This window comes from Ochotona princeps, chromosome 4 (genome assembly GCF_030435755.1).
Source record: "Ochotona princeps isolate mOchPri1 chromosome 4, mOchPri1.hap1, whole genome shotgun sequence".
Classification (NCBI taxonomy): Eukaryota; Metazoa; Chordata; class Mammalia; order Lagomorpha; family Ochotonidae; genus Ochotona; species Ochotona princeps.
This window is the reverse complement of record NC_080835.1, coordinates 98,710,983-98,782,449: the sequence shown is the minus strand read 5'-3', so window position 1 is coordinate 98,782,449 and position 71,467 is coordinate 98,710,983.

Sequence of the window (71,467 nt, the reverse complement as noted above, 5' to 3'; positions counted from 1 at the left end):
GGAAGTGACCAAACAGGGTTTCCTAGATAGCTGCTAGCACAGCTGATGGTATGTGAAGTTCATGAGGCAGGTGGAGTTGTTTTGGCACTGGAAGAGCTGTGCTGCTGCTTCGGGCAGTTGCCTTTCACCATCGCCCTGAGTTCCCTAGGTGTCATAGCCACTTTCAGACATATGTGGTGCCAGAGCACTTGGTTTCCATGGCACCAGGAAATGGCTTGGGCTCTGAACTTGTGTTTGGCTGTGGAGTTTTGAGCGCGTTGAGTGAGGAGCTCCATGTGAGTTTAGTGTGGGTGCTCAACCTGCTTGATTCCATCCCACTGGGCTCAATGGGCATTGGACAGGAAGTGACCAAACAGGGTTTCCTAGATAGCTGCTAGCACAGCTGATGGTATGTGAAGTTTTTGAGGCAGGTGGAGTTGTTTTGGCACTGGAAGAGCTGTGCTGCTGCTTCGGGCAGTTGCCATTCACCACAGCCCTGAGTTCCCTAGATGTCATATCCACTTTCAGACATATGTGGTGCCAGAGCACTTGGTTTCCATGGCAGCGGGAAATGGCTTGGGCGCTGAACTTGTGTTTGGCTGTGGAGTTCTGAGCGCCTTGAGTGAGGAGCTCCATGTGAGTTTAGTGTGGGTGCTCAACCTGCTTGATTCCATGCCACTGGGCTCAATGGGCATTGGACCGGAAGTGACCAAACAGGGTTTCCTAGATAGCTGCTAGCACAGCTGATGGTATGTGAAGTCCATGACTGAGGTGGAGTTGTTTTGGCACTGGAAGAGCTGTGCTGCTGCTTCGGGCAGTTGCCATTCACCACCGCCCTGAGTTCCCTAGGTGTCTTAGCCACTTTCAGACATATGTGGTGCCAGAGCACTTGGTTTCCACGGCACCAGGAAATTGCTTGTGGGCTAAATTTGTGTTTGGCTGTGCAGGTTTTGAGCGCCTTGAGTGAGGAGCTCCATGTGAGTTTAGTGTGGGTGCTCAACCTGCTTGATTCCATCACACTGTGCTCAATGGACATTGGACTGGAAGTGACCCAACAGGGTTTCCTAGATAGCTGCTAGCACAGCTGATGGTATGTGAAGTTCATGAGGCAGGTGGAGTTGTTTTGGCACTGGAAGAGCTGTGCTGCTGCTTCGGGCAGTTGCCATTCACCATTGCCCTGAGTTCCCTAGGTGTCATAGCCACTTTCAGACTTTTGTGGTGCCAGAGCACTTGGTTTCCATGGCAGCGGGAAATGGCTTGGGCGCTGAACTTGTGTTTGGCTGTGGAGTTTTGAGCGCCTTGAGTGAGGAGCTCCATGTGAGTTTAGTGTGGGTGCTCAACCTGCTTGATTCCATCCCACTGGGCTCAATGGGCATTGGACCGGAAGTGACCAAACAGGGTTTCCTAGATAGCTGCTAGCACAGCTGATGGTATGTGAAGTTCATGAGGCAGGTGGAGTTGTTTTGGCACTGGAAGAGCTGTGCTGCTGCTTCGGGCAGTTGCCATTCACCACCGCCCTGAGTTCCCTAGGTGTCATAGCCACTTTCAGACATATGTGGTGCCAGAGCACTTGGTTTCCATGGCAGCGGGAAATGGCTTGGGCGCTGAACTTGTGTTTGGCTGTGGAGTTTTGAGCGCCTTGAGTGAGGAGCTCCATGTGAGTTTAGTGTATGTGCTCAACCTGCTTGATTCCATCCCACTGGGCTCCATGGGCATTGGACCGGAAGTGACCCAACAGGGTTTCCTAGATAGCTGCTAGCACAGCTGATGGTATGTGAAGTGAATGAGCAGGTGGAGTTGTTTTGGCACTGGAAGAGCTGTGCTGCTGCTTCGGGCAGTTGCCATTCACCACCTCCCTGAGTTCCCTAGGTGTCATAGCCACTTTCAGACATATGTGGTGCCAGAGCACTTGGTTTCCATGGCAGCGGGAAATGGCTTGGGCGCTGAACTTGTGTTTGGCTGTGGAGTTTTGAGCGCCTTGAGTGAGGAGCTCCATGTGAGTTTAGTGTGGGTGCTCAACCTGCTTGATTCCATCCCACTGGGCTCAATGGGCATTGGACCGGAAGTGACCAAACAGGGTTTCCTAGATAGCTGCTAGCACAGCTGATGGTATGTGAAGTTCATGACTGAGGTGGAGTTGTTTTGGCACTGGAAGAGCTGTGCCGCTGCTTCGGGCAGTTGCCATTCACCACCGCCCTGAGTTCCCTAGATGTCATATCCACTTTCAGACATATGTGGTGCCAGAGCACTTGGTTTCCATGGCAGCGGGAAATGGCTTGGGCGCTGAACTTGTGTTTGGCTGTGGAGTTTTGAGCGCCTTGAGTGAGGAGCTCCATGTGAGTTTAGTGTGGGTGCTCAACCTGCTTGATTCCATCCCACAGGGCTCAATGGGCATTGGACCGGAAGTGACCAAACAGGGTTTCCTAGATAGCTGCTAGCACAGCTGATGATATGTGAAGTCCATGACTGAGGTGGAGTTGTTTTGGCACTGGAAGAGCTGTGCTGCTGCTTCGGGCAGTTGCCATTCACCACCGCCCTGAGTTCCCTAGGTGTCATAGCCACTTTCAGACATATGTGGTGCCAGAGCACTTGGTTTCCATGGCAGCGGGAAATGGCTTGGGCGCTGAACTTGTGTTTGGCTGTGGAGTTTTGAGCGCCTTGAGTGAGGAGCTCCATGTGAGTTTAGTGTGGGTGCTCAACCTGCTTGATTCCATCCCACTGGGCTCAATGGGCATTGGACCGGAAGTGACCAAACAGGGTTTCCTAGATAGCTGCTAGCACAGCTGATGGTATGTCAAGTGAATGAGGCAGGTGGAGTTGTTTTGGCACTGGAAGAGCTGTGCTGCTGCTTCGGGCAGTTGCCATTCACCACCGCCTTGAGTTCCCTAGGTGTCATATCCACTTTCAGACATATGTGGTGCCAGAGCACTTGGTTTCCATGGCAGCGGGAAATGGCTTGGGCGCTGAACTAGTGTTTGGCTGTGGAGTTTTGAGTGCCTTGAGTGAGGAGCTCCATGTGAGTTTAGTGTGGGTGCTCAACCTGCTTGATTCCATGCCACTGGGCTGAATTGGCATTGGACCGGAAGTGACCAAACAGGGTTTCCTAGAAAGCTACTAGCACAGCTGATGGTATGTGAAGTTCTTGAGGCAGGTGGAGTTGTTTTGGCACTGGAAGAGCTGTGCTGCTGCTTCGGGCAGTTGCCATTCACCACCGCCCTGAGTTCCCTAGATGTCATATCCACTTTCAGACATATGTGGTGCCAGAGCACTTGGTTTCCATGGCAGCGGGAAATGGCTTGGGCGCTGAACTTGTGTTTGGCTGTGGAGTTTTGAGCGCCTTGAGTGAGGATCTCCATGTTAGTTTAGTGTGGGTGCTCAACCTGCTTGATTCCATCCCACTGGGCTCAATGGTCATTGGACCGGAAGTGACCAAACAGGGTTTCCTAGATAGCTGCTAGCACAGCTGATGGTATGTGAAGTTCACGAGGCAGGTGGAGTTGTTTTGGCACTGGAAGAGCTGTGCTGCTGCTTCGGGCAGTTGCCATTCACCACCGCCCTGAGTTCCCTAGGTGTCATAGCCACTTTCAGACATATGTGGTGCCAGAGCACTTGGTTTCCATGGCAGCGGGAAATGGCTTGGGCGCTGAACTTGTGTTTGGCTGTGGAGTTTTGAGCGCCTTGAGTGAGGAGCTCCATGTGAGTTTAGTGTGGGTGCTCAACTTGCTTGATTCCATCCCACTGGGCTCAATGGGCATTGGACCGGAAGTGACCAAACAGGGTTTCCTAGATAGCTGCTAGCACAGCTGATGGTATGTGAAGTGAATGACTGAGGTGGAGTTGTTTTGGCACTGGAAGAGCTGTGCTGCTGCTTCGGGCAGTTGCCTTTCACCATCGCCCTGAGTTCCCTAGGTGTCATAGCCACTTTCAGACATATGTGGTGCCAGAGCACTTGGTTTCCATGGCACCAGGAAATGGCTTGGGCGCTGAACTTGTGTTTGGCTGTGGAGTTTTGAGCGCGTTGAGTGAGGAGCTCCATGTGAGTTTAGTGTGGGTGCTCAACCTGCTTGATTCCATCCCACTGGGCTCAATGGGCATTGGACAGGAAGTGACCAAACAGGGTTTCCTAGATAGCTGCTAGCACAGCTGATAGTATGTGAAGTTCATGAGGCAGGTGGAGTTGTTTTGGCACTGGAAGAGCTGTGCTGCTGCTTCGGGCAGTTGCCATTCACCACAGCCCTGAGTTCCCTAGATGTCATATCCACTTTCAGACATATGTGGTGCCAGAGCACTTGGTTTCCATGGCAGCGGGAAATGGCTTGGGCGCTGAACTTGTGTTTGGCTGTGGAGTTTTGAGCGCCTTGAGTGAGGAGCTCCATGTGAGTTTAGTGTGGGTGCTCAACCTGCTTGATTCCATCCCACTGGGCTCAATGGGCATTGGACCGGAAGTGACCAAACAGGGTTTCCTAGATAGCTGCTAGCACAGCTGATGGTATGTGAAGTCCATGACTGAGGTGGAGTTGTTTTGGCACTGGAAGAGCTGTGCTGCTGCTTCGGGCAGTTGCCATTCACCACCGCCCTGAGTTCCCTAGGTGTCATAGCCACTTTCAGACATATGTGGTGCCAGAGCACTTGGTTTCCACGGCACCAGGAAATTGCTTGTGGGCTAAATTTGTGTTTGGCTGTGCAGGTTTTGAGCGCCTTGAGTGAGGAGCTCCATGTGAGTTTAGTGTGGGTGCTCAACCTGCTTGATTCCATCCCACTGGGCTCAATGGGCATTGGACCGGAAGTGACCAAACAGGGTTTCCTAGATAGCTGCTAGCACAGCTGATGGTATGTGAAGTTCATGAGGCAGGTGGAGTTGTTTTGGCACTGGAAGAGCTGTGCTGCTGCTTCGGGCAGTTGCCATTCACCACCGCCCTGAGTTCCCTAGGTGTCATAGCCACTTTCAGACATATGTGGTGCCAGAGCACTTGGTTTCCATGGCAGCGGGAAATGGCTTGGGCGCTGAACTTGTGTTTGGCTGTGGAGTTTTGAGCGCCTTGAGTGAGGAGCTCCATGTGAGTTTAGTGTATGTGCTCAACCTGCTTGATTCCATCCCACTGGGCTCCATGGGCATTGGACCGGAAGTGACCCAACAGGGTTTCCTAGATAGCTGCTAGCACAGCTGATGGTATGTGAAGTGAATGAGCAGGTGGAGTTGTTTTGGCACTGGAAGAGCTGTGCTGCTGCTTCGGGCAGTTGCCATTCACCACCGCCCTGAGTTCCCTAGGTGTCATAGCCACTTTCAGACATATGTGGTGCCAGAGCACTTGGTTTCCATGGCAGCGGGAAATGGCTTGGGCGCTGAACTTGTGTTTGGCTGTGGAGTTTTGAGCGCCTTGAGTGAGGAGCTCCATGTGAGTTTAGTGTGGGTGCTCAACCTGCTTGATTCCATCCCACTGGGCTCAATGGGCATTGGACCGGAAGTGACCAAACAGGGTTTCCTAGATAGCTGCTAGCACAGCTGATGGTATGTGAAGTTCATGACTGAGGTGGAGTTGTTTTGGCACTGGAAGAGCTGTGCTGCTGCTTCGGGCAGTTGCCATTCACCACCGCCCTGAGTTCCCTAGATGTCATATCCACTTTCAGACATATGTGGTGCCAGAGCACTTGGTTTCCATGGCAGCGGGAAATGGCTTGGGCGCTGAACTTGTGTTTGGCTGTGGAGTTTTGAGCGCCTTGAGTGAGGAGCTCCATGTGAGTTTAGTGTGGGTGCTCAACCTGCTTGATTCCATCCCACTGGGCTCAATGGGCATTGGACCGGAAGTGACCAAACAGGGTTTCCTAGATAACTGCTAGCACAGCTGATGATATGTGAAGTCCATGACTGAGGTGGAGTTGTTTTGGCACTGGAAGAGCTGTGCTGCTGCTTCGGGCAGTTGCCATTCACCACCGCCCTGAGTTCCCTAAGTGTCATAGCCACTTTCAGACATATGTGGTGCCAGAGCACTTGGTTTCCACGGCACCAGGAAATTGCTTGTGGGCTAAACTTGTGTTTGGCTGTGCAGGTTTTGAGCGCCTTGAGTGAGGAGCTCCATGTGAGTTTAGTGTGGGTGCTCAACCTGCTTGATTCCATCCCACTGGGCTCAATGGGCATTGGACAGGAAGTGACCAAACAGGGTTTCCTAGATAGCTGCTAGCACAGCTGATAGTATGTGAAGTTCATGAGGCAGGTGGAGTTGTTTTGGCACTGGAAGAGCTGTGCTGCTGCTTCGGGCAGTTGCCATTCACCACAGCCCTGAGTTCCCTAGATGTCATATCCACTTTCAGACATATGTGGTGCCAGAGCACTTGGTTTCCATGGCAGCGGGAAATGGCTTGGGCGCTGAACTTGTGTTTGGCTGTGGAGTTTTGAGCGCCTTGAGTGAGGAGCTCCATGTGAGTTTAGTGTGGGTGCTCAACCTGCTTGATTCCATCCCACTGGGCTCAATGGGCATTGGACCGGAAGTGACCAAACAGGGTTTCCTAGATAGCTGCTAGCACAGCTGATGGTATGTGAAGTCCATGACTGAGGTGGAGTTGTTTTGGCACTGGAAGAGCTGTGCTGCTGCTTCGGGCAGTTGCCATTCACCACCGCCCTGAGTTCCCTAGGTGTCATATCCACTTTCAGACATATGTGGTGCCAGAGCACTTGGTTTCCACGGCACCAGGAAATTGCTTGTGGGCTAAATTTGTGTTTGGCTGTGCAGGTTTTGAGCGCCTTGAGTGAGGAGCTCCATGTGAGTTTAGTGTGGGTGCTCAACCTGCTTGATTCCATCACACTGTGCTCAATGGACATTGGACTGGAAGTGACCCAACAGGGTTTCCTAGATAGCTGCTAGCACAGCTGATGGTATGTGAAGTTCATGAGGCAGGTGGAGTTGTTTTGGCACTGGAAGAGCTGTGCTGCTGCTTCGGGCAGTTGCCATTCACCATTGCCCTGAGTTCCCTAGGTGTCATAGCCACTTTCAGACTTTTGTGGTGCCAGAGCACTTGGTTTCCATGGCAGCGGGAAATGGCTTGGGCGCTGAACTTGTGTTTGGCTGTGGAGTTTTGAGCGCCTTGAGTGAGGAGCTCCATGTGAGTTTAGTGTGGGTGCTCAACCTGCTTGATTCCATCCCACTGGGCTCAATGGGCATTGGACCGGAAGTGACCAAACAGGGTTTCCTAGATAGCTGCTAGCACAGCTGATGGTATGTGAAGTTCATGAGGCAGGTGGAGTTGTTTTGGCACTGGAAGAGCTGTGCTGCTGCTTCGGGCAGTTGCCATTCACCACCGCCCTGAGTTCCCTAGGTGTCATAGCCACTTTCAGACATATGTGGTGCCAGAGCACTTGGTTTCCATGGCAGCGGGAAATGGCTTGGGCGCTGAACTTGTGTTTGGCTGTGGAGTTTTGAGCGCCTTGAGTGAGGAGCTCCATGTGAGTTTAGTGTATGTGCTCAACCTGCTTGATTCCATCCCACTGGGCTCCATGGGCATTGGACCGGAAGTGACCCAACAGGGTTTCCTAGATAGCTGCTAGCACAGCTGATGGTATGTGAAGTGAATGAGCAGGTGGAGTTGTTTTGGCACTGGAAGAGCTGTGCTGCTGCTTCGGGCAGTTGCCATTCACCACCGCCCTGAGTTCCCTAGGTGTCATATCCACTTTCAGACATATGTGGTGCCAGAGCACTTGGTTTCCATGGCAGCGGGAAATGGCTTGGGCGCTGAACTTGTGTTTCGCTGTGGAGTTTTGAGCGCCTTGAGTGAGGAGCTCCATGTGAGTTTAGTGTGGGTGCTCAACCTGCTTGATTCCATCCCACTGGGCTCAATGGGCATTGGACCGGAAGTGACCAAACAGGGTTTCCTAGATAGCTGCTAGCACAGCTGATGGTATGTGAAGTTCATGACTGAGGTGGAGTTGTTTTGGCACTGGAAGAGCTGTGCTGCTGCTTCGGGCAGTTGCCATTCACCACCGCCCTGAGTTCCCTAGATGTCATATCCACTTTCAAACATATGTGGTGCCAGAGCACTTGGTTTCCATGGCAGCGGGAAATGGCTTGGGCGCTGAACTTGTGTTTGGCTGTGGAGTTTTGAGCGCCTTGAGTGAGGAGCTCCATGTGAGTTTAGTGTGGGTGCTCAACCTGCTTGATTCCATCCCACTGGGCTCAATGGGCATTGGACCGGAAGTGACCAAACAGGGTTTCCTAGATAACTGCTAGCACAGCTGATGATATGTGAAGTCCATGACTGAGGTGGAGTTGTTTTGGCACTGGAAGAGCTGTGCTGCTGCTTCGGGCAGTTGCCATTCACCACCGCCCTGAGTTCCCTAGGTGTCATAGCCACTTTCAGACATATGTGGTGCCAGAGCACTTGGTTTCCACGGCACCAGGAAATTGCTTGTGGGCTAAACTTGTGTTTGGCTGTGCAGGTTTTGAGCGCCTTGAGTGAGGAGCTCCATGTGAGTTTAGTGTGGGTGCTCAACCTGCTTGATTCCATCCCACTGGGCTCAATGGGCATTGGACCGGAAGTGACCAAACAGGGTTTCCTAGATAGCTGCTAGCACAGCTGATGGTATGTGAAGTTCATGACTGAGGTGGAGTTGTTTTGGCACTGGAAGAGCTGTGCTGCTGCTTCGGGCAGTTGCCATTCACCACCGCCCTGAATTCCCTAGATGTCATATCCACTTTCAGACATATGTGGTGCCAGAGCACTTGGTTTCCATGGCAGCGGGAAATGGCTTGGGCGCTGAACTTGTGTTTGGCTGTGGAGTTTTGAGCGCCTTGAGTGAGGAGCTCCATGTGAGTTTAGTGTGGGTGCTCAACCTGCTTGATTCCATCCCACTGGGCTCAATGGGCATTGGACCGGAAGTGACCAAACAGGGTTTCCTAGATAGCTGCTAGCACAGCTGATGGTATGTGAAGTTCATGAGGCAGGTGGAGTTGTTTTGGCACTGGAAGAGCTGTGCTGCTGCTTCGGGCAGTTGCCATTCACCACCGCCCTGAGTTCCCTAGGTGTCATATCCACTTTCAGACATATGTGGTGCCAGAGCACTTGGTTTCCATGGCAGCGGGAAATGGCTTGGGCGCTGAACTTGTGTTTGGCTGTGGAGATTTGAGCGCCTTGAGTGAGGAGCTCCATGTGAGTTTACTGTGGGTGCTCAACCTGCTTGATTCCATCCCACTGGGCTCAATGGGCATTGGACCGGAAGTGACCAAACAGGGTTTCCTAGATAGCTGCTAGCACAGCTGATGGTATGTGAAGTTCATGAGGCAGGTGGAGTTGTTTTGGCACTGGAAGAGCTGTGCTGCTGCTTCGGGCAGTTGCCATTCACCACCGCCCTGAGTTCCCTAGGTGTCATAGCCACTTTCAGACATATGTGGTGCCAGAGCACTTGGTTTCCATGGCAGCGGGAAATGGCTTGGGCGCTGAACTTGTGTTTGGCTGTGGAGTTTTGAGCGCCTTGAGTGAGGAGATCCATGTGAGTTTAGTGTGGGTGCTCAACCTGCTTGATTCCATCCCACTGGGCTCAATGGGCATTGGACCGGAAGTGACCAAACAGGGTTTCCTAGATAGCTGCTAGCACAGCTGATGGTATGTGAATGAGGCAGGTGGAGTTGTTTTGGCACTGGAAGAGCTGTGCTGCTGCTTCGGGCAGTTGCCATTCACCACCGTCTTGAGTTCCCTTGGTGTCATATCCACTTTCAGACATATGTGGTGCCAGAGCACTTGGTTTCCATGGCAGCGGGAAATGGCTTGGGCGCTGAACTTGTGTTTGGCTGTGGAGTTTTGAGCGCCTTGAGTGAGGAGCTCCATGTGAGTTTAGTGTGGGTGCTCAACCTGCTTGATTCCATCCCACTGGGCTCAATGGGCATTGGACCTGAAGTGACCCAACAGGGTTTACTAGATAGCTGCTAGCACAGCTGATGGTATGTGAAGTGAATGAGCAGGTGGAGTTGTTTTGGCACTGGAAGAGCTGTGCTGCTGCTTCGGGCAGTTGCCATTCACCACCGCCCTGAGTTCCCTAGGTGTCATAGCCACTTTCAGACATATGTGGTGCCAGAGCACTTGGTTTCCATGGCAGCGGGAAATGGCTTGGGCGCTGAACTTGTGTTTGGCTGTGGAGTTTTGAGCGCCTTGAGTGAGGAGCTCCATGTGAGTTTAGTGTGGGTGCTCAACTTGCTTGATTCCATCCCACTGGGCTCAATGGGCATTTTACCGGAAGTGACCCAACAGGGTTTCCTAGATAGCTGCTAGCACAGCTGATGGTATGTGAAGTTCATGAGGCAGGTGGAGTTGTTTTGGCACTGGAAGAGCTGTGCTGCTGCTTCGGGCAGTTGCCATTCACCATTGCCCTGAGTTCCCTAGGTGTCATAGCCACTTTCAGACATATGTGGTGCCAGAGCACTTGGTTTCCATGGCAGCGGGAAATGGCTTGGGCGCTGAACTTGTGTTTGGCTGTGGAGTTTTGAGCGCCTTGAGTGAGGAGCTCCATGTGAGTTTAGTGTATGTGCTCAACCTGCTTGATTCCATCCCACTGGGCTCCATGGGCATTGGACCGGAAGTGACCCAACAGGGTTTATTAGATAGCTGCTAGCACAGCTGATGGTATGTGAAGTGAATGAGCAGGTGGAGTTGTTTTGGCACTGGAAGAGCTGTGCTGCTGCTTCGGGCAGTTGCCATTCACCACCGCCGTGAGTTCCCTAGGTGTCATAGCCACTTTCAGACATATGTGGTGCCAGAGCACTTGGTTTCCATGGCAGCGGGAAATGGCTTGGGCGCTGAACTTGTGTTTGGCTGTGGAGTTTTGAGCGCCTTGAGTGAGGAGCTCCATGTGAGTTTAGTGTGGGTGCTCAACCTGCTTGATTCCATCCCACTGGGCTCAATGGGCATTGGACCGGAAGTGACCCAACAGGGTTTCCTAGATAGCTGCTAGCACAGCTGATGGTATGTGAAGTTCATGACTGAGGTGAAGTTGTTTTGGCACTGGAAGAGCTGTGCTGCTGCTTCGGGCAGTTGCCATTCACCACCGCCCTGAGTTCCCTAGATGTCATATCCACTTTCAGACATATGTGGTGCCAGAGCACTTGGTTTCCATGGCAGCGGGAAATGGCTTGGGCGCTGAACTTGTGTTTGGCTGTGGAGTTTTGAGCGCCTTGAGTGAGGAGCTCCATGTGAGTTTAGTGTGGGTGCTCAACCTGCTTGATTCCATCCCACTGGGCTCAATGGGCATTGGACCGGAAGTGACCAAACAGGGTTTCCTAGATAGCTGCTAGCACAGCTGATGATATGTGAAGTCCATGACTGAGGTGGAGTTGTTTTGGCACTGGAAGAGCTGTGCTGCTGCTTCGGGCAGTTGCCATTCACCACCGCCCTGAGTTCCCTAGGTGTCATAGCCACTTTCAGACATATGTGGTGCCAGAGCACTTGGTTTCCACGGCACCAGGAAATTGCTTGTGGGCTAAACTTGCGTTTGGCTGTGCAGGTTTTGAGCGCCTTGAGTGAGGAGCTCCATGTGAGTTTAGTGTGGGTGCTCAACCTGCTTGATTCCATCCCACTGGGCTCAATGGGCATTGGACCGGAAGTGACCAAACAGGGTTTCCTAGATAGCTGCTAGCACAGCTGATGGTATGTGAAGTGAATGAGGCAGGTGGAGTTGTTTTGGCACTGGAAGAGCTGTGCTGCTGCTTCGGGCAGTTGCCATTCACCACCGCCCTGAGTTCCCTAGGTGTCATATCCACTTTCAGACATATGTGGTGCCAGAGCACTTGGTTTCCATGGCAGCGGGAAATGGCTTGGGCGCTGAACTTGTGTTTGGCTGTGGAGTTTTGAGCGCCTTGAGTGAGGAGCTCCATGTGAGTTTACTGTGGGTGCTCAATCTGCTTGATTCCATCCCACTGGGCTCAATGGGCATTGGACCGGAAGTGACCAAACAGGGTTTCCTAGATAGCTGCTAGCACAGCTGATGGTATGTGAAGTTCATGAGGCAGGTGAAGTTGGTTTTGGCACTGGAAGAGCTGTGCTGCTGCTTCGGGCAGTTGCCATTCACCACCGCCCTGAGTTCCCTAGGTGTCATAGCCACTTTCAGACATATGTGGTGCCAGAGCACTTGGTTTCCATGGCAGCGGGAAATGGCTTGGGCGCTGAACTTGTGTTTGGCTGTGGAGTTTTGAGCGCCTTGAGTGAGGAGCTCCATGTGAGTTTAGTGTGGGTGCTCAACCTGCTTGATTCCATCCCACTGGGCTCAATGGGCATTGGACCGGAAGTGACCAAACAGGGTTTCCTAGATAGCTGCTAGCACAGCTGATGGTATGTGAATGAGGCAGGTGGAGTTGTTTTGGCACTGGAAGAGCTGTGCTGCTGCTTCCGACAGTTGCCATTCACCACCGCCCTGAGTTCCCTAGGTGTCATATCCACTTTCAGACATATGTGGTGCCAGAGCACTTGGTTTCCACGGCACCAGGAAATTGCTTGTGGGCTAAACTTGTGTTTGGCTGTGCAGGTTTTGAGCGCCTTGAGTGAGGAGCTCCATGTGAGTTTAGTGTATGTGCTCAACCTGCTTGATTCCATCCCACTGGGCTCAATGGGCATTGGACCGCAAGTGACCAAACAGGGTTTCCTAGCTAGCTGCTAGCACAGCTGATGGGATGTGAAGTTCATGACTGAGGTGGAGTTGTTTTGGCACTGGAAGAGCTGTGCTGCTGCTTCGGGCAGTTGCCATTCACCACCGCCCTGAATTCCCTAGATGTCATATCCACTTTCAGACATATGTGGTGCCAGAGCACTTGGTTTCCATGGCAGCGGGAAATGGCTTGGGCGCTGAACTTGTGTTTGGCTGTGGAGTTTTGAGCGCCTTGAGTGAGGAGCTCCATGTGAGTTTAGTGTGGGTGCTCAACCTGCTTGATTCCATCCCACTGGGCTCAATGGGCATTGGACCGGAAGTGACCAAACAGGGTTTCCTAGATAGCTGCTAGCACAGCTGATGGTATGTGAAGTGAATGAGGCAGGTGGAGTTGTTTTGGCACTGGAAGAGCTGTGCTGCTGCTTCGGGCAGTTGCCATTCACCACCGCCCTGAGTTCCCTAGATGTCATATCCACTTTCAGACATATGTGGTGCCAGAGCACTTGGTTTCCATGGCAGCGGGAAATGGCTTGGGCGCTGAACTTGTGTTTGGCTGTGGAGTTTTGAGCGCCTTGAGTGAGGAGCTCCATGTGAGTTTAGTGTGGGTGCTCAACCTGCTTGATTCCATCCCACTGGGCTCAATGGGCATTGGACCGGAAGTGACCAAACAGGGTTTCCTAGATAGCTGCTAGCACAGCTGATGATATGTGAAGTCCATGACTGAGGTGGAGTTGTTTTGGCACTGGAAGAGCTGTGCTGCTGCTTCGGGCAGTTGCCATTCACCACCGCCCTGAGTTCCCTAGGTGTCATAGCCACTTTCAGACATATGTGGTGCCAGAGCACTTGGTTTCCATGGCACCAGGAAATTGCTTGTGGGCTAAACTTGTGTTTGGCTGTGCAGGTTTTGAGCGCCTTGAGTGAGGAGCTCCATGTGAGTTTAGTGTGGGTGCTCAACCTGCTTGATTCCATCCCACTGGGCTCAATGGGCATTGGACCGGAAGTGACCCAACAGGGTTTCCTAGATAGCTGCTAGCACAGCTGATGGTATGTGAAGTGAATGAGGCAGGTGGAGTTGTTTTGGCACTGGAAGAGCTGTGCTGCTGCTTCGGGCAGTTGCCATTCACCACCGCCCTGAGTTCCCTAGGTGTCATATCCACTTTCAGACATATGTGGTGCCAGAGCACTTGGTTTCCATGGCAGCGGGAAATGGCTTGGGCGCTGAACTTGTGTTTGGCTGTGGAGTTTTGAGCGCCTTGAGTGAGGAGCTCCATGTGAGTTTACTGTGGGTGCTCAACCTGCTTGATTCCATCCCACTGGGCTCAATGGGCATTGGACCGGAAGTGACCAAACAGGGTTTCCTAGATAGCTGCTAGCACAGCTGATGGTATGTGAAGTTCATGAGGCAGGTGAAGTTGGTTTTGGCACTGGAAGAGCTGTGCTGCTGCTTCGGGCAGTTGCCATTCACCACCGCCCTGAGTTCCCTAGGTGTCATAGCCACTTTCAGACATATGTGGTGCCAGAGCACTTGGTTTCCATGGCAGCGGGAAATGGCTTGGGCGCTGAACTTGTGTTTGGCTGTGGAGTTTTGAGCGCCTTGAGTGAGGAGATCCATGTGAGTTTAGTGTGGGTGCTCAACCTGCTTGATTCCATCCCACTGGGCTCAATGGGCATTGGACCGGAAGTGACCAAACAGGGTTTCCTAGATAGCTGCTAGCACAGCTGATGGTATGTGAATGAGGCAGGTGGAGTTGTTTTGGCACTGGAAGAGCTGTGCTGCTGCTTCGGGCAGTTGCCATTCACCACTGCCCTGTGTTCCCTTGGTGTCATATCCACTTTCAGACATATGTGGTGCCAGAGCACTTGGTTTCCATGGCAGCGGGAAATGGCTTGGGCGCTGAACTTGTGTTTGGCTGTGGAGTTTTGAGCGCCTTGAGTGAGGAGCTCCATGTGAGTTTAGTGTGGGTGCTCAACCTGCTTGATTCCATCCCACTGGGCTCAATGGGCATTGGACCTGAAGTGACCCAACAAGGTTTACTAGATAGCTGCTAGCACAGCTGATGGTATGTGAAGTGAATGAGGCAGGTGGAGTTGTTTTTGGCACTGGAAGAGCTGTGCTGCTGCTTCGGGCAGTTGCCATTCACCACCGCCCTGAGTTCCCTAGGTGTCATAGCCACTTTCAGACATATGTGGTGCCAGAGCACTTGGTTTCCATGGCACCAGGAAATTGCTTGTGGGCTAAACTTGTGTTTGGCTGTGCAGGTTTTGAGCGCCTTGAGTGAGGAGCTCCATGTGAGTTTAGTGTGGGTGCTCAACCTGCTTGATTCCATCCCACTGGGCTCAATGGGCATTGGACCGCAAGTGACCAAACAGGGTTTCCTAGATAGCTGCTAGCACAGCTGATGGTATGTGAAGTTCATGAGGCAGGTGGAGTTGTTTTGGCACTGGAAGAGCTGTGCTGCTGCTTCGGGCAGTTGCCATTCACCACCGCCCTGAGTTCCCTAGATGTCATATCCACTTTCAGACATATGTGGTGCCAGAGCACTTGGTTTCCATGGCAGCGGGAAATGGCTTGGGCGCTGAACTTGTGTTTGGCTGTGGAGTTTTGAGCGCCTTGAGTGAGGAGCTCCATGTGAGTTTAGTGTGGGTGCTCAACCTGCTTGATTCCATCCCACTGGGCTCAATGGGCATTTTACCGGAAGTGACCAAACAGGGTTTCCTAGATAGCTGCTAGCACAGCTGATGGTATGTGAAGACCATGACTGAGGTGGAGTTGTTTTGGCACTTGAAGAGCTGTGCTGCTGCTTCGGGCAGTTGCCATTCACCACCGCCCTGAGTTCCCTAGGTGTCATATCCACTTTCAGACATATGTGGTGCCAGAGCACTTGGTTTCCACGGCACCAGGAAATTGCTTGTGGGCTAAACTTGTGTTTGGCTGTGCAGGTTTTGAGCGCCTTGAGTGAGGAGCTCCATGTGAGTTTAGTGTATGTGCTCAACCTGCTTGATTCCATCCCACTGGGCTCAATGGGCAGTGGACCGGAAGTGACCAAACAGGGTTTCCTAGCTAGCTGCTAGCACAGCTGATGGTATGTGAAGTTCATGAGGCAGGTGGAGTTGTTTTGGCACTGGAAGAGCTGTGCTGCTGCTTCGGGCAGTTGCCATTCACCACCGCCCTGAATTCCCTAGATGTCATATCCACTTTCAGACATATGTGGTGCCAGAGCACTTGGTTTCCATGGCAGCGGGAAATGGCTTGGGCGCTGAACTTGTGTTTGGCTGTGGAGTTTTGAGCGCCTTGAGTGAGGAGCTCCATGTGAGTTTAGTGTGGGTGCTCAACCTGCTTGATTCCATCCCACTGGGCTCAATGGGCATTGGACCGGAAGTGACCAAACAGGGTTTCCTAGATAGCTGCTAGCACAGCTGATGGTATGTGAAGTGAATGAGGCAGGTGGAGTTGTTTTGGCACTGGAAGAGCTGTGCTGCTGCTTCGGGCAGTTGCCATTCACCATTGCCCTGAGTTCCCTAGGTGTCATAGCCACTTTCAGACATATGTGGTGCCAGAGCACTTGGTTTCCATGGCAGCGGGAAATGGCTTGGGCGCTGAACTTGTGTTTGGCTGTGGAGTTTTGAGCGCCTTGAGTGAGGAGCTCCATGTGAGTTTAGTGTATGTGCTCAACCTGCTTGATTCCATCCCACTGGGCTCAATGGGCAGTGGACCGGAAGTGACCAAACAGGGTTTCCTAGCTAGCTGCTAGCACAGCTGATGGTATGTGAAGTTCATGAGGCAGGTGGAGTTGTTTTGGCACTGGAAGAGCTGTGCTGCTGCTTCGGGCAGTTGCCATTCACCACCGCCCTGAATTCCCTAGATGTCATATCCACTTTCAGACATATGTGGTGCCAGAGCACTTGGTTTCCATGGCAGCGGGAAATGGCTTGGGCGCTGAACTTGTGTTTGGCTGTGGAGTTTTGAGCGCCTTGAGTGAGGAGCTCCATGTGAGTTTAGTGTGGGTGCTCAACCTGCTTGATTCCATCCCACTGGGCTCAATGGGCATTGGACCGGAAGTGACCAAACAGGGTTTCCTAGATAGCTGCTAGCACAGCTGATGGTATGTGAAGTGAATGAGGCAGGTGGAGTTGTTTTGGCACTGGAAGAGCTGTGCTGCTGCTTCGGGCAGTTGCCATTCACCATTGCCCTGAGTTCCCTAGGTGTCATAGCCACTTTCAGACATATGTGGTGCCAGAGCACTTGGTTTCCATGGCAGCGGGAAATGGCTTGGGCGCTGAACTTGTGTTTGGCTGTGGAGTTTTGAGCGCCTTGAGTGAGGAGCTCCATGTGAGTTTAGTGTATGTGCTCAACCTGCTTGATTCCATCCCACTGGGCTCCATGGGCATTGGACCGGAAGTGACCCAACAGGGTTTATTAGATAGCTGCTAGCACAGCTGATGGTATGTGAAGTGAATGAGCAGGTGGAGTTGTTTTGGCACTGGAAGAGCTGTGCTGCTGCTTCGGGCAGTTGCCATTCACCACCGCCGTGAGTTCCCTAGGTGTCATAGCCACTTTCAGACATATGTGGTGCCAGAGCACTTGGTTTCCATGGCAGCGGGAAATGGCTTGGGCGCTGAACTTGTGTTTGGCTGTGGAGTTTTGAGCGCCTTGAGTGAGGAGCTCCATGTGAGTTTAGTGTGGGTGCTCAACCTGCTTGATTCCATCCCACTGGGCTCAATGGGCATTGGACCGGAAGTGACCAAACAGGGTTTCCTAGATAGCTGCTAGCACAGCTGATGGTATGTGAAGTTCATGACTGAGGTGAAGTTGTTTTGGCACTGGAAGAGCTGTGCTGCTGCTTCGGGCAGTTGCCATTCACCACCGCCCTGAGTTCCCTAGATGTCATATCCACTTTCAGACATATGTGGTGCCAGAGCACTTGGTTTCCATGGCAGCGGGAAATGGCTTGGGCGCTGAACTTGTGTTTGGCTGTGGAGTTTTGAGCGCCTTGAGTGAGGAGCTCCATGTGAGTTTAGTGTGGGTGCTCAACCTGCTTGATTCCATCCCACTGGGCTCAATGGGCATTGGACCGGAAGTGACCAAACAGGGTTTCCTAGATAGCTGCTAGCACAGCTGATGATATGTGAAGTCCATGACTGAGGTGGAGTTGTTTTGGCACTGGAAGAGCTGTGCTGCTGCTTCGGGCAGTTGCCATTCACCACCGCCCTGAGTTCCCTAGGTGTCATAGCCACTTTCAGACATATGTGGTGCCAGAGCACTTGGTTTCCACGGCACCAGGAAATTGCTTGTGGGCTAAACTTGTGTTTGGCTGTGCAGGTTTTGAGCGCCTTGAGTGAGGAGCTCCATGTGAGTTTAGTGTGGGTGCTCAACCTGCTTGATTCCATCCCACTGGGCTCAATGGGCATTGGACCGGAAGTGACCAAACAGGGTTTCCTAGATAGCTGCTAGCACAGCTGATGGTATGTGAAGTGAATGAGGCAGGTGGAGTTGTTTTGGCACTGGAAGAGCTGTGCTGCTGCTTCGGGCAGTTGCCATTCACCACCGCCCTGAGTTCCCTAGATGTCATATCCACTTTCAGACATATGTGGTGCCAGAGCACTTGGTTTCCATGGCAGCGGGAAATGGCTTGGGCGCTGAACTTGTGTTTGGCTGTGGAGTTTTGAGCGCCTTGAGTGAGGAGCTCCATGTGAGTTTACTGTGGGTGCTCAACCTGCTTGATTCCATCCCACTGGGCTCAATGGGCATTGGACCGGAAGTGACCAAACAGGGTTTCCTAGATAGCTGCTAGCACAGCTGATGGTATGTGAAGTTCATGAGGCAGGTGAAGTTGGTTTTGGCACTGGAAGAGCTGTGCTGCTGCTTCGGGCAGTTGCTATTCACCACCGCCCTGAGTTCCCTAGGTGTCATAGCCACTTTCAGACATATGTGGTGCCAGAGCACTTGGTTTCCATGGCAGCGGGAAATGGCTTGGGCGCTGAACTTGTGTTTGGCTGTGGAGTTTTGAGCGCCTTGAGTGAGGAGATCCATGTGAGTTTAGTGTGGGTGCTCAACCTGCTTGATTCCATCCCACTGGGCTCAATGGGCATTGGACCGGAAGTGACCAAACAGGGTTTCCTAGATAGCTGCTAGCACAGCTGATGGTATGTGAATGAGGCAGGTGGAGTTGTTTTGGCACTGGAAGAGCTGTGCTGCTGCTTCGGGCAGTTGCCATTCACCACTGCCTTGAGTTCCCTTGGTGTCATATCCACTTTCAGACATATGTGGTGCCAGAGCCCTTGGTTTCCATGGCAGCGGGAAATGGCTTGGGCGCTGAACTTGTGTTTGGCTGTGGAGTTTTGAGCGCCTTGAGTGAGGAGCTCCATGTGAGTTTAGTGTGGGTGCTCAACCTGCTTGATTCCATCCCACTGGGCTCAATGGGCATTGGACCTGAAGTGACCCAACAAGGTTTACTAGATAGCTGCTAGCACAGCTGATGGTATGTGAAGTGAATGAGCAGGTGGAGTTGTTTTGGCACTGGAAGAGCTGTGCTGCTGCTTCGGGCAGTTGCCATTCACCACCGCCCTGAGTTCCCTAGGTGTCATAGCCACTTTCAGACATATGTGGTGCCAGAGCACTTGGTTTCCACGGCACCAGGAAATTGCTTGTGGGCTAAACTTGTGTTTGGCTGTGCAGGTTTTGAGCGCCTTGAGTGAGGAGCTCCATGTGAGTTTAGTGTGGGTGCTAAACCTGCTTGATTCCATCCCACTGGGCTCAATGGGCATTGGACCGCAAGTGACCAAACAGGGTTTCCTAGATAGCTGCTAGCACAGCTGATGGTATGTGAAGTTCATGAGGCAGGTGGAGTTGTTTTGGCACTGGAAGAGCTGTGCTGCTGCTTCGGGCAGTTGCCATTCACCACCGCCCTGAGTTCCCTAGGTGTCATATCCACTTTCAGACATATGTGGTGCCAGAGCACTTGGTTTCCATGGCAGCGGGAAATGGCTTGGGCGCTGAACTTGTGTTTGGCTGTGGAGTTTTGAGCGCCTTGAGTGAGGAGCTCCATGTGAGTTTAGTGTGGGTGCTCAACCTGCTTGATTCCATCCCACTGGGCTCAATGGGCATTGGACCGGAAGTGACCAAACAGGGTTTCCTAGATAGCTGCTAGCACAGCTGATGGTATGTGAAGACCATGACTGAGGTGGAGTTGTTTTGGCACTTGAAGAGCTGTGCTGCTGCTTCCGACAGTTGCCATTCACCACCGCCCTGAGTTCCCTAGGTGTCATATCCACTTTCAGACATATGTGGTGCCAGAGCACTTGGTTTCCACGGCACCAGGAAATTGCTTGTGGGCTAAACTTGTGTTTGGCTGTGCAGGTTTTGAGCGCCTTGAGTGAGGAGCTCCATGTGAGTTTAGTGTATGTGCTCAACCTGCTTGATTCCATCCCACTGGGCTCAATGGGCATTGGACCGGAAGTGACCAAACAGGGTTTCCTAGCTAGCTGCTAGCACAGCTGATGGTATGTGAAGTTCATGACTGAGGTGGAGTTGTTTTGGCACTGGAAGAGCTGTGCTGCTGCTTCGGGCAGTTGCCATTCACCACCGCCCTGAATTCCCTAGATGTCATATCCACTTTCAGACATATGTGGTGCCAGAGCACTTGGTTTCCATGGCAGCGGGAAATGGCTTGGGCGCTGAACTTGTGTTTGGCTGTGGAGTTTTGAGCGCCTTGAGTGAGGAGCTCCATGTGAGTTTAGTGTGGGTGCTCAACCTGCTTGATTCCATCCCACTGGGCTCAATGGGCATTGGACCGGAAGTGACCAAACAGGGTTTCCTAGATAGCTGCTAGCACAGCTGATGGTATGTGAAGTGAATGAGGCAGGTGGAGTTGTTTTGGCACTGGAAGAGCTGTGCTGCTGCTTCGGGCAGTTGCCATTCACCACCGCCCTGAGTTCCCTAGGTGTCATATCCACTTTCAGACATATGTGGTGCCAGAGCACTTGGTTTCCATGGCAGCGGGAAATGGCTTGGGCGCTGAACTTGTGTTTGGCTGTGCAGGTTTTGAGCGCCTTGAGTGAGGAGCTCCATGTGAGTTTACTGTGGGTGCTCAACCTGCTTGATTCCATCCCACTGGGCTCAATGGGCATTGGACCGGAAGTGACCAAACAGGGTTTCCTAGATAGCTGCTAGCACAGCTGATGGTATGTGAAGTTCATGAGGCAGGTAAAGTTGGTTTTGGCACTGGAAGAGCTGTGCTGCTGCTTCGGGCAGTTGCCATTCACCACCGCCCTGAGTTCCCTAGGTGTCATAGCCACTTTCAGACCTATGTGGTGCCAGAGCACTTGGTTTCCATGGCAGCGGGAAATGGCTTGGGCGCTGAACTTGTGTTTGGCTGTGGAGTTTTGAGCGCCTTGAGTGAGGAGCTCCATGTGAGTTTAGTGTGGGTGCTCAACCTGCTTGATTCCATCCCACTGGGCTCAATGGGCATTGGACCGGAAGTGACCAAACAGGGTTTCCTAGATAGCTGCTAGCACAGCTGATGGTATGTGAAGTTCATGAGGCAGGTGGAGTTGTTTTGGCACTGGAAGAGCTGTGCTGCTGCTTCGGGCAGTTGCCATTCACCACCGCCCTGAGTTCCCTAGATGTCATATCCACTTTCAGACATATGTGGTGCCAGAGCACTTGGTTTCCATGGCAGCGGGAAATGGCTTGGGCGCTGAACTTGTGTTTGGCTGTGGAGTTTTGAGCGCCTTGAGTGAGGAGCTCCATGTGAGTTTAGTGTGGGTGCTCAACCTGCTTGATTCCATCCCACTGGGCTCAATGGGCATTGGACCGGAAGTGACCAAACAGGGTTTCCTAGATAGCTGCTAGCACAGCTGATGGTATGTGAAGACCATGACTGAGGTGGAGTTGTTTTGGCACTTGAAGAGCTGTGCTGCTGCTTCCGACAGTTGCCATTCACCACCGCCCTGAGTTCCCTAGGTGTCATATCCACTTTCAGACATATGTGGTGCCAGAGCACTTGGTTTCCATGGCAGCGGGAAATGGCTTGGGCGCTGAACTTGTGTTTGGCTGTGGAGTTTTGAGCGCCTTGAGTGAGGAGCTCCATGTGAGTTTAGTGTGGGTGCTCAACCTGCTTGATTCCATCCCACTGGGCTCAATGGGCATTGGACCGGAAGTGACCAAACAGGGTTTCCTAGATAGCTGCTAGCACAGCTGATGGTATGTGAAGACCATGACTGAGGTGGAGTTGTTTTGGCACTTGAAGAGCTGTGCTGCTGCTTCCGACAGTTGCCATTCACCACCGCCCTGAGTTCCCTAGGTGTCATATCCACTTTCAGACATATGTGGTGCCAGAGCACTTGGTTTCCACGGCACCAGGAAATTGCTTGTGGGCTAAACTTGTGTTTGGCTGTGCAGGTTTTGAGCGCCTTGAGTGAGGAGCTCCATGTGAGTTTAGTGTATGTGCTCAACCTGCTTGATTCCATCCCACTGGGCTCAATGGGCATTGGACCGGAAGTGACCAAACAGGGTTTCCTAGCTAGCTGCTAGCACAGCTGATGGTATGTGAAGTTCATGACTGAGGTGGAGTTGTTTTGGCACTGGAAGAGCTGTGCTGCTGCTTCGGGCAGTTGCCATTCACCACCGCCCTGAATTCCCTAGATGTCATATCCACTTTCAGACATATGTGGTGCCAGAGCACTTGGTTTCCATGGCAGCGGGAAATGGCTTGGGCGCTGAACTTGTGTTTGGCTGTGGAGTTTTGAGCGCCTTGAGTGAGGAGCTCCATGTGAGTTTAGTGTGGGTGCTCAACCTGCTTGATTCCATCCCACTGGGCTCAATGGGCATTGGACCGGAAGTGACCAAACAGGGTTTCCTAGATAGCTGCTAGCACAGCTGATGGTATGTGAAGTTCATGAGGCAGGTGAAGTTGGTTTTGGCACTGGAAGAGCTGTGCTGCTGCTTCGGGCAGTTGCCATTCACCACCGCCCTGAGTTCCCTAGGTGTCATAGCCACTTTCAGACATATGTGGTGCCAGAGCACTTGGTTTCCATGGCAGCGGGAAATGGCTTGGGCGCTGAACTTGTGTTTGGCTGTGGAGTTTTGAGCGCCTTGAGTGAGGAGATCCATGTGAGTTTAGTGTGGGTGCTCAACCTGCTTGATTCCATCCCACTGGGCTCAATGGGCATTGGACCGGAAGTGACCAAACAGGGTTTCCTAGATAGCTGCTAGCACAGCTGATGGTATGTGAATGAGGCAGGTGGAGTTGTTTTGGCACTGGAAGAGCTGTGCTGCTGCTTCGGGCAGTTGCCATTCACCACCGCCCTGAGTTCCCTTGGTGTCATATCCACTTTCAGACATATGTGGTGCCAGAGCACTTGGTTTCCATGGCAGCGGGAAATGGCTTGGGCGCTGAACTTGTGTTTGGCTGTGGAGTTTTGAGCGCCTTGAGTGAGGAGCTCCATGTGAGTTTAGTGTGGGTGCTCAACCTGCTTGATTCCATCCCACTGGGCTCAATGGGCATTGGACCTGAAGTGACCCAACAAGGTTTACTAGATAGCTGCTAGCACAGCTGATGGTATGTGAAGTGAATTAGCAGGTGGAGTTGTTTTGGCACTGGAAGAGCTGTGCTGCTGCTTCGGGCAGTTGCCATTCACCACCGCCCTGAGTTCCCTAGGTGTCATAGCCACTTTCAGACATATGTGGTGCCAGAGCACTTGGTTTCCACGGCACCAGGAAATTGCTTGTGGGCTAAACTTGTGTTTGGCTGTGCAGGTTTTGAGCGCCTTGAGTGAGGAGCTCCATGTGAGTTTAGTGTGGGTGCTCAACCTGCTTGATTCCATCCCACTGGGCTCAATGGGCATTGGACCGCAAGTGACCAAACAGGGTTTCCTAGATAGCTGCTAGCACAGCTGATGGTATGTGAAGTTCATGAGGCAGGTGGAGTTGTTTTGGCACTGGAAGAGCTGTGCTGCTGCTTCGGGCAGTTGCCATTCACCACCGCCCTGAGTTCCCTAGATGTCATATCCACTTTCAGACATATGTGGTGCCAGAGCACTTGGTTTCCATGGCAGCGGGAAATGGCTTGGGCGCTGAACTTGTGTTTGGCTGTGGAGTTTTGAGCGCCTTGAGTGAGGAGCTTCATGTGAGTTTAGTGTGGGTGCTCAACCTGCTTGATTCCATGCCACTGGGCTGAATTGGCATTGGACCTGAAGTGACCAAACAGGGTTTCCTAGAAAGCTGCTAACACAGCTGATGGTATGTGAAGTTCATGGCTGAGGTGGAGTTGTTTTGGCACTGGAAGAGCTGTGCTGCTGCTTCGGGCAGTTGCCATTCACCATCGCCCTGAGTTCCCTAGGTGTCATAGCCACTTTCAGACATATGTGGTGCCAGAGCACTTGGTTTCCATGGCAGCGGGAAATGGCTTGGGCGCTGAACTTGTGTTTGGCTGTGGAGTTTTGAGTGCCTTGATTGAGGAGCTCCATGTGAGTTTAGTGTGGGTGCTCAACCTGCTTGATTCCATCCCACTGGGCTCAATGGGCATTGGACCGGAAGTGACCAAACAGGGTTTCTAGATTGCTGCTAGCACAGCTGATGGTATGTGACGTTCATGAGGCAGGTGGAGTTGTTTTGGCACTGGAAGAGCTGTGCTGCTGCTTCGGGCAGTTGCCATTCACCACCGCCCTGAGTTCCCTAGGTGTCATATCCACTTTCAGACATATGTGGTGCCAGAGCACTTGGTTTCCATGGCAGCGGGAAATGGCTTGGGCGCTGAACTTGTGTTTGGCTGTGGAGTTTTGAGCGCCTTGAGTGAGGAGCTCCATGTGAGTTTAGTGTGGGTGCTCAACCTGCTTGATTCCATGCCACTGGGCTGAATTGGCATTGGACCTGAAGTGACCAAACAGGGTTTCCTAGAAAGCTGCTAACACAGCTGATGGTATGTGAAGTTCATGGCTGAGGTGGAGTTGTTTTGGCACTGGAAGAGCTGTGCTGCTGCTTCGGGCAGTTGCCATTCACCATCGCCCTGAGTTCCCTAGGTGTCATAGCCACTTTCAGACATATGTGGTGCCAGAGCACTTGGTTTCCATGGCAGCGGGAAATGGCTTGGGCGCTGAACTTGTGTTTGGCTGTGGAGTTTTGAGTGCCTTGATTGAGGAGCTCCATGTGAGTTTAGTGTGGGTGCTCAACCTGCTTGATTCCATCCCACTGGGCTCAATGGGCATTGGACCGGAAGTGACCAAACAGGGTTTCTAGATTGCTGCTAGCACAGCTGATGGTATGTGAAGTTCATGAGGCAGGTGGAGTTGTTTTGGCACTGGAAGAGCTGTGCTGCTGCTTCGGGCAGTTGCCATTCACCACCGCCCTGAGTTCCCTAGGTGTCATAGCCACTTTAAGACATATGCGGTGCCAGAGCACTTGGTTTCCATGGCAGCGGGAAATGGCTTGGGCGCTGAACTTGTGTTTGGCGGTGGAGTTTTGAGCGCCTTGAGTTAGGAGCTCCATGTGAGTTTAGTGTGGGTGCTCAACCTGCTTGATTCCATCCCACTGGGCTCAATGGGCATTGGACCGGAAGTGACCCAACAGGGTTTCCTAGATAGCTGCTAACACAGCTGATGGTATGTCAAGTTCACGAGGCAGGTGGAGTTGTTTTGGCACTGGAAGAGCTGTGCTGCTGCTTCGGGCAGTTGCCATTCACCACCGCCCTGAGTTCCCTAGATGTCATATCCACTTTCAGACATATGTGGTGCCAGAGCACTTGGTTTCCATGGCAGCGGGAAATGGCTTGGGCGCTGAACTTGTGTTTGGCTGTGGAGTTTTGAGCGCCTTGAGTGAGGAACTCCATGTGAGTTTAGTGTGGGTGCTCAACCTGCTTGATTCCATCCCACTGGGCTCAATGGGCATTGGACCGGAAGTGACCAAACGGGGTTTCCTAGATAGCTGCTAGCACAGCTGATGGTATGTCAAGTGAATGAGGCAGGTGAAGCTGGTTTTGGCACTGGAAGAGCTGTGCTGCTGCTTCGGGCAGTTGCCATTCACCACCGCCCTGAGTTCCCTAGGTGTCATAGCCACTTTCAGACATATGCGGTGCCAGAGCACTTGGTTTCCATGGCAGCGGGAAATGGCTTGGGCGCTGAACTTGTGTTTGGCTGTGGAGTTTTGAGCGCCTTGAGTGAGGAGCTCCATGTGAGTTTAGTGTGGGTGCTCAACCTGCTTGATTCCATCCCACTGGGCTCAATGGGCATTGGACCGGAAGTGACCAAACAGGGTTTCCTAGATAGCTGCTAGCACAGCTGATGGTATGTGAAGTGAATGAGCAGGTGGAGTTGTTTTGGCACTGGAAGAGCTGTGCTGCTGCTTCGGGCAGTTGCCATTCACCACCGCCCTGAGTTCCCTAGGTGTCATAGCCACTTTCAGACATATGTGGTGCCAGAGCACTTGGTTTCCATGGCAGCGGGAAATGGCTTGGGCGCTGAACTTGTGTTTGGCTGTGGAGTTTTGAGTGCCTTGAGTGAGGAGCTCCATGTTAGTTTAGTGTGGGTGCTCAACCTGCTTGATTCCATCCCACTGGGCTCAATGGGCATTGGACCGGAAGTGACCAAACAAGGTTTCCTAGATAGCTGCTAGCACAGCTGATGGTATGTGAAGTTCTTGAGGCAGGTGGAGTTGTTTTGGCACTGGAAGAGCTGTGCTGCTGCTTCGAGCAGTTGCCATTCACCACCGCCCTGAGTTCCCTAGGTGTCATATCCACTTTCAGACATATGTGGTGCCAGAGCACTTGGTTTCCATGGCAGCGGGAAATGGCTTGGGCGCTGAACTTGTGTTTGGCTGTGGAGTTTTGAGTGCCTTGAGTGAGGAGCTCCATGTGAGTTTAGTGTGGGTGCTCAACCTGCTTGATTCCATGCCACTGGGCTGAATTGGGCATTGGACCGGAAGTGACCAAACAGGGTTTCCTAGAAAGCTGCTAACACAGCTGATGCTATGTGAAGTTCATGGCTGAGGTGGAGTTGTTTTGGCACTGGAAGAGCTGTGCTGCTGCTTCGAGCAGTTGCCATTCACCACCGCCCTGAGTTCCCTAGGTGTCATATCCACTTTCAGACATATGTGGTGCCAGAGCACTTGGTTTCCATGGCAGCTAGAAATGGCTTGGGCGCTGAACTTGTGTTTGGCTGTGGAGTTTTGAGCGCCTTGAGTGAGGATCTCCATGTTAGTTTAGTGTGGGTGCTCAACCTGCTTGATTCCATCCCACTGGGCTCAATGGTCATTGGACCGGAAGTGACCCAACAGGGTTTCCTAGATAGCTGCTAGCACAGCTGATGGTATGTGAAGTTCATGAGGCAGGTGGAGTTGTTTTGGCACTGGAAGAGCTGTGCTGCTGCTTCGGGCAGTTGCCATTCACCACCGTCCTGAGTTCCCTAGGTGTCATATCCACTTTCAGACCTATGTGGTGCCAGAGCACTTGGTTTCCATGGCAGCGGGAAATGGCTTGGGCGCTGAACTTGTGTTTGGCTGTGGAGTTTTGAGCGCCTTGAGTGAGGAGCTCCATGTGAGTTTAGTGTGGGTGCTCAACCTGCTTGATTCCATCCTATTGGGCTCAATGGGCATTGGACCGGAAGTGACCAAACAGGGTTTCCTAGAGAGCTGCTAACACAGCTGATGGTATGTCAAGTTCACGAGGCAGGTGGAGTTGTTTTGGCACTGGAAGAGCTGTGCTGCTGCTTCGGGCAGTTGCCATTCACCACCGCCTTGAGTTCCCTAGATGTCATAGCCACTTTCAGTCATATGTGGTGCCAGAGCAGTTGGTTTCCATGGCAGCGGGAAATGGCTTGGGCGCTGAACTTGTGTTTGGCTGTGGAGTTTTGAGTGCCTTGAGTGAGGAACTCCATGTGAGTTTAGTGTGGGTGCTCAACCTGCTTGATTCCATCCCACTGGGCTCAATGGACATTGGACCGGAAGTGACCAAACAGGGTTTCCTAGATAGCTGCTAGCACAGCTGATGGTATGTCAAGTGAATGAGGCAGGTGAAGCTGGTTTTGGCACTGGAAGAGCTGTGCTGCTGCTTCGGGCAGTTGCCATTCACCACCGCCCTGAGTTCCCTAGGTGTCATATCCACTTTCAGACATATGTGGTGCCAGAGCACTTGGTTTCCATGGCAGCAGGAAATGGCTTGGGCGCTGAACTTGTGTTTGGCTGTGTAGCTTTGAGGGCATTGAGTGAGGAGCTCCATGTTAGTTTAGTGTGGGTGCTCAACCTGCTTGATTCCATCCCACTGGGCTCAATGGGCATTGGACTGGAAGTGACCAAACAGGGTTTCCTAGATAGCTGCTAGCACAGCTGATGGTATGTGAAGTGAATGAGGCAGGTGGAGTTGTTTTGGCACTGGAAGAGCTGTGCTGCTGCTTCGGGCAGTTGCCATTCACCACCGCCCTGAGTTCCCTAGATGTCATATCCACTTTCAGACATATGTGGTGCCAGAGCACTTGGTTTCCATGGCAGCGGGAAATGGCTTGGGCGCTGAACTTGTGTTTGGCTGTGGAGTTTTGAGCGCATTGAGTGAGGAGCTCCATGTTAGTTTAGTGTGGGTGCTCAACCTGCTTGATTCCATCCCACTGGGATGAATTGGCATTGGACCGGAAGTGACCAAACAGGGTTTCCTAGATAGCTGCTAGCACAGCTGATGGTATGTGAAGTTCATGACTGAGGTGGAGTTGTTTTGGCACTGGAAGAGCTGTGCTGCTGCTTCGGGCAGTTGCCATTCGCCACGGCCCTGAGTTCCCTATGTGTCATAGCCACATTCAGACATATGTGGTGCCAGAGCACTTGGTTTCCATGGCAGCGGGAAATGGCTTGGGCGCTGAACTTGTGTTTGGCTGTGGAGTTTTGAGCGCCTTGAGTGAGGAGCTCCATGTGAGTTTAGTGTGGGTGCTCAACCTGCTTGATTCCATCCCACTGGGCTCAATGGGCATTGGACCGCAAGTGACCAAACAGGGTTTCCTAGATAGCTGCTAACACAGCTGATGGCATGTGAAGTTCACGAGGCAGGTGGAGTTGTTTTGGCACTGGAAGAGCTGTGCTGCTGCTTCGGGCAGTTGCCATTCACCACCGCCCTGAGTTCCGTAGATGTCATATCCACTTTCAGACATATGTGGTGCCAGAGCACTTGGTTTCCATGGCAGCGGGAAATGGCTTGGGCGCTGAACTTGTGTTTGGCTGTGGAGTTTTGAGCGCCTTGAGTGAGGAGCTCCATGTGAGTTTAGTGTGGGTGCTCAACCTGCTTGATTCCATCCCACTGGGCTCAATGGGCATTGGACCGGAAGTGACCCAACAGGGTTTCCTAGATAGCTGCTAGCACAGCTGATGGTATGTGAAGTTCATGACTGAGGTGGAGTTGTTTTGGCACTGGAAGAGCTGTGCTGCTGCTTCGGGCAGTTGCCATTCACCATTGCCCTGAGTTCCCTAGGTGTCATAGCCACTTTCAGACATATGTGGTGCCAGAGCACTTGGTTTCCATGGCAGCGGGAAATGGCTTGGGCGCTGAACTTGTGTTTGGCTGTGGAGTTTTGAGTGCCTTGAGTGAGGAACTCCATGTGAGTTTAGTGTGGGTGCTCAACCTGCTTGATTCCATCCCACTGGGCTCAATGGACATTGGACCAGAAGTGACCCAACAGGGTTTCCTAGATAGCTGCTAGCACAGCTGATGGTATGTGAAGTTCATGAGGCAGGTGGAGTTGTTTTGGCACTGGAAGAGCTGTGCTGCTGCTTCGGGCAGTTGCCATTCACCACCGCCCTGAGTTCCCTAGGTGTCATATCCACTTTCAGACATATGTGGTGCCAGAGCACTTGGTTTCCATGGCAGCGGGAAATGGCTTGGGCGCTGAACTTGTGTTTGGCTGTGGAGTTTTGAGTGCCTTGAGTGAGGAACTCCATGTGAGTTTAGTGTGGGTGCTCAACCTGCTTGATTCCATCCCACTGGGCTCAATGGGCATTGGACCGGAAGTGACCCAACAGGGTTTCCTAGATAGCTGCTAACACAGCTGATGGTATGTGAAGTTCACGAGGCAGGTGGAGTTGTTTTGGCACTGGAAGAGCTGTGCTGCTGCTTCGGGCAGTTGCCATTCACCACCGCCCTGAGTTCCCTAGGTTTCATATCCACTTTCAGACATATGTGGTGCCAGAGCACTTGGTTTCCATGGCAGCGGGAAATGGCTTGGGCGCTGAACTTGTGTTTGGCTGTGGAGTTTTGAGCGCCTTAAGTGAGGAACTCCATGTTAGTTTAGTGTGGGTGCTCAACCTGCTTGATTCCATCCCACTGGGCTCAATGGGCATTGGACCGGAAGTGACCAAACAGGGTTTCCTAGATAGCTGCTAGCACAGCTGATGGTATGTGAAGTGAATGAAGCAGGTGAAGTTGGTTTTGGCACTGGAAGAGCTGTGCTGCTGCTTCGGGCAGTTGCCATTCACCACCGCCCTGAGTTCCCTAGGTGTCATATCCACTTTCAGACATATGTGGTGCCAGAGCACTTGGTTTCCATGGCAGCGGGAAATGGCTTAGGCGCTGAACTTGTGTTTGGCTTTGGAGTTTTGAGCGCCTTGAGTGAGGAGCTCCATGTGAGTTTAGTGTGGGTGCTCAACCTGCTTGATTCCATCCCACTGGGCTCAATGGGCATTGGACCGGAAGTGACCAAACAGGGTTTCCTAGATAGCTGCTAGCACAGCTGATGGTATGTGAAGTTCATGAGGCAGGTGGAGTTGTTTTGGCACTGGAAGAGCTGTGCTGCTGCTTCGGGCAGTTGCCATTCACCACCGCCCTGAGTTCCCTAGGTGTCATAGCCACTTTCAGACATATGTGGTGCCAGAGCACTTGGTTTCCATGGCAGCGGGAAATGGCTTGGGCGCTGAACTTGTGTTTGACTGTCTAGTTTTGAGTGCCTTGAATGAGGAGCTCCATGTGAGTTTAGTGTGGGTGCTCAACCTGCTTGATTCCATCCCACTGGGCTCAATGGGCATTGGACAGGAAGTGACCAAACAGGGTTTCCTAGATAGCTGCTAGCACAGCTGATGGCATGTGAAGTCCATGACTGAGGTGGAGTTGTTTTGGCACTGGAAGAGCTGTGCTGCTGCTTCGGGCAGTTGCCATTCACCACCGCCCTGAGTTCCCTAGGTGTCATAGCCACTTTCAGACATATGTGGTGCCAGAGCACTTGGTTTCCATGGCAGCGGGAAATGGCTTGGGCGCTGAACTTGTGTTTGGCTGTGGAGTTTTGAGTGCCTTGAGTGAGGAACTCCATGTGAGTTTAGTGTGGGTGCTCAACCTGCTTGATTCCATCCCACTGGGCTCAATGGACATTGGACCAGAAGTGACCCAACAGGGTTTCCTAGATAGCTGCTAGCACAGCTGATGGTATGTGAAGTTCACGAGGCAGGTGGAGTTGTTTTGGCACTGGAAGAGCTGTGCTGCTGCTTCGGGCAGTTGCCATTCACCACCGCCCTGAGTTCCCTAGGTGTCATAGCCACTTTCAGACATATGTGGTGCCAGAGCACTTGGTTTCCATGGCAGCGGGAAATGGCTTGGGCGCTGAACTTGTGTTTGGCTGTGGAGTTTTGAGTGCCTTGAGTGAGGAACTCCATGTGAGTTTAGTGTGGGTGCTCAACCTGCTTGATTCCATCCCACTGGGCTCAATGGGCATTGGACCGGAAGTGATCCAACAGGGTTTCCTAGATAGCTGCTAACACAGCTGATGGTATGTGAAGTTCACGAGCCAGGTGGAGTTGTTTTGGCACTGGAAGAGCTGTGCTGCTGCTTCGGGCAGTTGCCATTCACCACCGCCCTGAGTTCCCTAGGTGTCATATCCACTTTCAGACATATGTGGTGCCAGAGCACTTGGTTTCCATGGCAGCGGGAAATGGCTTGGGCGCTGAACTTGTGTTTGGCTGTGGAGTTTTGAGCGCCTTGAGTGAGGAGCTCCATGTGAGTTTAGTGTGGGTGCTCAACCTGCTTGATTCCATCCCACTGGGCTCAATGGGCATTGGACCGGAAGTGACCAAACAGGGTTTCCTAGATAGCTGCTAGCACAGCTGATGGTATGTGAAGTGAATGAAGCAGGTGAAGTTGGTTTTGGCACTGGAAGAGCTGTGCTGCTGCTTCGGGCAGTTGCCATTCACCACCGCCCTGAGTTCCCTAGGTGTCATATCCACTTTCAGACATATGTGGTGCCAGAGCACTTGGTTTCCATGGCAGCGGGAAATGGCTTGGGCGCTGAACTTGTGTTTGGCTTTGGAGTTTTGAGCGCCTTGAGTGAGGAGCTCCATGTGAGTTTAGTGTGGGTGCTCAACCTGCTTGATTCCATCCCACTGGGCTCAATGGGCATTGGACCGGAAGTGACCAAACAGGGTTTCCTAGATAGCTGCTAGCACAGCTGATGGTATGTGAAGTTCATGAGGCAGGTGGAGTTGTTTTGGCACTGGAAGAGCTGTGCTGCTGCTTCGGGCAGTTGCCATTCACCACCGCCCTGAGTTCCCTAGGTGTCATAGCCACTTTCAGACATATGTGGTGCCAGAGCACTTGGTTTCCATGGCAGCGGGAAATGGCTTGGGCGCTGAACTTGTGTTTGACTGTCTAGTTTTGAGTGCCTTGAGTGAGGAGCTCCATGTGAGTTTAGTGTGGGTGCTCAACCTGCTTGATTCCATCCCACTGGGCTCAATGGGCATTGGACAGGAAGTGACCAAACAGGGTTTCCTAGATAGCTGCTAGCACAGCTGATGGCATGTGAAGTCCATGACTGAGGTGGAGTTGTTTTGGCACTTGAAGAGCTGTGCTGCTGCTTCCGACAGTTGCCATTCACCACCGCCCTGAGTTCCCTAGGTGTCATATCCACTTTCAGACATATGTGGTGCCAGAGCACTTGGTTTCCATGGCAGCGGGAAATGGCTTGGGCGCTGAACTTGTGTTTGGCTGTGGAGTTTTGAGCGCCTTGAGTGAGGAGCTCCATGTGAGTTTAGTGTGGGTGCTCAACCTGCTTGATTCCATCCCACTGGGCTCAATGGGCATTGGACCGGAAGTGACCAAACAGGGTTTCCTAGATAGCTGCTAGCACAGCTGATGGTATGTGAAGACCATGACTGAGGTGGAGTTGTTTTGGCACTTGAAGAGCTGTGCTGCTGCTTCCGACAGTTGCCATTCACCACCGCCCTGAGTTCCCTAGGTGTCATATCCACTTTCAGACATATGTGGTGCCAGAGCACTTGGTTTCCACGGCACCAGGAAATTGCTTGTCGGCTAAACTTGTGTTTGGCTGTGCAGGTTTTGAGCGCCTTGAGTGAGGAGCTCCATGTGAGTTTAGTGTATGTGCTCAACCTGCTTGATTCCATCCCACTGGGCTCAATGGGCATTGGACCGGAAGTGACCAAACAGGGTTTCCTAGCTAGCTGCTAGCACAGCTGATGGTATGTGAAGTTCATGACTGAGGTGGAGTTGTTTTGGCACTGGAAGAGCTGTGCTGCTGCTTCGGGCAGTTGCCATTCACCACCGCCCTGAATTCCCTAGATGTCATATCCACTTTCAGACATATGTGGTGCCAGAGCACTTGGTTTCCATGGCAGCGGGAAATGGCTTGGGCGCTGAACTTGTGTTTGGCTGTGGAGTTTTGAGCGCCTTGAGTGAGGAGCTCCATGTGAGTTTAGTGTGGGTGCTCAACCTGCTTGATTCCATCCCACTGGGCTCAATGGGCATTGGACCGGAAGTGACCAAACAGGGTTTCCTAGATAGCTGCTAGCACAGCTGATGGTATGTGAAGTTCATGAGGCAGGTGAAGTTGGTTTTGGCACTGGAAGAGCTGTGCTGCTGCTTCGGGCAGTTGCCATTCACCACCGCCCTGAGTTCCCTAGGTGTCATAGCCACTTTCAGACATATGTGGTGCCAGAGCACTTGGTTTCCATGGCAGCGGGAAATGGCTTGGGCGCTGAACTTGTGTTTGGCTGTGGAGTTTTGAGCGCCTTGAGTGAGGAGATCCATGTGAGTTTAGTGTGGGTGCTCAACCTGCTTGATTCCATCCCACTGGGCTCAATGGGCATTGGACCGGAAGTGACCAAACAGGGTTTCCTAGATAGCTGCTAGCACAGCTGATGGCATGTGAAGTCCATGACTGAGGTGGAGTTGTTTTGGCACTTGAAGAGCTGTGCTGCTGCTTCCGACAGTTGCCATTCACCACCGCCCTGAGTTCCCTAGGTGTCATATCCACTTTCAGACATATGTGGTGCCAGAGCACTTGGTTTCCATGGCAGCGGGAAATGGCTTGGGCGCTGAACTTGTGTTTGGCTGTGGAGTTTTGAGCGCCTTGAGTGAGGAGCTCCATGTGAGTTTAGTGTGGGTGCTCAACCTGCTTGATTCCATCCCACTGGGCTCAATGGGCATTGGACCGGAAGTGACCAAACAGGGTTTCCTAGATAGCTGCTAGCACAGCTGATGGTATGTGAAGACCATGACTGAGGTGGAGTTGTTTTGGCACTGGAAGAGCTGTGCTGCTGCTTCCGACAGTTGCCATTCACCACCGCCCTGAGTTCCCTAGGTGTCATATCCACTTTCAGACATATGTGGTGCCAGAGCACTTGGTTTCCACGGCACCAGGAAATTGCTTGTGGGCTAAACTTGTGTTTGGCTGTGCAGGTTTTGAGCGCCTTGAGTGAGGAGCTCCATGTGAGTTTAGTGTATGTGCTCAACCTGCTTGATTCCATCCCACTGGGCTCAATGGGCATTGGACCGGAAGTGACCAAACAGGGTTTCCTAGCTAGCTGCTAGCACAGCTGATGGTATGTGAAGTTCATGACTGAGGTGGAGTTGTTTTGGCACTGGAAGAGCTGTGCTGCTGCTTCGGGCAGTTGCCATTCACCACCGCCCTGAATTCCCTAGATGTCATATCCACTTTCAGACATATGTGGTGCCAGAGCACTTGGTTTCCATGGCAGCGGGAAATGGCTTGGGCGCTGAACTTGTGTTTGGCTGTGGAGTTTTGAGCGCCTTGAGTGAGGAGCTCCATGTGAGTTTAGTGTGGGTGCTCAACCTGCTTGATTCCATCCCACTGGGCTCAATGGGCATTGGACCGGAAGTGACCAAACAGGGTTTCCTAGATAGCTGCTAGCACAGCTGATGGTATGTGAAGTTCATGAGGCAGGTGAAGTTGGTTTTGGCACTGGAAGAGCTGTGCTGCTGCTTCGGGCAGTTGCCATTCACCACCGCCCTGAGTTCCCTAGGTGTCATAGCCACTTTCAGACATATGTGGTGCCAGAGCACTTGGTTTCCATGGCAGCGGGAAATGGCTTGGGCGCTGAACTTGTGTTTGGCTGTGGAGTTTTGAGCGCCTTGAGTGAGGAGCTCCATGTGAGTTTAGTGTGGGTGCTCAACCTGCTTGATTCCATCCCACTGGGCTCAATGGGCATTGGACCGGAAGTGACCAAACAGGGTTTCCTAGATAGCTGCTAGCACAGCTGATGGTATGTGAATGAGGCAGGTGGAGTTGTTTTGGCACTGGAAGAGCTGTGCTGCTGCTTCGGGCAGTTGCCATTCACCACCGCCCTGAGTTCCCTTGGTGTCATATCCACTTTCAGACATATGTGGTGCCAGAGCACTTGGTTTCCATGGCAGCGGGAAATGGCTTGGGCGCTGAACTTGTGTTTGGCTGTGGAGTTTTGAGCGCCTTGAGTGAGGAGCTCCATGTGAGTTTAGTGTGGGTGCTCAACCTGCTTGATTCCATCCCACTGGGCTCAATGGGCATTGGACCGGAAGTGACCCAACAAGGTTTACTAGATAGCTGCTAGCACAGCTGATGGTATGTGAAGTGAATGAGCAGGTGGAGTTGTTTTGGCACTGGAAGAGCTGTGCTGCTGCTTCGGGCAGTTGCCATTCACCACCGCCCTGAGTTCCCTAGGTGTCATAGCCACTTTCAGACATATGTGGTGCCAGAGCACTTGGTTTCCACGGCACCAGGAAATTGCTTGTGGGCTAAACTTGTGTTTGGCTGTGCAGGTTTTGAGCGCCTTGAGTGAGGAGCTCCATGTGAGTTTAGTGTGGGTGCTTAACCTGCTTGATTCCATCCCACTGGGCTCAATGGGCATTGGACCGCAAGTGACCAAACAGGGTTTCCTAGATAGCTGCTAGCACAGCTGATGGTATGTGAAGTTCATGAGGCAGGTGGAGTTGTTTTGGCACTGGAAGAGCTGTGCTGCTGCTTCGGGCAGTTGCCATTCACCACCGCCCTGAGTTCCCTAGATGTCATATCCACTTTCAGACATATGTGGTGCCAGAGCACTTGGTTTCCATGGCAGCGGGAAATGGCTTGGGCGCTGAACTTGTGTTTGGCTGTGGAGTTTTGAGCGCCTTGAGTGAGGAGCTTCATGTGAGTTTAGTGTGGGTGCTCAACCTGCTTGATTCCATGCCACTGGGCTGAATTGGCATTGGACCTGAAGTGACCAAACAGGGTTTCCTAGAAAGCTGCTAACACAGCTGATGGTATGTGAAGTTCATGGCTGAGGTGGAGTTGTTTTGGCACTGGAAGAGCTGTGCTGCTGCTTCGGGCAGTTGCCATTCACCATCGCCCTGAGTTCCCTAGGTGTCATAGCCACTTTCAGACATATGTGGTGCCAGAGCACTTGGTTTCCATGGCAGCGGGAAATGGCTTGGGCGCTGAACTTGTGTTTGGCTGTGGAGTTTTGAGTGCCTTGATTGAGGAGCTCCATGTGAGTTTAGTGTGGGTGCTCAACCTGCTTGATTCCATCCCACTGGGCTCAATGGGCATTGGACCGGAAGTGACCAAACAGGGTTTCTAGATTGCTGCTAGCACAGCTGATGGTATGTGACGTTCATGAGGCAGGTGGAGTTGTTTTGGCACTGGAAGAGCTGTGCTGCTGCTTCGGGCAGTTGCCATTCACCACCGCCCTGAGTTCCCTAGGTGTCATATCCACTTTCAGACATATGTGGTGCCAGAGCACTTGGTTTCCTTGGCAGCGGGAAATGGCTTGGGCGCTGAACTTGTGTTTGGCTGTGGAGTTTTGAGCGCCTTGAGTGAGGAGCTCCATGTGAGTTTAGTGTGGGTGCTCAACCTGCTTGATTCCATGCCACTGGGCTGAATTGGCATTGGACCTGAAGTGACCAAACAGGGTTTCCTAGAAAGCTGCTAACACAGCTGATGGTATGTGAAGTTCATGGCTGAGGTGGAGTTGTTTTGGCACTGGAAGAGCTGTGCTGCTGCTTCGGGCAGTTGCCATTCACCATCGCCCTGAGTTCCCTAGGTGTCATAGCCACTTTCAGACATATGTGGTGCCAGAGCACTTGGTTTCCATGGCAGCGGGAAATGGCTTGGGCGCTGAACTTGTGTTTGGCTGTGGAGTTTTGAGTGCCTTGATTGAGGAGCTCCATGTGAGTTTAGTGTGGGTGCTCAACCTGCTTGATTCCATCCCACTGGGCTCAATGGGCATTGGACCGGAAGTGACCAAACAGGGTTTCTAGATTGCTGCTAGCACAGCTGATGGTATGTGAAGTTCATGAGGCAGGTGGAGTTGTTTTGGCACTGGAAGAGCTGTGCTGCTGCTTCGGGCAGTTGCCATTCACCACCGCCCTGAGTTCCCTAGGTGTCATAGCCACTTTAAGACATATGCGGTGCCAGAGCACTTGGTTTCCATGGCAGCGGGAAATGGCTTGGGCGCTGAACTTGTGTTTGGCGGTGGAGTTTTGAGCGCCTTGAGTTAGGAGCTCCATGTGAGTTTAGTGTGGGTGCTCAACCTGCTTGATTCCATCCCACTGGGCTCAATGGGCATTGGACCGGAAGTGACCCAACAGGGTTTCCTAGATAGCTGCTAACACAGCTGATGGTATGTCAAGTTCACGAGGCAGGTGGAGTTGTTTTGGCACTGGAAGAGCTGTGCTGCTGCTTCGGGCAGTTGCCATTCACCACCGCCCTGAGTTCCCTAGATGTCATATCCACTTTCAGACATATGTGGTGCCAGAGCACTTGGTTTCCATGGCAGCGGGAAATGGCTTGGGCGCTGAACTTGTGTTTGGCTGTGGAGTTTTGAGCGCCTTGAGTGAGGAACTCCATGTGAGTTTAGTGTGGGTGCTCAACCTGCTTGATTCCATCCCACTGGGCTCAATGGGCATTGGACCGGAAGTGACCAAACGGGGTTTCCTAGATAGCTGCTAGCACAGCTGATGGTATGTCAAGTGAATGAGGCAGGTGAAGCTGGTTTTGGCACTGGAAGAGCTGTGCTGCTGCTTCGGGCAGTTGCCATTCACCACCGCCCTGAGTTCCCTAGGTGTCATAGCCACTTTCAGACATATGCGGTGCCAGAGCACTTGGTTTCCATGGCAGCGGGAAATGGCTTGGGCGCTGAACTTGTGTTTGGCTGTGGAGTTTTGAGCGCCTTGAGTGAGGAGCTCCATGTGAGTTTAGTGTGGGTGCTCAACCTGCTTGATTCCATCCCACTGGGCTCAATGGGCATTGGACCGGAAGTGACCAAACAGGGTTTCCTAGATAGCTGCTAGCACAGCTGATGGTATGTGAAGTGAATGAGCAGGTGGAGTTGTTTTGGCACTGGAAGAGCTGTGCTGCTGCTTCGGGCAGTTGCCATTCACCACCGCCCTGAGTTCCCTAGGTGTCATAGCCACTTTCAGACATATGTGGTGCCAGAGCACTTGGTTTCCATGGCAGCGGGAAATGGCTTGGGCGCTGAACTTGTGTTTGGCTGTGGAGTTTTGAGTGCCTTGAGTGAGGAGCTCCATGTTAGTTTAGTGTGGGTGCTCAACCTGCTTGATTCCATCCCACTGGGCTCAATGGGCATTGGACCGGAAGTGACCAAACAAGGTTTCCTAGATAGCTGCTAGCACAGCTGATGGTATGTGAAGTTCTTGAGGCAGGTGGAGTTGTTTTGGCACTGGAAGAGCTGTGCTGCTGCTTCGAGCAGTTGCCATTCACCACCGCCCTGAGTTCCCTAGGTGTCATATCCACTTTCAGACATATGTGGTGCCAGAGCACTTGGTTTCCATGGCAGCGGGAAATGGCTTGGGCGCTGAACTTGTGTTTGGCTGTGGAGTTTTGAGTGCCTTGAGTGAGGAGCTCCATGTGAGTTTAGTGTGGGTGCTCAACCTGCTTGATTCCATGCCACTGGGCTGAATTGGGCATTGGACCGGAAGTGACCAAACAGGGTTTCCTAGAAAGCTGCTAACACAGCTGATGCTATGTGAAGTTCATGGCTGAGGTGGAGTTGTTTTGGCACTGGAAGAGCTGTGCTGCTGCTTCGAGCAGTTGCCATTCACCACCGCCCTGAGTTCCCTAGGTGTCATATCCACTTTCAGACATATGTGGTGCCAGAGCACTTGGTTTCCATGGCAGCTAGAAATGGCTTGGGCGCTGAACTTGTGTTTGGCTGTGGAGTTTTGAGCGCCTTGAGTGAGGATCTCCATGTTAGTTTAGTGTGGGTGCTCAACCTGCTTGATTCCATCACACTGTGCTCAATGGTCATTGGACCGGAAGTGACCCAACAGGGTTTCCTAGATAGCTGCTAGCACAGCTGATGGTATGTGAAGTTCATGAGGCAGGTGGAGTTGTTTTGGCACTGGAAGAGCTGTGCTGCTGCTTCGGGCAGTTGCCATTCACCACCGTCCTGAGTTCCCTAGGTGTCATATCCACTTTCAGATCTATGTGGTGCCAGAGCACTTGGTTTCCATGGCAGCGGGAAATGGCTTGGGCGCTGAACTTGTGTTTGGCTGTGGAGTTTTGAGCGCCTTGAGTGAGGAGCTCCATGTGAGTTTAGTGTGGGTGCTCAACCTGCTTGATTCCATCCCACTGGGCTCAATGGGCATTGGACCGGAAGTGACCAAACAGGGTTTCCTAGAGAGCTGCTAACACAGCTGATGGTATGTCAAGTTCACGAGGCAGGTGGAGTTGTTTTGGCACTGGAAGAGCTGTGCTGCTGCTTCGGGCAGTTGCCATTCACCACCGCCTTGAGTTCCCTAGATGTCATAGCCACTTTCAGACATATGTGGTGCCAGAGCAGTTGGTTTCCATGGCAGCGGGAAATGGCTTGGGCGCTGAACTTGTGTTTGGCTGTGGAGTTTTGAGTGCCTTGAGTGAGGAACTCCATGTGAGTTTAGTGTGGGTGCTCAACCTGCTTGATTCCATCCCACTGGGCTCAATGGACATTGGACCGGAAGTGACCAAACAGGGTTTCCTAGATAGCTGCTAGCACAGCTGATGGTATGTCAAGTGAATGAGGCAGGTGAAGCTGGTTTTGGCACTGGAAGAGCTGTGCTGCTGCTTCGGGCAGTTGCCATTCACCACCGCCCTGAGTTCCCTAGGTGTCATATCCACTTTCAGACATATGTGGTGCCAGAGCACTTGGTTTCCATGGCAGCAGGAAATGGCTTGGGCGCTGAACTTGTGTTTGGCTGTGTAGCTTTGAGGGCATTGAGTGAGGAGCTCCATGTTAGTTTAGTGTGGGTGCTCAACCTGCTTGATTCCATCCCACTGGGCTCAATGGGCATTGGACTGGAAGTGACCAAACAGGGTTTCCTAGATAGCTGCTAGCACAGCTGATGGTATGTGAAGTGAATGAGGCAGGTGGAGTTGTTTTGGCACTGGAAGAGCTGTGCTGCTGCTTCGGGCAGTTGCCATTCACCACCGCCCTGAGTTCCCTAGATGTCATATCCACTTTCAGACATATGTGGTGCCAGAGCACTTGGTTTCCATGGCAGCGGGAAATGGCTTGGGCGCTGAACTTGTGTTTGGCTGTGGAGTTTTGAGCGCATTGAGTGAGGAGCTCCATGTTAGTTTAGTGTGGGTGCTCAACCTGCTTGATTCCATCCCACTGGGATGAATTGGCATTGGACCGGAAGTGACCAAACAGGGTTTCCTAGATAGCTGCTAGCACAGCTGATGGTATGTGAAGTTCATGAGGCAGGTGGAGTTGTTTTGGCACTGGAAGAGCTGTGCTGCTGCTTCGGGCAGTTGCCATTCACCACCGCCCTGAGTTCCCTAGGTGTCATAGCCACATTCAGACATATGTGGTGCCAGAGCACTTGGTTTCCATGGCAGCGGGAAATGGCTTGGGCGCTGAACTTGTGTTTGGCTGTGGAGTTTTGAGCGCCTTGAGTGAGGAGCTCCATGTGAGTTTAGTGTGGGTGCTCAACCTGCTTGATTCCATCCCACTGGGCTCAATGGGCATTGGACCGGAAGTGACCCAACAGGGTTTCCTAGATAGCTGCTAGCACAGCTGATGGTATGTGAAGTGAATGAGGCAGGTGGAGTTGTTTTGGCACTGGAAGAGCTGTGCTGCTGCTTCGGGCAGTTGCCATTCACCATTGCCCTGAGTTCCCTAGGTGTCATAGCCACTTTCAGACATATGTGGTGCCAGAGCACTTGGTTTCCATGGCAGCGGGAAATGGCTTGGGCGCTGAACTTGTGTTTGGCTGTGGAGTTTTGAGTGCCTTGAGTGAGGAACTCCATGTGAGTTTAGTGTGGGTGCTCAACCTGCTTGATTCCATCCCACTGGGCTCAATGGACATTGGACCGGAAGTGACCAAACAGGGTTTCCTAGATAGCTGCTAGCACAGCTGATGGTATGTGAAGTTCACGAGGCAGGTGGAGTTGTTTTGGCACTGGAAGAGCTGTGCTGCTGCTTCGGGCAGTTGCCATTCACCACCGCCCTGAGTTCCCTAGGTGTCATATCCACTTTCAGACATATGTGGTGCCAGAGCACTTGGTTTCCATGGCAGCGGGAAATGGCTTGGGCGCTGAACTTGTGTTTGGCTGTGGAGTTTTGAGTGCCTTGAGTGAGGAACTCCATGTGAGTTTAGTGTGGGTGCTCAACCTGCTTGATTCCATCCCACTGGGCTCAATGGGCATTGGACCGGAAGTGACCCAACAGGGTTTCCTAGATAGCTGCTAACACAGCTGATGGTATGTGAAGTTCACGAGGCAGGTGGAGTTGTTTTGGCACTGGAAGAGCTGTGCTGCTGCTTCGGGCAGTTGCCATTCACCACCGCCCTGAGTTCCCTAGGTTTCATATCCACTTTCAGACATATGTGGTGCCAGAGCACTTGGTTTCCATGGCAGCGGGAAATGGCTTGGGCGCTGAACTTGTGTTTGGCTGTGGAGTTTTGAGCGCCTTAAGTGAGGAACTCCATGTTAGTTTAGTGTGGGTGCTCAACCTGCTTGATTCCATCCCACTGGGCTCAATGGGCATTGGACCGGAAGTGACCAAACAGGGTTTCCTAGATAGCTGCTAGCACAGCTGATGGTATGTGAAGTGAATGAAGCAGGTGAAGTTGGTTTTGGCACTGGAAGAGCTGTGCTGCTGCTTCGGGCAGTTGCCATTCACCACCGCCCTGAGTTCCCTAGGTGTCATATCCACTTTCAGACATATGTGGTGCCAGAGCACTTGGTTTCCATGGCAGCGGGAAATGGCTTGGGCGCTGAACTTGTGTTTGGCTTTGGAGTTTTGAGCGCCTTGAGTGAGGAGCTCCATGTGAGTTTAGTGTGGGTGCTCAACCTGCTTGATTCCATCCCACTGGGCTCAATGGGCATTGGACCGGAAGTGACCAAACAGGGTTTCCTAGATAGCTGCTAGCACAGCTGATGGTATGTGAAGTTCATGAGGCAGGTGGAGTTGTTTTGGCACTGGAAGAGCTGTGCTGCTGCTTCGGGCAGTTGCCATTCACCACCGCCGTGAGTTCCCTAGGTGTCATAGCCACTTTCAGACATATGTGGTGCCAGAGCACTTGGTTTCCATGGCAGCGGGAAATGGCTTGGGCGCTGAACTTGTGTTTGACTGTCTAGTTTTGAGTGCCTTGAATGAGGAGCTCCATGTGAGTTTAGTGTGGGTGCTCAACCTGCTTGATTCCATCCCACTGGGCTCAATGGGCATTGGACAGGAAGTGACCAAACAGGGTTTCCTAGATAGCTGCTAGCACAGCTGATGGTATGTGAAGTGAATGAGGCAGGTGGAGTTGTTTTGGCACTGGAAGAGCTGTGCTGCTGCTTCGGGCAGTTGCCATTCACCACCGCCCTGAGTTCCCTAGATGTCATATCCACTTTCAGACATATGTGGTGCCAGAGCACTTGGTTTCCATGGCAGCGGGAAATGGCTTGGGCGCTGAACTTGTGTTTGGCTGTGGAGTTTTGAGCGCCTTGAGTGAGGAGCTCCATGTGAGTTTAGTGTGGGTGCTCAACCTGCTTGATTCCATCCCACTGGGCTCAATGGGCATTGGACCGGAAGTGACCAAACAGGGTTTCCTAGATAGCTGCTAGCACAGCTGATGGCATGTGAAGTCCATGACTGAGGTGGAGTTGTTTTGGCACTGGAAGAGCTGTGCTGCTGCTTCGGGCAGTTGCCATTCACCACCGCCCTGAGTTCCCTAGGTGTCATAGCCACTTTCAGACATATGTGGTGCCAGAGCACTTGGTTTCCATGGCAGCGGGAAATGGCTTGGGCGCTGAACTTGTGTTTGGCTGTGGAGTTTTGAGTGCCTTGAGTGAGGAACTGCATGTGAGTTTAGTGTGGGTGCTCAACCTGCTTGATTCCATCCCACTGGGCTCAATGGACATTGGACCAGAAGTGACCCAACAGGGTTCCCTAGATAGCTGCTAGCACAGCTGATGGTATGTGAAGTTCATGAGGCAGGTGGAGTTGTTTTGGCACTGGAAGAGCTGTGCTGCTGTTTCGGGCAGTTGCCATTCACCACCGCCCTGAGTTCCCTAGGTGTCATAGCCACTTTCAGACATATGTGGTGCCAGAGCACTTGGTTTCCATGGCAGCGGGAAATGGCTTGGGCGCTGAACTTGTGTTTGGCTGTGGAGTTTTGAGTGCCTTGAGTGAGGAACTCCATGTGAGTTTAGTGTGGGTGCTCAACCTGCTTGATTCCATCCCACTGGGCTCAATGGGCATTGGACCGGAAGTGACCCAACAGGGTTTCCTAGATAGCTGCTAACACAGCTGATGGTATGTGAAGTTCACGAGGCAGGTGGAGTTGTTTTGGCACTGGAAGAGCTGTGCTGCTGCTTCGGGCAGTTGCCATTCACCACCGCCCTGAGTTCCCTAGGTGTCATATCCACTTTCAGACATATGTGGTGCCAGAGCACTTGGTTTCCATGGCAGCGGGAAATGGCTTGGGCGCTGAACTTGTGTTTGGCTGTGGAGTTTTGAGCGCCTTAAGTGAGGAACTCCATGTTAGTTTAGTGTGGGTGCTCAACCTGCTTGATTCCATCCCACTGGGCTCAATGGGCATTGGACCGGAAGTGACCAAACAGGGTTTCCTAGATAGCTGCTAGCACAGCTGATGGTATGTGAAGTGAATGAAGCAGGTGAAGTTGGTTTTGGCACTGGAAGAGCTGTGCTGCTGCTTCGGGCAGTTGCCATTCACCACCGCCCTGAGTTCCCTAGGTGTCATATCCACTTTCAGACATATGTGGTGCCAGAGCACTTGGTTTCCATGGCAGCGGGAAATGGCTTGGGCGCTGAACTTGTGTTTGGCTTTGGAGTTTTGAGCGCCTTGAGTGAGGAGCTCCATGTGAGTTTAGTGTGGGTGCTCAACCTGCTTGATTCCATCCCACTGGGCTCAATGGGCATTGGACCGGAAGTGACCAAACAGGGTTTCCTAGATAGCTGCTAGCACAGCTGATGGTATGTGAAGTTCATGAGGCAGGTGGAGTTGTTTTGGCACTGGAAGAGCTGTGCTGCTGCTTCGGGCAGTTGCCATTCACCACCGCCCTGAGTTCCCTAGGTGTCATAGCCACTTTCAGACATATGTGGTGCCAGAGCACTTGGTTTCCATGGCAGCGGGAAATGGCTTGGGCGCTGAACTTGTGTTTGACTGTCTAGTTTTGAGTGCCTTGAATGAGGAGCTCCATGTGAGTTTAGTGTGGGTGCTCAACCTGCTTGATTCCATCCCACTGGGCTCAATGGGCATTGGACAGGAAGTGACCAAACAGGGTTTCCTAGATAGCTGCTAGCACAGCTGATGGTATGTGAAGTGAATGAGGCAGGTGGAGTTGTTTTGGCACTGGAAGAGCTGTGCTGCTGCTTCGGGCAGTTGCCATTCACCACCGCCCTGAGTTCCCTAGATGTCATATCCACTTTCAGACATATGTGGTGCCAGAGCACTTGGTTTCCATGGCAGCGGGAAATGGCTTGGGCGCTGAACTTGTGTTTGGCTGTGGAGTTTTGAGCGCCTTGAGTGAGGAGCTCCATGTGAGTTTAGTGTGGGTGCTCAACCTGCTTGATTCCATCCCACTGGGCTCAATGGGCATTGGACCGGAAGTGACCAAACAGGGTTTCCTAGATAGCTGCTAGCACAGCTGATGGCATGTGAAGTCCATGACTGAGGTGGAGTTGTTTTGGCACTGGAAGAGCTGTGCTGCTGCTTCGGGCAGTTGCCATTCACCACCGCCCTGAGTTCCCTAGGTGTCATAGCCACTTTCAGACATATGTGGTGCCAGAGCACTTGGTTTCCACGGCACCAGGAAATTGCTTGTGGGCTAAATTTGTGTTTGGCTGTGGAGTTTTGAGCGCCTTGAGTGAGGAGCTCCATGTGAGTTTAGTGTGGGTGCTCAACCTGCTTGATTCCATCCCACTGGGCTCAATGGGCATTGGACCGGAAGTGACCAAACAGGGTTTCCTAGATAGCTGCTAGCACAGCTGATGGTATGTGAAGTGAGTGAGGCAGGTGGAGTTGTTTTGGCACTGGAAGAGCTGTGCTGTCCTGTCCAGCAGGACAGTCAACGGGGTCGCAGCCACCTAGGAGAGAATGAAGGGACAAGAGACACAAAGAATGGACAGCAAGACAGTAGGTCTGATCAAGCTGTCAGTTTATTGATTTCAACTGAGGGTTTTTATATTCTTCAGTAACTAAGGCTCAGGGAAAGAGAAGCTGGGACGCAAGCCATGGTCTCAAGACCGATTGTTCTTGAGCAGCCACCATATCAACAATAGTAACCAACATATCGACAATAGCGTAGGTAATCAGTAACAAGATGTTGGTAAGTACAGCATCAATCACATTCTGAAACAGTTGCTAGGAACAATTGAAGCTAAGCGTGTGATTAGTTTCATAACTTCTTTCCCAAGCATCTAGCCAACTGTCCCATAGGTCTATATTCAAAATGGCTTCAGTGTGGCTATAGTGCACGGCTCCTGACACTGTGCTGCTGCTTCGGGCAGTTGCCATTCACCACCGCCCTGAGTTCCCTAGGTGTCATATCCACTTTCAGACATATGTGGTGCCAGAGCACTTGGTTTCCATGGCAGCGGGAAATGGCTTGGGCGCTGAACTTGTGTTTGACTGTCTAGTTTTGAGTGCCTTGAGTGAGGAGCTCCATGTGAGTTTAGTGTGGGTGCTCAACCTGCTTGATTCCATCCCACTGGGCTCAATGGGCATTGGACCGGAAGTGACCAAACAGGGTTTCCTAGATAGCTGCTAGCACAGCTGATGGTATGTGAAGTGAATGCGGCAGGTGGAGTTGTTTTGGCACTGGAAGAGCTGTGCTGCTGCTTCGGGCAGTTGCCATTCACCATTGCCCTGAGTTCCCTAGGTGTCATAGCTACTTTCAGACTTTTGTGGTGCCAGAGCACTTGGTTTCCATGGCAGCGGGAAATGGCTTGGGCGCTGAACTTGTGTTTGGCTGTGGAGTTTTGAGTGCCTTGAGTGAGGAACTCCATGTGAGTTTAGTGTGGGTGCTCAACCTGCTTGATTCCATCCCACTGGGCTCAATGGACATTGGACCGGAAGTGACCAAACAGGGTTTCCTAGATAGCTGCTAGCACAGCTGATGGTATGTGAAGTTCACGAGGCAGGTGGAGTTGTTTTGGCACTGGAAGAGCTGTGCTGCTGCTTCGGGCAGTTGCCATTCACCACCGCCCTGAGTTCCCTAGGTGTCATATCCACTTTCAGACATATGTGGTGCCAGAGCACTTGGTTTCCATGGCAGCGGGAAATGGCTTGGGCGCTGAACTTGTGTTTGGCTGTGGAGTTTTGAGTGCCTTGAGTGAGGAACTCCATGTGAGTTTAGTGTGGGTGCTCAACCTGCTTGATTCCATCCCACTGGGCTCAATGGGCATTGGACCGGAAGTGACCCAACAGGGTTTCCTAGATAGCTGCTAACACAGCTGATGGTATGTGAAGTTCACGAGGCAGGTGGAGTTGTTTTGGCACTGGAAGAGCTGTGCTGCTGCTTCGGGCAGTTGCCATTCACCACCGCCCTGAGTTCCCTAGGTTTCATATCCACTTTCAGACATATGTGGTGCCAGAGCACTTGGTTTCCATGGCAGCGGGAAATGGCTTGGGCGCTGAACTTGTGTTTGGCTGTGGAGTTTTGAGCGCCTTAAGTGAGGAACTCCATGTTAGTTTAGTGTGGGTGCTCAACCTGCTTGATTCCATCCCACTGGGCTCAATGGGCATTGGACCGGAAGTGACCAAACAGGGTTTCCTAGATAGCTGCTAGCACAGCTGATGGTATGTGAAGTGAATGAAGCAGGTGAAGTTGGTTTTGGCACTGGAAGAGCTGTGCTGCTGCTTCGGGCAGTTGCCATTCACCACCGCCCTGAGTTCCCTAGGTGTCATATCCACTTTCAGACATATGTGGTGCCAGAGCACTTGGTTTCCATGGCAGCGGGAAATGGCTTGGGCGCTGAACTTGTGTTTGGCTTTGGAGTTTTGAGCGCCTTGAGTGAGGAGCTCCATGTGAGTTTAGTGTGGGTGCTCAACCTGCTTGATTCCATCCCACTGGGCTCAATGGGCATTGGACCGGAAGTGACCAAACAGGGTTTCCTAGATAGCTGCTAGCACAGCTGATGGTATGTGAAGTTCATGAGGCAGGTGGAGTTGTTTTGGCACTGGAAGAGCTGTGCTGCTGCTTCGGGCAGTTGCCATTCACCACCGCCGTGAGTTCCCTAGGTGTCATAGCCACTTTCAGACATATGTGGTGCCAGAGCACTTGGTTTCCATGGCAGCGGGAAATGGCTTGGGCGCTGAACTTGTGTTTGACTGTCTAGTTTTGAGTGCCTTGAATGAGGAGCTCCATGTGAGTTTAGTGTGGGTGCTCAACCTGCTTGATTCCATCCCACTGGGCTCAATGGGCATTGGACAGGAAGTGACCAAACAGGGTTTCCTAGATAGCTGCTAGCACAGCTGATGGTATGTGAAGTGAATGAGGCAGGTGGAGTTGTTTTGGCACTGGAAGAGCTGTGCTGCTGCTTCGGGCAGTTGCCATTCACCACCGCCCTGAGTTCCCTAGATGTCATATCCACTTTCAGACATATGTGGTGCCAGAGCACTTGGTTTCCATGGCAGCGGGAAATGGCTTGGGCGCTGAACTTGTGTTTGGCTGTGGAGTTTTGAGCGCCTTGAGTGAGGAGCTCCATGTGAGTTTAGTGTGGGTGCTCAACCTGCTTGATTCCATCCCACTGGGCTCAATGGGCATTGGACCGGAAGTGACCAAACAGGGTTTCCTAGATAGCTGCTAGCACAGCTGATGGCATGTGAAGTCCATGACTGAGGTGGAGTTGTTTTGGCACTGGAAGAGCTGTGCTGCTGCTTCGGGCAGTTGCCATTCACCACCGCCCTGAGTTCCCTAGGTGTCATAGCCACTTTCAGACATATGTGGTGCCAGAGCACTTGGTTTCCATGGCAGCGGGAAATGGCTTGGGCGCTGAACTTGTGTTTGGCTGTGGAGTTTTGAGTGCCTTGAGTGAGGAACTGCATGTGAGTTTAGTGTGGGTGCTCAACCTGCTTGATTCCATCCCACTGGGCTCAATGGACATTGGACCAGAAGTGACCCAACAGGGTTCCCTAGATAGCTGCTAGCACAGCTGATGGTATGTGAAGTTCATGAGGCAGGTGGAGTTGTTTTGGCACTGGAAGAGCTGTGCTGCTGTTTCGGGCAGTTGCCATTCACCACCGCCCTGAGTTCCCTAGGTGTCATAGCCACTTTCAGACATATGTGGTGCCAGAGCACTTGGTTTCCATGGCAGCGGGAAATGGCTTGGGCGCTGAACTTGTGTTTGGCTGTGGAGTTTTGAGTGCCTTGAGTGAGGAACTCCATGTGAGTTTAGTGTGGGTGCTCAACCTGCTTGATTCCATCCCACTGGGCTCAATGGGCATTGGACCGGAAGTGACCCAACAGGGTTTCCTAGATAGCTGCTAACACAGCTGATGGTATGTGAAGTTCACGAGGCAGGTGGAGTTGTTTTGGCACTGGAAGAGCTGTGCTGCTGCTTCGGGCAGTTGCCATTCACCACCGCCCTGAGTTCCCTAGGTGTCATATCCACTTTCAGACATATGTGGTGCCAGAGCACTTGGTTTCCATGGCAGCGGGAAATGGCTTGGGCGCTGAACTTGTGTTTGGCTGTGGAGTTTTGAGCGCCTTAAGTGAGGAACTCCATGTTAGTTTAGTGTGGGTGCTCAACCTGCTTGATTCCATCCCACTGGGCTCAATGGGCATTGGACCGGAAGTGACCAAACAGGGTTTCCTAGATAGCTGCTAGCACAGCTGATGGTATGTGAAGTGAATGAAGCAGGTGAAGTTGGTTTTGGCACTGGAAGAGCTGTGCTGCTGCTTCGGGCAGTTGCCATTCACCACCGCCCTGAGTTCCCTAGGTGTCATATCCACTTTCAGACATATGTGGTGCCAGAGCACTTGGTTTCCATGGCAGCGGGAAATGGCTTGGGCGCTGAACTTGTGTTTGGCTTTGGAGTTTTGAGCGCCTTGAGTGAGGAGCTCCATGTGAGTTTAGTGTGGGTGCTCAACCTGCTTGATTCCATCCCACTGGGCTCAATGGGCATTGGACCGGAAGTGACCAAACAGGGTTTCCTAGATAGCTGCTAGCACAGCTGATGGTATGTGAAGTTCATGAGGCAGGTGGAGTTGTTTTGGCACTGGAAGAGCTGTGCTGCTGCTTCGGGCAGTTGCCATTCACCACCGCCCTGAGTTCCCTAGGTGTCATAGCCACTTTCAGACATATGTGGTGCCAGAGCACTTGGTTTCCATGGCAGCGGGAAATGGCTTGGGCGCTGAACTTGTGTTTGACTGTCTAGTTTTGAGTGCCTTGAATGAGGAGCTCCATGTGAGTTTAGTGTGGGTGCTCAACCTGCTTGATTCCATCCCACTGGGCTCAATGGGCATTGGACAGGAAGTGACCAAACAGGGTTTCCTAGATAGCTGCTAGCACAGCTGATGGTATGTGAAGTGAATGAGGCAGGTGGAGTTGTTTTGGCACTGGAAGAGCTGTGCTGCTGCTTCGGGCAGTTGCCATTCACCACCGCCCTGAGTTCCCTAGATGTCATATCCACTTTCAGACATATGTGGTGCCAGAGCACTTGGTTTCCATGGCAGCGGGAAATGGCTTGGGCGCTGAACTTGTGTTTGGCTGTGGAGTTTTGAGCGCCTTGAGTGAGGAGCTCCATGTGAGTTTAGTGTGGGTGCTCAACCTGCTTGATTCCATCCCACTGGGCTCAATGGGCATTGGACCGGAAGTGACCAAACAGGGTTTCCTAGATAGCTGCTAGCACAGCTGATGGCATGTGAAGTCCATGACTGAGGTGGAGTTGTTTTGGCACTGGAAGAGCTGTGCTGCTGCTTCGGGCAGTTGCCATTCACCACCGCCCTGAGTTCCCTAGGTGTCATAGCCACTTTCAGACATATGTGGTGCCAGAGCACTTGGTTTCCACGGCACCAGGAAATTGCTTGTGGGCTAAATTTGTGTTTGGCTGTGGAGTTTTGAGCGCCTTGAGTGAGGAGCTCCATGTGAGTTTAGTGTGGGTGCTCAACCTGCTTGATTCCATCCCACTGGGCTCAATGGGCATTGGACCGGAAGTGACCAAACAGGGTTTCCTAGATAGCTGCTAGCACAGCTGATGGTATGTGAAGTGAGTGAGGCAGGTGGAGTTGTTTTGGCACTGGAAGAGCTGTGCTGTCCTGTCCAGCAGGACAGTCAACGGGGTCGCAGCCACCTAGGAGAGAATGAAGGGACAAGAGACACAAAGAATGGACAGCAAGACAGTAGGTCTGATCAAGCTGTCAGTTTATTGATTTCAACTGAGGGTTTTTATATTCTTCAGTAACTAAGGCTCAGGGAAAGAGAAGCTGGGACGCAAGCCATGGTCTCAAGACCGATTGTTCTTGAGCAGCCACCATATCAACAATAGTAACCAACATATCGACAATAGCGTAGGTAATCAGTAACAAGATGTTGGTAAGTACAGCATCAATCACATTCTGAAACAGTTGCTAGGAACAATTGAAGCTAAGCGTGTGATTAGTTTCATAACTTCTTTCCCAAGCATCTAGCCAACTGTCCCATAGGTCTATATTCAAAATGGCTTCAGTGTGGCTATAGTGCATGGCTCCTGACATCTCCCCCTTTTTTCTATATATCAATGAAAGTGGCAAAAAGAGAAAAGTTCGTGAAACAAGATAAGCGCTGCCTGTCTTAGGTTCATTCTGAGGGACCCTCAGCTCTTACCTGTCTCTGGGCAGCCCTGCCAGTCATCCAGGGCTCCCTGTCTTAGGTTGGCGGGGTATCAGAAAGGTGCCCGTCATTGACTACACGCTTACTAGAAAAGGGGCCATGTAACAATTCATAGCTGGAGCATGTATTCCCCTGCAATGCTGCCATAAATGACAGCCCTGTTGGGAAATACTGCTCCAACCGTAAATGGCCACATTACCTTAGACGAACCGGTTAGAAGACTGGAGCCGCATGGCATGATGTGGGGGGTTATCACTTGGGGAGTCCCGCCCAGGGCATGCGGGGTCTCTGTCTTAGATTGATTGCCAGTCCTGTCAGGTCTTACCCATCTCTGGTTACATATTAACACATCATGCTCAGCCAAACTTGAGCGCTAGGATTTTCCACAGCCAGTGCCATCATGGCTTGTCCAATGACAACTTGCTCCCAGGCTTGCTGTTTGTGCATGCAGTACAGGAAGAGCATGGCAACTACTAGTGCAGCAACCATCGAGGTTTCTAAGGCCATAATCCTGCTCCATTCCTTGAACATGCAAGCTGCCAGTTTAATGCCATTTAGAATAACTTCTCCTGACATGAGTGGAACTCGGGTCTCATTTACTTTAATTATACTGGTGGCTAACTGACTGGTGAAATTTAGGAAGGCACTAGAACATTGTCCCGGAGGTATTGATTGATTTCTATCACTCTGGCCGAAATATTGTGGACTTTTACTGGGGTGACACATATATGATGGTATATTGGGGAGTAGCTGGCTGGTGAGATTCAAAAGGACATACGTAACAATGTATAAGTATTGTTGAAACTACTAACATTCAAGAATCTCATAACACTAACATTGTTACATGTACACAAGACAGTTTTACCAGGAACCGGAGACCCTAACTGCCCATTATCCCATCTAGCTCCTACATTTCCAAACACAGAAATGGACCCCAGCTGCTTTTAGGGAAAAGGGACGCCGTCATCTGTTCTTAACTACTTCCTGCTGAGAGGGGGGCGCCGTTGGGTAACAGCAGCTGTAGGGGATCCATCTAGTGGTTCCTGATAGAAGGCAGAAGTCATTAGGTGTTCGATGTACATTCTGGCACTTGAAAGGTTTCTCTTTCTTGAAGTCTAAATAACAAGACATAACATAGTTAACTTTCCCAGCCTATCAGGTTGTGAGTTCAGTTAGCAGTTTGAACACTTGAGTTTCAGAACTTAGATGTAAAAGAATTGTTAGGTTTCAGTCTTTGTTAGAGTAAACTTTAATTTAAGACTATGGACTAGATTTACCTCTGTCTAAGTTAACTCCTTGAAATCTCAAATTTTGGAACATATTCAATGAGCTCAATGGAACACATGAAACTTTTTTTGAGCTGCATAAAATTGCTAACCTAGATCAATCAGAAGGCACAGTAACAATGCAAGGATTAGCATACAGCATCAGGATATAAGACCATTATAGGACAGGTAAATGCAAGCTGACTTCTTAGAGCAAAAGAGTTAAATATTCAGACATAATAAAAAACTGAGATGATAAATCTTTATACTAAAATACAGCAAGGTGTACTATTAATTTTACTATGACTGAATATACAGTCCTGCATGGGAAGCCAGTGTACACAGTGACTCTAGTGGATTTAACAAATTAGCACTCTTATATGTGACGTCAGTTATCACCTGAGGCTCCAGACACGCAATGTTTAGGCTGTGGAAGCCTCTTGAATCAACAACAACCCCATCAGACCTGGCAACACACAAAGTGGAAGTTCTCTCCTCCATTGAGAGAAGAGCACAACCATCCTCGGTGGTTGCTTCTTTGCACTGGGGCGTGGACCACTGAGTTCCTTCACGGAGGGACACTCTTAGCAGCAGCGTCCTGGCTTTCCACACCTGATATGCTTGCTCTCTTGCTGGCTCTCCTGTCAGATCAGAATGCCTTTTGGGCTGATTCTGAGGCCACTGAGTGCTGCTTAAAATTGACAGTCTATGAGTCTGCTGTAAGAGCTGTTTCCCATGTTGGAGCATTTTAACATTCTCTGACATCTGAGTTATCATTAAACACTTGCATACATATACTCATATATTTTCCATCTAGCTTATGAGGATTTGGGCTCCCATGGCCAATCTTGAAACTGTACGCTAGCAGTAAGTCCATTTAAAATCGTGTAGAACTATTAAGCTGAACAGATCTTGTAGGTCCTAAGAAAACAGTAACAGACATGACTCTCTAAGAGCTTAATTATGCATCTATACACAATTTTTAAAAAGGATTTAGCTTGGCAATTTTCATTCATAAACATGTACATGCATATCAGATAACACACATAAAACAAAACAGCTTTTGTAACAGCTACTTGAGAATTCTGTTAAGTATGTTCAAGTTACCAATTATTTAGAATTACATTTTGCTCTTAGTAATCTGAATAAACCATACCTATAGTTTACAATTAAACTTTAGCTTTAATGGATGCAATAGGCTTGCTAGAATCCTAGAAAACAAAGTATCTATGTTTAGCTCTGATACCACCTGTAGGATTTTACACACTCTTGTACTTTTTAGACTTAGCTGTCCTGGCTCCCCACTGGCAAGGTTTCCCAATGTCTTTTCTGCAATTGCCTCTCACCCCCAATTTAATTTTTTTTTTTTTAGATTTAATTAATTATTTGTCTCACAATTAACTTCATTAGCAGAAAGATACAACCTTTGAAACACATTCTTCTGAGTTTGAGACTGTCAGGGGCCTATTTAGAAATTCCAGAACCAGAAGAGTTAAACCCATTAAATATGCCAAGAGTTCTTAAAGTATCTGATCAAAGATTCCTCATTATAATATCCATTCATTTAGTCAGACTGATTCAAACAACACATCAAGAAAAAAATTTTTTTTTATCACTTATAAATGATCACCCAAACATTTTAAAGTAAGTACATACCAGAAAATACCCTTAAACACAGTTCTTTTAAATCATGAGAATTTAACAAAGACAATATACAGAACACAAGGGATTATCTAACTGAAAGGCAAAATGTATATTTCCTTAGTCAGTCACCAAAAGGGAGATATAACCTTAAACATGGGAATTAGTGCATAAAATCATCTCTTAACTGTTTAAGAACTGTAACAAACTCAAAGGTTGGAACAAGAATAGAGCTTACTGAAGCTGGATAGACAATTGACAAAGCCACCCATTAAACAGAGACTACCTAAAGTTCAATGTTTCAATTTTTTTTTTCAATGCTTCAATTTCTTAACAGCTTTCAAAATTGGAGATATTTTTATTTTTAGGTATTTACTAGCATTGCTATGTATACACACTTCAAAAACTTTTTTTGAATACAGATATCAATTCTAACATCAGCATGTATTAGGTATTAATGTTAAAGATTTACACAATGTTATAATAGTATCTTTAAAATTATAGCCAATTATATGTAAAGCTTACAAGATTCATTCCTCAACTTTTCTTAAGACAGTTTCTTAATAAAAGGATACCAACTTTTAAATACAATGGCTTTAAGCAATTTTCAATCATTTCTCCTAATTCATGGAAACACATTTTAGCACAAATCCTCCTCAAAACTGGGAAAGAGAAGTTTTTTCAGTCTTCTTCTAGCTGATTTGGAAATTTTTCCCTTTTAAAATGAAGGCAGATAAGAATCACCACAACAGGGACAAAGTCAAATCCCAAATTCTTCAAAGGGCAGACTCCAAGCACATCCCTTCCTTGTTTTATGGCTGATAGGCCTGGAGCTTCCCCTAAGCTTCTGTTTTACTGAAGTCAAGAGAGCTGAAAAAACTTAAATTTAGCTGTTGTCTTGAGAGACTACCTTGGAATTTACTGAAGTTAGTTAACAGGTTTGGTTATCAATAAAATGAAAATTACTTAAAAGAAGATGTTAAAACACTGTTTTTCACAAAGAATCAGACTTCAACTCCATTGTTTTAAAGGCAAACATTCAGAAAATATACACATTATGACCCATTTTACTATACATCTTTAAAGAATCCATTGTTCTCCTGCAAGGCAAAATTTCACATATTTCCTTATAAGTAAGAACACAAGTAATTTACAATCTGGATCAATTTCATGAGTAGGAAACATTTTGACCAATGAACATAAATGCTCTTCTATTTTAACAGCATATATGATGCAATAAATTTAGCATAATTTTGTAATATTGTGAGATTATAATCCAAATTATTTTAAATGACAAGTACATTATTTAAATTTTGTCTCAATCTTTGAGAGTTCCAGGGATCCTACTGGAACCCCCAAAGTCATGAGATTTGGTTTAAAACTCTGAAGAATTTAGAGGTCTAAATGAGTTAAACAAAAGTACCTTTAGCATTTAACTGAACATGTTGAATACTGTATGTTAGACTTAATCAATGCCAGGACAACACTATAAGCTGAAGACCAAATAGCAAGAAAATTACACACGAATTTTTTTTCAGTGGAGGTGGGGAGTCCGGTCTGGCCAGGTCCTGTTAAATTTGTTAGACCTCTCTAAAATTATTTACCAGGAGAGAGAAAAAGGGTTAGTCATGGTCCGTCCCATCTCGTCTGTCAGTCACACACGCACCCAATTCAGAACAAGAACAACAACTTAACAATTCAAGACAAAGACACAACTGGAGAAAGAATATTAAAACAAAATTTAGTTTTGTCCGGACAAAAATAATAGAACACCAAGAATATTGACAAAACAAACATAAGCACAAACACCAAACATGTCAAAACAGAGACATATAACTCTCAAACCTGTTGCAACTTCCAGACTCTTCTTCAAAATACTTTAACCTGGAGATATTTTATAAAACAAGCACACATAGGTTCATCTCATGCTTTAAGTTAATTTAACAGTGGATTTGGATCACTCTTTATCAGATTACTTTTGTTACATCAAGTTACAGAACATATTTTTCTTTTCTTTTTCTTTTTCTTTTCTTTTCTTTTTCTTTCTTTCTTCTTTCTTTTTTTTTTTTTTTTTTAATAAACCTTAAATGGCTTATCTTACCCTGCCTCTCTCAGCTAAGGGGTTGGGTAAAGAAGTGGGAGATGCATGCCTGAAAAGGACTCAATAAGGGCAAAGGTAAAAGGTGTCTGAGTGCCATAATTTTTCACTGCTTGCTTAATATTTTTTAGATCTTTAAACTGCAGTGGTTGATGTTCGCGGTGTGGTGTCCACCACCTCGTGCAGGGATGTGAATAACAGGGCAGCATATTACACTCTTCTTGGGGAGATCTGAAGCCTCACTCTTACGGGGTTCTATTACAGACTCCTCTTCTAGTAATGAGGCAGGGGCTGAAGGAGCTGCTGCTTCTGAAGCATAAGGTGGAGGTGGGTGAGTTGATCAAGGGGCTTGGCACTGGACTCTGCCTCAATATCTATAATGACAGAAGATGGTCGAGAACCGGGGAAGGTGAGGGGACAGGTGTGGACAGCCGAGAGTGACTTTTTTTTTTTTTTAAGAGATCGTTTTCCCTCAAAAGCCAAATCCTGTAAATCTGGATGTTGAGACTTAATCTTTAAAATATCATAAATCAAAGTCCAATAATTAAAAGCAGTAACAGGAATTTTCTCAGATCCAAAAACCTCATAGTAATCTTTAAAACAATCACCTACTCTACACCAAGTTTTCTCTTCAATAGAACCGTCCTGGGGATGCCAGGAACAAATCAGACCAACAAAATCCAAAAAGGTTTTGAGGTCTTTCTTTTTCACCCTAATTCCTCGTGTCTTGAATGAATCTATAAGACCTTGAAAGAATAGGTCATGTTATGATAATGCTTGTCCCATCTTACCTTGGCTCCGTAAGATTTGCGCCGTGAATATTTCCCACGAGCTCGACTTCCGGCGGGTAAACCGTGAAACTGCTCAACCGGTGTTCCTTTCGACACCACGAGAGGCCTCTCCATGAATGATGGCACGGCGTTCTCTCTGTCGGTGGTCTGCACACATCCACGTTGGGCGCCAATTTGTCCTGTCCAGCAGGACAGTCAACGGGGTCGCAGCCACCTAGGAGAGAATGAAGGGACAAGAGACACAAAGAATGGACAGCAAGACAGTAGGTCTGGAGAGAGAAAAAGATGGCCGACTGCAGAGAGCTGGTGTAGGGTGGAGTAGGGAAGGAGGGGAGCCGATCCAGCAGAGGAACAGGCCAGGAGGTGCGAAACTGTAGGGAGAAGAACGAGAAGGTCACTGGAGTTCACTAAAGCAAGAAGATCTACACAGCGTGAAGGAACAGCCGCAAAAAGTAGGAAAGAAAATACAGCACGCCGCGAGAAACCTGGTGAGTCACGATCCCAGGCAGGGGGAAGGCGGCGGAGGCTCAACCGCCCCAGGGAAAACAGAGGCGGCTGGAAGGATAGGCGCCCATACCGACAGGGGCACCAGTCCCCTGGAAGGCAGGAGCCCCCAGAGGAGGCTACTGGACTGATCATTGGGTGCATCATCCCTGCAGAAGTGGAGGAAAAGCAGGGGAGATTTCCCAGAGGCTTGCCTACCCGCTGCTCAGCGGCTCTGGGAGAGTGCAGAGGGAACAGGAGCGGCGCTGTGGGACTGGGGCTCAGAGATTCCCCGTATCGGCTCTGAGCTGTGGACTGGCTGTGGGAGAGTCAGTGGATCCCGTTGCTGGACTCGCCCTGAGCCCCAGAGGCTGGGCAACGCTCGACAGGGCCTCACGTCCTGGGCAGAGGAGCAGACTAGTGGGGGCACATCTCACCTCAAGGGCTCTGTGCCTCTCAGAGATCCGCTTCTACCCTTGAGAGAGTGCAGCTGAGGAAGTGGCTTCTTCAGGGCAGAGTCCCCAGCTGGGCTCAGCTAGAGAGGCCAGACCAGAGCGGGCTCAGCTGAACTGGCCGGACAGGTTTTCCCAGCAGGAGCCCACTCGGAAAGACCTGCCTGTGGTGTTGCAGCCCTCAGCGGAGCAGCGCTTCCGAGTTTGGCACTGGGGCCGCGGAGATTTCCAGCCCAGCACAGGCCGGGGTTGGGGATTTTAGACTCCGAGCAGAAGGAGCCCCTGCTGTGCTAACCTCAAGCCCTGAAGGAGAGTCTCGGCTCAGCACTGAGGCGGAGACCCCCGCTGTATTAGCCTTGTGACCCAAAGCCCAGGCGCGGCTCAGCAGAGTGAATCTGTAGGGCACTGCCTTTGAGAGGGAGCCACAGGGGAAGGGGCCTGGCACTAGGGCTGGCCCACAAAGCCTCCTGACCCAGCTCAGGGCTGTGATCTACAGACCCTGAAAGCAGCTGGTGACTCAGGCAGTAAGCCCTGCTGGGCTCAGCCGGAGACCCCAAACCAGAGCCGGCTCAGCTGAATCACCGCTAAAATCTCAAAACAACAAGAAGCAAAAACACAATGAGGAGAAGTATCAGAAAAAGCAATGACCCAGAGGAAAGATCAAGCACTCCCTCCCAATACAACCAAAAACTAATCTCAATATCTGAGATGCAAGATGAAGACATAGAGGAACTATCAGATAAGGACTTTAAGAAGCTAATGATGAAATTCGTCAGAGAGAGTGAAAAGCGCTGGGAAGAGTCTAAGGCATTCGAAAACCATATCACTGCAGAAATAAATAAAATCAAAAAGGGAATCCTCGATATAGAGCACAAAATTGAAAGCCTAACCAACAGAATGAACACAGCAGAGGACAGAATATCAGAATTGGAAGACAATCAGAATGAAAGGCAGCAGCTCATCAAACAGTTGGAGACAAATCTAGAGAAAGCCAATAGGTCCATACAGGAAATGAAAGACAACCTCAAAAAATCAAATATTAGAATAATAGGCCTTCCCGAAGGAGTGGAAAAGGAGACAGGCTTGCAACGGGTGCTCAATGAGATAATACAGGAGAACTTCCAGAATATTGGAAATATAAATCCAGCACAAATCCAGGAAGGGCAAAGAACCCCCAGGAGATACGACCCAAACAAATCGTCTCCCAGACATGTGGTCCTCAAGCTACCTTCAAGTGAATACAAGGAAACCATTCTAAGACAAGTAAGAAAAAAGGATAAGATTACTTTCAGGGGAAGGGAAATCAGGATCACAGCCGACCTATCAGAAGAAACGCTCCAAGCAAGGAGAGAATGGGGTAAAACCTATCAAATCCTGAAACAAAACAACTGCCAACCAAGAATAATGTACCCAGCAAAGCTCTCATTTATATTTGAGAATGAAATCAAATACTTCAACAGTAAAGAGAAACTCGAAGAATACATCAACACGAAACCAGCTCTGGAAAATCTCCTCAGGAAGGCGCTAAACCCAGAAAGAAAAAATACAAACCAAAATCAAAGATGGCAAATGAGAAGACCTCCCCACTAAAATCCATACAAGAAAAGTCAACCAATCAAGAACTCTAATAGTCGCAAATACACACTTGCATACTTACACTCATGGCAGCCCAAAACCAATTCCTTTCAATATTATCTCTAAACACAAATGGCTTAAACTCACCAATCAAAAGGCATAGATTAACGGAATGGATCATCAAACAGCACCCAACTATATGTTGTCTACAAGAGACACATCTAACCAGAAAATCCTGTAAGAAATTTAAAGTGAAAGGATGGAAAAAGACATTTCATGCCAATGGACGAGAAAAAAAGGCTGGCGTAGCTGTTCTAATCTCAGATGACCTAGACTTCAAGCTGACAGACATCAAAAAGGACAGAGATGGACATTATATATTGGTAAAGGGACTGATCCATCAAGAAGTAATTACAATCGTGAACATATATGCACCTAATTCCAATGCGCCTAGCTTCGTGAAGCAACTACTTACAGACTTAAGGGGAGACATAGATACACACACAATAATAGTGGGTGATCTTAACACCCCACTAACAACTATAGACAGATCAACAAAACAAAAACTCAACAAAGAAACAACAGAGCTCGTACAAACATTAGAACAACTAGACTTGGTAGACATTTATAGAATTTTTTATCCTAAGACCACAGATTATACATTTTTTTCAGCAGTGCATGGCACCTTCTCCAGGATCGACCACATGATAGGACACAAAGCAAATCTAAATAACTTCAAAAAGATAGGAATCATACCATGTACCCTCTCAGACCACCACGGAATGAAACTGGAAATCAGCAATTCAAAATGTCCCAGGAAATATAGAAACTCTTGGAGGCTGAACAATATGCTATTAAACGAACAATGGGTCAGGGAAGAAATTAAAGATGAGATCAAAAAATTTATGGAAACCAATGAAAACTCTGACACAACATTCCAAAACTTGTGGGACACTACCAAAGCAGTGCTACGGGGTAAACTCATCGCAATTGGAGCTCATGTCAAGGCCCAAGAGAGGCGCCAAATACAGGAACTAACCACACACCTCCAGGAATTGGAAAAGCAGCAGCAGATGAGCCCCACACACAACAGGAAACAAGAAATCATCAAAACAAGGGAGGAAATCAACCAGATAGAAATAAAAAAAACCATACACAAAATCAACGAATCAAAAAGCTGGTTTTTTGAAAAGATAAACAAAATAGACACCCCGCTGGCCCGTCTGACAAAGAAAAAACAAGAGAAAGCAAGAATTAACAGCATCAAAGATGAAAAAGGCAACATAACAACAGACATTACAACCATTAAGAACATAATCAGAAATTACTACAAAGCACTGTACTCCAACAAATCAGAAGACCACCAAGAAATGGAAAAGTTCTTAGACTCACACAACCTGCCAAAACTTAGCCCAGAGGCAACAATCAACCTGAACAAACCCATAACTGAAGCAGAGATTGAATCAGTGATTAAAGACCTCCCAACAAAGAAAAGCCCAGGCCCAGACGGCTTCACTACAGAATTCTACAAAACATTCCGAACAGAACTAACTCCAATCCTCTACAAACTCTTCAAAACAATAGAAAAGGAAGCAACCCTTCCAAACTCATTCTATGAAGCCAACATTACCTTAATCCCAAAACCGGGCAGAGATCCTACAGAGAAAGAAAACTACAGACCTATCTCTTTGATGAACATTGATGCTAAGATTCTCAACAAAATCCTAGCCAACAGAATTCAAAAACACATCAGACAGATCATTCATCCAGATCAAGTAGGATTCATCCCTGGAATGCAGGGATGGTTCAACATTCGCAAATCCATAAATGTGATACACCACATCCAAAAACTGAAAAACAAGAATCACATGATAGTATCAATAGATGCAGAAAAAGCTTTCGACAAAATCCAGCACAACTTCCTGCTAAAGACCCTAACCAAGGTAGGCATAGATGGAAAAATCCACAACATAATCAAAGCAATATATGAAAAACCCAATGCCAGCATCATACTGAATGGAGAAAAACTGGAACCCTTCCCACTGAGATCTGGAACAAGACAGGGATGTCCGCTTTCTCCGCTGCTATTCAACATAGTTCTAGAGGTACTCGCTGAGGCCATAAGACAAGAAAAAGAAATCAAAGGAATCCAAATGGGAAATGAAGAAGTCAAGCTTTCACTATATGCAGATGACATGATTCTTTATATGGAAGAGCCAAAAGGCTCAACACAGAGACTACTAGAACTTATACGAGAGTTTGGTAGAGTGGCAGGGTACAAAATTAATGAACAAAAATCAACAGCCATAGTGTATGCTAACAGCCCCAAGTTGGAAAAAGATCTAACCAGCAAGATACCATTCAAAGTAACAAAGGAAAGCATGAAGTATCTGGGAATTAACCTAACCAAAAATGTAGGAGACCTATTTGAGGAAAACTACAAACTACTTAAAAAAGAAATTGAACAAGATCTAGAAAGATGGAGTAACATCCCATGCTCCTGGATAGGTAAAATCAATATCATTAAAATGTCTATACTGCCAAAAGCAATATATACATTCAACGCAATCCCAATCAAATTGCCCAAAACATTCTTCACAGACCTGGAAACAATGATTCAAAGGTTCATCTGGAAACACAAAAAAACCACGAATAGCTAGAACCATTCTCAAGAACAGGAAGTTAGCAGGGGGAATCACAGTTCCGGACCTCTGGACATACTATAGGGCAGTGGTTATCAAAACAGCCTGGTACTGGCACAAAAATAGAGAAGAAGATCAATGGAGCAGAATAGAAACACCAGATGGGAACCCACAGAAATACAGCCAAATAATCTTTGACAAAAAGACAAACGACAACCCAGGCAAATGGGAAGGTCTGTTCAATAAATGCTGTTGGGACAACTGGTTGATAGCCTGCAGAAACAAAAAGATAGACCCACATCTCTCACCATATACTAAGATCAAATCCAAATGGATAAAAGATTTAAACCTACATCCAGAAACCTTCAAACTTTTGGAAGAAAATGTTGGAAACACACTGGAACACTTAGGGGTAGGCCCTCACTTCCTAAAAAAGACTCCAAATGCAGTAGAAATCAAGACCAAAATAAACAATTGGGACCTCATCAAACTAAGAAGCTTCTGTACAGCTAGAGAAACAATCAACAAAGTAAAAAGGCAACCCACAGAATGGGAGAAGATCTTTGCACACGACTTAGGTGATAGAGGGCTGATCTCCAGAATATACAAAGAGCTACAAAACAACCAAAATGTCAAAACAAACAAGCCACTCAAGAAATGGGCATGGGAAATGGGCAAACACTTCACAAAGGAACAAACCCAAATGGCAAATAAACATATGAAAAAATGCTCAAGTTCCCTGGCAATAAGGGAAATCCAAATTAAAACATCAATGAGGTACCACCTAACGCCAGTAAGACTGGCCCACATGAATAAAAGCACCAACAACACTTGTTGGCGAGGTTGCGGGGAAAAGGGAACCCTACTCCACTGCTGGTGGGGCTGCAGGCTGGTACAGCCTCTATGGAAATCAGTATGGAGAACATTCAAACAACTCAAATACAACATACCGTATGACCCGGCAATAGCACTCCTAGGAATATATCCAGAACACTTGTTTTATGAGAAACCAACATGCACTCCTATGCTCATAGCAGCACAATCAGTAATTGCAAAGACATGGAAGCAACCAAAATGCCCATCAACAGAGGATTGGATAAGAAAGCTATGGTTCATCTACTCCATGGAATACTACTCAGCTATTAAACAAAACAAAATGCAGTTCTTTGTGGCCAAATGGGCCAAACTGGAAACCATAATGCTAAGGGAAATGAGCCAATCCCAAAAGGTTAAATACCACATGTTTGCCTTAATTTAAGATGACACGATGTTATGTATAACAAGTTATGTTATGAATGTTATATGTTGTGTATAAACCTAAATTGAAATGTCAATGAGGTGGTCACAGAAGGTGGATAAGAAATCGCATTTACTCTTACCATATTGGTTTCTCGTTACTATGTCAATTAATTCCATGGTGATGTAAATTTTTGCTGATGGTATGTTGGAGCTTTTAATTGATCGGGATGATAGTCTGCTGGCTCTGTCTTCAGACCAGAGAGTGTATACCTAAGAAGCCGTTGAACTTATCTGGACAATAAGATGCTGGACTCTATGTTTGGTATATGCTTGCAATGGGGGAATCTCAAGTGAACTTGAACTGTGGTTATGCAACAAGGTGGAGGAATCCACCATGGTGGGAGGGTTTGGGGAGGGGTGGGGAGAATCCCAGTACCTATGAAACTGTGTCACATAATACAATGTAATTAATGAATTTAAAATAAAATTAAAAAAAAAAAAATAAATAAAAAAAAAATAAATAAAAAAAAAAAAGACAGTAGGTCTGATCAAGCTGTCAGTTTATTGATTTCAACTGAGGGTTTTTATATTCTTCAGTAACTAAGGCTAAGGGAAAGAGAAGCTGGGACGCAAGCCATGGTCTCAAGACCGATTGTTCTTGAGCAGCCACCATATCAACAATAGTAACCAACATATCGACAATAGCGTAGGTAATCAGTAACAAGATGTTGGTAAGTACAGCATCAATCACATTCTGAAACAGTTGCTAGGAACAATTGAAGCTAAGCGTGTGATTAGTTTCATAACTTCTTTCCCAAGCATCTAGCCAACTGTCCCATAGGTCTATATTCAAAATGGCTTCAGTGTGGCTATAGTGCACGGCTCCTGACACTGTGCTGCTGCTTCGGGCAGTTGCCATTCACCACCGCCCTGAGTTCCCTAGGTGTCATATCCACTTTCAGACATATGTGGTGCCAGAGCACTTGGTTTCCATGGCAGCGGGAAATGGCTTGGGCGCTGAACTTGTGTTTGACTGTCTAGTTTTGAGTGCCTTGAGTGAGGAGCTCCATGTGAGTTTAGTGTGGGTGCTCAACCTGCTTGATTCCATCCCACTGGGCTCAATGGGCATTGGACCGGAAGTGACCAAACAGGGTTTCCTAGATAGCTGCTAGCACAGCTGATGGTATGTGAAGTGAATGCGGCAGGTGGAGTTGTTTTGGCACTGGAAGAGCTGTGCTGCTGCTTCGGGCAGTTGCCATTCACCATTGCCCTGAGTTCCCTAGGTGTCATAGCTACTTTCAGACTTTTGTGGTGCCAGAGCACTTGGTTTCCATGGCAGCGGGAAATGGCTTGGGCGCTGAACTTGTGTTTGGCTGTGGAGTTTTGAGCGCCTTGAGTGAGGAGCTCCATGGTAGTTTAGTGTGGGTGCTCAACCTGCTTGATTCCATCCCACTGGGCTCAATGGGCATTGGACCGGAAGTGACCAAACAGGGTTTCCTAGATAGCTGCTAGCACAGCTGATGGTATGTGAAGTTCATGAGGCAGGTGGAGTTGTTTTGGCACTGGAAGAGCTGTGCTGCTGCTTTGGGCAGTTGCCATTCACCACCGCCCTGAGTTCCCTACGTGTCATATCCACTTTCAGACATATGTGGTGCCAGAGCACTTGGTTTCCATGGCAGCGGGAAATGGCTTGGGCGCTGAACTTGTGTTTGGCTGTGGAGTTTTGAGCGCCTTGAGTGAGGAGCTCCATGTGAGTTTAGTGTGGGTGCTCAACCTGCTTGATTCCATCCCACTGGGCTCAATGGGCATTGGACCGGAAGTGACCAAACAGGGTTTCCTAGATAGCTGCTAGCACAGCTGATGGTATGTGAAGTTCATGACTGAGGTGGAGTTGTTTTGGCACTGGAAGAGCTGTGCTGCTGCTTCGGGCAGTTGCCATTCACCACCGCCCTGAGTTCCCTAGGTGTCATAGCCACTTTCAGACATATGTGGTGCCAGAGCACTTGGTTTCCATGGCAGCGGGAAATGGCTTGGGCGCTGAACTTGTGTTTGGCTGTGGAGTTTTAAGCGCCTTGAGTGAGGAGCTCCATGTTAGTTTAGTGTGGGTGCTCATCCTGCTTGATTCCATCACACTGTGCTCAATGGACATTGGACTGGAAGTGACCAAACAGGGTTTCCTAGATAGCTGCTAGCACAGCTGATGGTATGTGAAGTTCATGAGGCAGGTGGAGTTGTTTTGGCACTGGAAGAGCTGTGCTGCTGCTTCGGGCAGTTGCCATTCACCACCGCCCTGAGTTCCCTAGGTGTCATATCCACTTTCAGACATATGTGGTGCCAGAGCACTTGGTTTCCATGGCAGCGGGAAATGGCTTGGGCGCTGAACTTGTGTTTCGCTGTGGAGTTTTGACCGCCTTGAGTGAGGAGCTCCATGTGAGTTTAGTGTATGTGCTCAACCTGCTTGATTCCATCCCACTGGGCTCCATGGGCATTGGACCGGAAGTGACCAAACAGGGTTTACTAGATAGCTGCTAGCACAGCTGATGGTATGTGAAGTGAATGAGCAGGTGGAGTTGTTTTGGCACTGGAAGAGCTGTGCTGCTGCTTCGGGCAGTTGCCATTCACCACCGCCCTGAGTTCCCTAGGTGTCATAGCCACTTTCAGACATATGTGGTGCCAGAGCACTTGGTTTCCATGGCAGCGGGAAATGGCTTGGGCGCAGAACTTGTGTTTGGCTGTGGAGTTTTGAGCGCCTTGAGTGAGGAGCTCCATGTGAGTTTAGTGTGGGTGCTCAACCTGCTTGATTCCATCCCACTGGGCTCAATGGGCATTGGACCGGAAGTGACCAAACAGGGTTTCCTAGATAGCTGCTAGCACAGCTGATGGTATGTGAAGTTCATGACTGAGGTGGAGTTGTTTTGGCACTGGAAGAGCTGTGCTGCTGCTTCGGGCAGTTGCCATTCACCACCGCCCTGAGTTCCCTAGATGTCATATCCACTTTCAGACATATGTGGTGCCAGAGCACTTGGTTTCCATGGCAGCGGGAAATGGCTTGGGCGCTGAACTTGTGTTTGGCTGTGGAGTTTTGAGCGCCTTGAGTGAGGAGCTCCATGTGAGTTTAGTGTGGGTGCTCAACCTGCTTGATTCCATCCCACTGGGCTCAATGGGCATTGGACCGGAAGTGACCAAACAGGGTTTCCTAGATAGCTGCTAGCACAGCTGATGATATGTGAAGTCCATGACTGAGGTGGAGTTGTTTTGGCACTGGAAGAGCTGTGCTGCTGCTTCAGGCAGTTGCCATTCACCACCGCCCTGAGTTCCCTAGGTGTCATAGCCACTTTCAGACATATGTGGTGCCAGAGCACTTGGTTTCCACGGCACCAGGAAATTGCTTGTGGGCTAAACTTGTGTTTGGCTGTGCAGGTTTTGAGCGCCTTGAGTGAGGAGCTCCATGTGAGTTTAGTGTGGGTGCTCAACCTGCTTGATTCCATCCCACTGGGCTCAATGGGCATTGGACCGGAAGTGACCAAACAGGGTTTCCTAGCTAGCTGCTAGCACAGCTGATGGTATGTGAAGTTCATGACTGAGGTGGAGTTGTTTTGGCACTGGAAGAGCTGTGCTGCTGCTTCGGGCAGTTGTCATTCACCACCGCCCTGAATTCCCTAGATGTCATAGCCACTTTCAGACATATGTGGTGCCAGAGCACTTGGTTTCCATGGCAGCGGGAAATGGCTTGGGCGCTGAACTTGTGTTTGGCTGATGAGTTTTGAGCGCCTTGAGTGAGGAGCTCCATGTGAGTTTAGTGTGGGTGCTCAACCTGCTTGATTCCATCCCACTGGGCTCAATGGGCATTGGACCGGAAGTGACCCAACAGGGTTTCCTAGATAGCTGCTAGCACAGCTGATGGTATGTGAAGTGAATGAGGCAGGTGGAGTTGTTTTGGCACTGGAAGAGCTGTGCTGCTGCTTCGGGCAGTTGCCATTCACCATTGCCCTGAGTTCCCTAGGTGTCATAGCCACTTTCAGACTTTTGTGGTGCCAGAGCACTTGGTTTCCATGGCAGCGGGAAATGGCTTGGGCGCTGAACTTGTGTTTGGCTGTGGAGTTTTGAGCGCCTTGAGTGAGGAGCTCCATGTTAGTTTAGTGTGGGTGCTCAACCTGCTTGATTCCATCCCACTGGGCTCAATGGGCATTGGACCGGAAGTGACCAAACAGGGTTTCCTAGATAGCTGCTAGCACAGCTGATGGTATGTGAAGTGAATGAGGCAGGTGGAGTTGTTTTGGCACTGGAAGAGCTGTGCTGCTGCTTTGGGCAGTTGCCATTCACCACCGCCCTGAGTTCCCTAGGTGTCATATCCACTTTCAGACATATGTGGTGCCAGAGCACTTGGTTTCCATGGCAGCGGGAAATGGCTTGGGCGCTGAACTTGTGTTTGGCTGTGGAGTTTTGAGCGCCTTGAGTGAGGAGCTCCATGTGAGTTTAGTGTGGGTGCTCAACCTGCTTGATTCCATCCCACTGGGCTCAATGGGCATTGGACCGGAAGTGACCAAACAGGGTTTCCTAGATAGGTGCTAGCACAGCTGATGGTATGTGAAGTTCATGACTGAGGTGGAGTTGTTTTGGCACTGGAAGAGCTGTGCTGCTGCTTCGGGCAGTTGCCATTCACCACCGCCCTGAGTTCCCTAGGTGTCATAGCCACTTTCAGACATATGTGGTGCCAGAGCACTTGGTTTCCATGGCAGCGGGAAATGGCTTGGGCGCTGAACTTGTGTTTGGCTGTGGAGTTTTAAGCGCCTTGAGTGAGGAGCTCCATGTTAGTTTAGTGTGGGTGCTCATCCTGCTTGATTCCATCCCACTGTGCTCAATGGACATTGGACTGGAAGTGACCAAACAGGGTTTCCTAGATAGCTGCTAGCACAGCTGATGGTATGTGAAGTTCATGAGGCAGGTGGAGTTGTTTTGGCACTGGAAGAGCTGTGCTGCTGCTTCGGGCAGTTGCCATTCACCACCGCCCTGAGTTCCCTAGGTGTCATATCCACTTTCAGACATATGTGGTGCCAGAGCACTTGGTTTCCATGGCAGCGGGAAATGGCTTGGGCGCTGAACTTGTGTTTGGCTGTGGAGTTTTGACCGCCTTGAGTGAGGAGCTCCATGTGAGTTTAGTGTATGTGCTCAACCTGCTTGATTCCATCCCACTGGGCTCCATGGGCATTGGACCGGAAGTGACCCAACAGGGTTTACTAGATAGCTGCTAGCACAGCTGATGGTATGTGAAGTGAATGAGCAGGTGGAGTTGTTTTGGCACTGGAAGAGCTGTGCTGCTGCTTCGGGCAGTTGCCATTCACCACCGCCCTGAGTTCCCTAGGTGTCATATCCACTTTCAGACATATGTGGTGCCAGAGCACTTGGTTTCCATGGCAGCGGGAAATGGCTTGGGCGCTGAACTTGTGTTTGGCTGTGGAGTTTTGAGCGCCTTGAGTGAGGAGCTCCATGTGAGTTTAGTGTGGGTGCTCAACCTGCTTGATTCCATCCCACTGGGCTCAATGGGCATTGGACCGGAAGTGACCAAACAGGGTTTCCTAGATAGCTGCTAGCACAGCTGATGGTATGTGAAGTTCATGACTGAGGTGGAGTTGTTTTGGCACTGGAAGAGCTGTGCTGCTGCTTCGGGCAGTTGCCATTCACCACCGCCCTGAGTTCCCTAGGTGTCATAGCCACTTTCAGACAAATGTGGTGCCAGAGCACTTGGTTTCCATGGCAGCGGGAAATGGCTTGGGCGCTGAACTTGTGTTTGGCTGTGGAGTTTTAAGCGCCTTGAGTGAGGAGCTCCATGTTAGTTTAGTGTGGGTGCTCATCCTGCTTGATTCCATCACACTGTGCTCAATGGACATTGGACTGGAAGTGACCAAACAGGGTTTCCTAGATAGCTGCTAGCACAGCTGATGGTATGTGAAGTTCATGAGGCAGGAGGAGTTGTTTTGGCACTGGAAGAGCTGTGCTGCTGCTTCGGGCAGTTGCCATTCACCACCGCCCTGAGTTCCCTAGGTGTCATATCCACTTTCAGACATATGTGGTGCCAGAGCACTTGGTTTCCATGGCAGCGAGAAATGGCTTGGGCGCTGAACTTGTGTTTGCCTGTGGAGTTTTGACCGCCTTGAGTGAGGAGCTCCATGTGAGTTTAGTGTATGTGCTCAACCTGCTTGATTCCATCCCACTAGGCTCCATGGGCATTGGACCGGAAGTGACCCAACAGGGTTTCCTAGATAGCTGCTAGCACAGCTGATGGTATGTGAAGTGAATGAGCAGGTGGAGTTGTTTTGGCACTGGAAGAGCTGTGCTGCTGCTTCGGGCAGTTGCCATTCACCACCGCCCTGAGTTCCCTAGGTGTCATAGCCACTTTCAGACATATGTGGTGCCAGAGCACTTGGTTTCCATGGCAGCGGGAAATGGCTTGGGCGCTGAACTTGTGTTTGGCTGTGGAGTTTTGAGCGCCTTGAGTGAGGAGCTCCATGTGAGTTTAGTGTGGGTGCTCAACCTGCTTGATTCCATCCCACTGGGCTCAATGGGCATTGGACCGGAAGTGACCAAACAGGGTTTCCTAGATAGCTGCTAGCACAGCTGATGGTATGTGAAGTGAATGAGGCAGGTGGAGTTGTTTTGGCACTGGAAGAGCTGTGCTGCTGCTTCGGGCAGTTGCCATTCACCACCGCCCTGAGTTCCCTAGGTGTCATAGCCACTTTCAGACATATGTGGTGCCAGAGCACTTGGTTTCCATGGCAGCGGGAAATGGCTTGGGCGCTGAACTTGTGTTTGGCTGATGAGTTTTGAGCGCCTTGAGTGAGGAGCTCCATGTGAGTTTAGTGTGGGTGCTCAACCTGCTTGATTCCATCCCACTGGGCTCAATGGGCATTGGACCGGAAGTGACCAAACAGGGTTTCCTAGATAGCTGCTAGCACAGCTGATGGTATGTGAAGTTCATGACTGAGGTGGAGTTGTTTTGGCACTGGAAGAGCTGTGCTGCTGCTTCGGGCAGTTGCCATTCACCACCGCCCTGAGTTCCCTAGGTGTCATAGCCACTTTCAGACATATGTGGTGCCAGAGCACTTGGTTTCCACGGCACCAGGAAATTGCTTGTGGGCTAAACTTGTGTTTGGCTGTGCAGGTTTTGAGCGCCTTGAGTGAGGAGCTCCATGTGAGTTTAGTGTGGGTGCTCAACCTGCTTGATTCCATCCCACTGGGCTCAATGGGCATTGGACCGGAAGTGACCAAACAGGGTTTCCTAGCTAGCTGCTAGCACAGCTGATGGTATGTGAAGTTCATGACTGAGTTGGAGTTGTTTTGGCACTGGAAGAGCTGTGCTGCTGCTTCGGGCAGTTGCCATTCACCACCGCCCTGAGTTCCCTAGGTGTCATATCCACTTTCAGACATATGTGGTGCCAGAGCACTTGGTTTCCATGGCAGCGGGAAATGGCTTGGGCGCTGAACTTGTGTTTGGCTGTGGAGTTTTGAGCGCCTTGAGTGAGGAGCTCCATGTGAGTTTAGTGTGGGTGCTCAACCTGCTTGATTCCATCCCACTGGGCTCAATGGGCATTGGACCGGAAGTGACCCAACAGGGTTTCCTAGATAGCTGCTAGCACAGCTGATGGTATGTGAAGTGAATGAGGCAGGTGGAGTTGTTTTGGCACTGGAAGAGCTGTGCTGCTGCTTCGGGCAGTTGCCATTCACCACCGCCCTGAGTTCCCTAGGTGTCATAGCCACTTTCAGACTTTTGTGGTGCCAGAGCACTTGGTTTCCATGGCAGCGGGAAATGGCTTGGGCGCTGAACTTGTGTTTGGCTGTGGAGTTTTGAGCGCCTTGAGTGAGGAGCTCCATGTTAGTTTAGTGTGGGTGCTCAACCTGCTTGATTCCATCCCACTGGGCTCAATGGGCATTGGACCGGAAGTGACCAAACAGGGTTTCCTAGATAGCTGCTAGCACAGCTGATGGTATGTGAAGTGAATGAGGCAGGTGGAGTTGTTTTGGCACTGGAAGAGCTGTGCTGCTGCTTTGGGCAGTTGCCATTCACCACCGCCCTGAGTTCCCTAGGTGTCATATCCACTTTCAGACATATGTGGTGCCAGAGCACTTGGTTTCCATGGCAGCGGGAAATGGCTTGGGCGCTGAACTTGTGTTTGGCTGTGGAGTTTTGAGCGCCTTGAGTGAGG